Below are 72089 nucleotides of genomic sequence, written 5' to 3'. Positions count from 1 at the left end.
AACAGACTGGAAACAAATACTGAGTTATTAAATAACACCAGCTGTTCTATTCCTTAGTAACTGCTGACAAGGAAGAATGTCATAACATTTAGTTTGACATTCAGTAGATCCTGTATTAGCTAAACCTGCAGCATACAACTCAAGTATGTCATGACATCAGTCAAGACATCAGTCAAGACATCAGAGTACAGTTAGATGTTCTAGCATACAATGCAGTCAAACAGTCATCTCCACAGCATGTCATGACATCAGTCAAGACAGTAGAATCCAACTAGTGTTTTACCATACAATGCAGCCAATCAAACATCTATAATGGGGCGTGTGTCAAGGCTGAGTGAGCAAAAGAATGTATGACCGGATGTCATGACATTGCCTTGGACAATATTGTTATTTCCTTTTGAAACTTCAGTCATAAGGAAATATGGATGTGGTGCACAGGTGCTGATGTTATAGCAGATGTCAGTGTGACAGTCTGGCTGGTACAAGTGCTGGAGTTACAGTAGCTGGTTTGTGGTGAATGCACAGATTTAGGGGGAGAAGAAGTACCCTTGTGCATTGTGCATTTGTGTGTCTTACTAGTTGCATCCATAACTAGTAATTCTGATTGTTGCACAAATTTAGGGGGAGGAGAAGTACCCTTGTGCATGAGTGTACTACTAGTAGCCATAGCTAGTAATTATTTTTTCTGCTTCTGCTGCTGATTAAACTACAATTATGTGGTTTAAACTGCTGATAGTTTGTCTTGTGAAAATAAAGGACAGAGTGTTCACAAGATGTCATATGTGATGTCTTAACATAAGATATCCTATGTACCTGCTGGACGTTATATAAGGAAATATGGATGTATGGTGCCAGATGTCAAGCTACCATTGAAGGTGAGAAGTGGCTTTAGAAAATGGTGATAGGGAGGATATATGAAGAACACAGACAAAAGCAGTATCAAATGTTAAGACATAACTTGTAACGTGTCTGACAACATTTATGGAATAATCTTGGAACTGCTGTTTCTGGAAACAGTCAAGAGCTGTAAAAGGTATTCAAAGATTGTCTGGGATATTGGTGGTGATTCTCTGATTGATTCTCAGCAAATATTTATGGATCTTGACCAAGCATTTACTCCTACCGTTAATTCCTAAGCATGGTCTGGTCTATTTAAAGGAAGTTTCAGCACTCCTCTTCTCACAAGAGCGACATTTCATTCTCTCTAAACCATGGGGTTTGTTAAGATCTGGGCATTCTGCTCCTAGATCTGGTTTTGTGAAGGTGTCACTTGTAAATGTTTAGCTAAAAAGAGGGAGAGAAACTTTGTCCTGAGGATGCACCAGAAGCAAGCAATATCTGGTGGCAAGGAGAAGATGGATTCAGACACAAAAGTCACTAACTGGGTATATCAGTTGTGTCTTGTGATCTGAGTTAAGAAGACAGTTGTGTCTTGTGATCTGAGTTACATTATCTATGTACTCAGTATTACATATTCTTCAGGAAGCCCTCTTGTTGAGGGGAAGGGTTATGATGCAGTTGTGTCTTGTACAACTTCTTCCTCATGTACACCAACAGTGGTGGTGGCATTGGGGCTGTCAAAAACAAAGAGGAAGTGCAGACCCATATTGGGACTATTTGTTTTAGCTAAAATTTTCCAAAGGGGGAGATTGTTAGTACCTTAGGATTGGCATTAATTTTGTAAACACAAATAATGTAATCACCTCTGTTGTTTTAATATGTTGGGTTGAAGAAATTCAACATCTGGACCAACATGTCATGTAAGATGTCACGACATCGGGACTGTGACATCTCACATGTGTATCAAACTGAATCAGTTAATTCTGGTTTGGTTTGTGATTAATTAGGAGATCTGGTGAATATCTTATCTCCTATGTGAAGATCTTGAAGATTCAATCAGAAGATTTGGTGAATATTTGGTGAATATGCAGTTTCCAAATATGGAGATCTTTTAGGAAATAAAACATTGAAGACCTTGATTGTAGCAGAAGAATTATGCCAGCTTTGTAATAGCAAAGGAAAGATTTACTGCGATTTCTGAAGGCCCAAATCCAGTTGGGTGGTTAGGTTATAAATAGTAGATTGTAACCTAGGTTTTGTAAGCCTCAAACAATGTAAAAATTAGGGGTATGTGTGAGGTAAACCTCCAAACCTGTGGGAAGGTTACCAAGTGTTTCTCAGTGCTTGAAAGCATGAGATTATTTGTAACTCAAAGCCTGTAGGCAAGAGTGGTTATGTTCTTGAACGAAAGTGTGAAGCAAGTTCAAGTTGTTTAAACATTACATGGTACTTGTAATGATAGGAATGGAAACTGGAGGTTTCTATCTAGGAGTGCCTAGGTATAGATTGCATTGGGTAGGGATTAAGTGAGGAGTTGTAAATGGGGGAGTTTAACTCTGAATGAATACTACTAATAGTGGATCTTCTTCCTCGCTTGGTATGCCCCCAGAGTAGGTAATGTTGTACCGAACTGGGTTAACAATTACTGGTGTTTTTACCTTCTGCACACTATATTTTGTCTGTTATAACTCAGTCTATTTTGAGTCTGTTTATGAAGGGAATAACAGACCTAACACATAGCCTGCAGTCTGAATGCAAAATAGAATGTTATGACATTCATCATTGACTGCTGATACTGATAGACTGGTTGGTCTGTTACAGTTCACCCATCTGTAATGCTGGGACAGGTGATGTTCAAATCAATGTTGTGACATCATTCTGATAACTAGACAGGATCAATAAACATAAGGGCTATGTTTGATTTCTACTGTGTCTTTGCACTAGATGGATAAAACTGGATGTTCTTCTTTCCATGGTGGTATATTAGCAGATGTCTTGACATCTGTGACTGAGTGCATATGAGTACTAGGCTTTAATTGTTATAATTGTCTTACTGTATTAGTAACAATGTTGGATCAGATGTCATGACTTCGTGAAGAACATTTGAACTCTGACTATACCAGAATTTCAACTAACATGGGTTTAGTTGATGGGTTGAGGATCCCGTACAAGTTCAAGGCGCCATCTTTCGACAAGTACAATGACACTTCTTGTCCCAGAACTCATGTGCAAGCTTTCTACCGGAAGATATCCGCTTATACTGATGATGAAAAAATGTGGATGTACTTTTTCCAAGACAGCTTGTCTGGAGCATCTTTGTATTGGTACATGGACTTGAGAAAAGAATCTGTCAGAAGCTGGAGAGAGTTAGGTAAAGCTTTTCTGAGGCAGTACAAGCATAACATGGACATGGCTCCGAGCAGAACCCAGTTGTAGAGTTTGTTTCAAAAGACCGGTGAGAGTTTCAAGGAATACGCCCAGAGGTGGCGTGAACTAGCTGCGAGAGTACAACCTCCGATGTTGGAGAGAGAATTGACTGATATGTTCATTGGAACCCTGCAAGGTGTATTCATGGATCGTATGGGAAGTTGCCCGTTTGGTAGTTTTTCGGATGTTGTGATTTGCGGAGAAAGAACTGAAAGTCTTATCAAAGCGGGAAAAATCCAAGACCCTGGTTCTTCAAGTTCTTCAAGTGCTAAGAAACCATTTTCAGGGGCACCCAGAAGGAGAGAGGGTGAGACAAATGCTATATATAACTAGAGAAATGGAAACAGAGGACAACAATACCGTCAAGTTGCTGCTGTGACTATTCCAGCAACCCAACCTCAACAACTACAAAGAGGACAAGCACAACAACAACGCCAATTCCAACCAAGACAAAGAATGCCAGATCGTCATTTTGATCCGTTGCCAATGACTTATGCTGAATTACTCCCTGAACTGCTCAGGTTAAAGTTTGTTGAACTTCGCACTATGACTCCATTAACAAGGATTCCCGCTGGTTATGATGCTAATGTTCGTTGTGATTTTCATTCTGGTGCGCCAGGGCACCACATCGAGAATTGTCGGGCTTTTCACCATAAAGTTCAGGATTTGGTTGATGCCAAGATGATTAACCTTGCTCCTACTCCAAATGTGGTGAATAATCCTATGCCTCAGCATGGAGGGCCCAAAGTAAATAGTGTGGAAGATGGGGAAAATTTGAACTTGGTAGTCAATGTTAATGACGTTCAGACTTCGTTGTTTGTGGTGAAGGAACGTCTGCTTAGAGGGGGAGCATTCTCGGGATGTGACAAGAATTGTTCAGATTGTGGTAATCATGAAAACGGCTGTGTGAAATTGAAAGAAGGTATCCAGGAATTGATGAATGAAGGTTGTTTACAGTTTGATTGAGTAGTGAAAGACCGAGAAGAGGTATCGACCATTACCATTTACTTTACACCGTCGGAAGGTCCTGCACGTGCTCCAAGAACTATTAGTGCGCCCGTGACTATTGGTACTCCTGTGACCGTAGTTGCGCCCGTGACCATATCTACTCCGGTGACTGTTGGTGTTCCCGCGATTATTAATGCTCCAGTAACTATCAGTACTCCTACCACCATTGCTGCTTCTAGTGGAAGACTTTTTGAGAATAGTAGAGCAATTCCGTGGCAATATGACAATGCTTCTTGCAGAAATAGAAGACCTGAGAATCAGACCAGATCAGTAAATCAGACTCTAGTAACAGTTGGTTCGGCTGTGAGTAATGTGGGAGGACCCGGAGGATTTACGAGGAGTGGTCGTTTGTTTGGACCACAGGTTCCGAAGGATAACAATGCTGAGGCTCTTGCTAGAACAAAAGTAAAACAAGTTGTGGTTGAAGAACAACCAGTGGGAAAGGAAGTGCCCGAGAATTCTTTTGAGAAGGACGTGGAGGAATTTATGAGAATTATCAAGAAGAGTGATTACAAGATCGTGGATCAGTTGAACCAGACACCGTCAAAAATCTCTATTCTCTCTTTGTTGATGTGTTTCGAGGCACATCGTAATGCCCTGTTGAAAATGTTGAATATGGCTTATGTGCCCCAAGAGATTTCTGTTAAGCAGCTCGAAGGTGTTATTGCAAATGTTAACACGAGACATGGTTTGGGATTCACGGATCTAAACTTGACACCCGAGGGTCGCAATCACAATAGAGCTCTACATATCACGATGGAATGCAAAGGCGCGGTTTTGTCGCATGTTTTGGTTGATACCGGTTCTTCTTTAAATGTGCTGCCCAAAAAGGCTCTGAGTAAGCTTGATGTCGAAGGGGTTGTTCTCATACCAAGTAATCTTGTTGTCCGTGCTTTTGATGGATCCAAGCGATCGGTTTGTGGTGAAGTCACGTTGCATGTGAAGATCGGCCCGGAAGTGCTTAATATTGTCTTCTATGTGAAGGATATTCAACCAGCATATAGTTGTCTGTTGGGGCGCCCCTGGATACACGGAGCCGGAGCAGTTCCTTCGACTCTCCACCAAAAGCTAAAATATGCGTGGGATGGTCAAGTTGTGACCGTGTGTGGCGAAGAGGACATCTTTGTGAGCCATTTATCCTCCTTCAAATATGTGGAGATGGATGACGAAATTCATGAAACGCTATGTCAAGCTTTTGAGACTGTTAGTATTGAGAAGGTGGCTTTTGTTGAACAGAAGAAACCAGGTACCTCGATTGCATCCTATAAATAAGCTCTAGAGGTCATTCATTCAGGTAACGTGAAAGGCTGGGGCAAGGTGATTGATGTGCCCGTAAAAGAAGACTTGTTTGGCATTGGTTATCAGCCTTTTCAATTATCAGAGCAGGGTGTCCAGAACCAGAAAGGGCTGTGTACTTTCACTAGTGCTGGATTGATGAATCACGGGGATGTCTTTGCAACAGGCAATGAAGATGGTGACAGTGATTGTGATGTAGATAATTGGGTACGCCCGTGTGCTTCAGGGGAGAAGATCAACAACTGGACTGCTGAAGAAATAGTCCAAGTTACTCTTCAGACAGAGTAATTTTCTTTTGTTTTTCATTTTGCATTAAAGCCATACGCTCAGCCCAAGGCATAATGGTTCATTGTAGGGCCACATCATGTTTTAAATTTTCAATGACTATCATCAATAAAGGATGTTTTGCAATCAAATTTGTGCTCACTGTCTTTCTGTTTTTACTTTCATTTTCAAGACAATAAAAATGGCAATGTTTTTTTGTTTTTTGTGACTTCCTTGAACTCTTTTCTAAAATAAAGCATGAAACATCGTTCGTGCAGAATTGATCTTGCGGATTCCATTAAAAACAGTTATGTTATGGCTCAGTATGACTTTGATAATCCCATTTACCAAGCCGAAGAGAAGAGTGAAGAAGATTGTGAACTCCCCAAAGAATTGGCCAGACTATTGAAACAGGAGGAAAGGGTCATTCAACCTCATCAAGAAGATTTGGAAGTCATTAACCTTGGTACTGAGGATGCAAAGAAAGAGATCAAGATAGGGGCTACTTTAGAGGAAAAGGTCAAGAGAGGGCTGATTGAAATGCTGCGAGTATACGTCGATGTCTTTGCATGGTCGTATCAAGATATGCCTGGTTTGGATACAGATATTGTGGTGCACAGGCTACCTCTCAGAGAAGATTGTCCTTCGGTAAAGCAGAAGCTTCGCAGAACTAGTCCTGATATGGCTGTCAAGATCAAAGAGGAGGTTCAGAAACAGTTGGATGCAGGTTTTCTAGCAGTTACCATTTATCCCCCTTGGGTGGCCAACATCGTACCCGTGTCGAAGAAGGATGGTAAAGTCAGGATGTGTGTCGATTACCGAGATTTAAACAGAGCCAGTCCGAAAGATGACTTCCCATTACCTCACATTGATGTATTGGTCGATAACACTGCTTAGTCCTCGGTTTTCTCTTTCATGGATGGATTTTCTGGCTATAATCAGATCAAGATAGCGCCAGAAGACATGGAGAAGACGACATTCATTACAGCTTGGGGCACGTTCTGTTATAAGGTAATGCCATTTGGGTTGAAGAACGCCGGTGCTACCTACCAAAGAGCTATGACGACTCTCTTTCATGACATGATGCACAAAGAAATTGAAGTGTACGTGGATGATATGATTGCAAAGTCTCAGACAGAAGAGGAGCACTTGGTAAACTTGCAAAGGTTGTTCGAAAGATTGAGAAAGTTCAAACTGAGGCTGAATCCAAACAAGTGTACGTTTGGAGTGAGATCTGAAAAGCTGTTAGGTTTCATTGTCAGTAAGAAAGGGATTGAGGTTGATCCAGCGAAAGTAAAAGCTATTCAAGAAATGCCTGAACCAAGAACGGAAAAGCAGGTTCGTGGGTTTTAGGGAGGCTGAACTACATTGCACGGTTCATATCTCACCAAACAGCTACGTGCGAACCGATATTTAAATTGCTAAGAAAAGATCAAGCAATCAGGTGGAACAATGATTGTCAAAAAGCTTTTGATAAGATAAAAGAATATTTGCAGAAACCTCCAATTCTTATACCTCTAGTTCCTGGGAGGCCCCTGATAATGTACCTTTCAGTAACAGAGAATTCGATGGGGTGTGTATTGGGACAGCATGACGAGTCTGGTCGAAAAGAGCATGTAATATACTACCTTAGCAAAAAGTTTACCGACTGTGAAACAAAATATTCGCTGCTCGAGAAAACATGTTGCGCTTTGGCATGGGCTGCTCGCCGACTAAGACAGTATATGTTGAACCACACTACCTTGTTGATTTCTAAGATGGACCCAGTAAAGTATATCTTTGAAAAGCCGGCTCTTACCGGACGAGTGGCTCGTTGGCAGATGATTTTGACAGCGTATGATATCTAGTACACGTCGCAAAAGGCCATCAAGGGTAGTATTCTGTCTGATTACCTTGCCGAGCAACCAATTGATGACTATCAGCCGATGATGTTTGAATTCCCCGATGAAGATATCATGTACTTAAAGATGAAAGATTGTGAAGAGCCTCTTGTCGAGGAAGGACCGGATCCCGATGACAAGTGGACACTGATGTTTGATGGGGCGGTAAATGTGAATGGAAATGGTGTTGGGGCAGTACTCATTAATCCTAAAGGTGCACACATACCTTTTTCCGCCAGATTGACTTTTGAAGTAACCAACAACGAAGCTGAGTACGAGGCCTGTATCATGGGGATTGAGGCAGCCATCGATCTAAGGATCAAAACTATGGACATTTATGGAGATTTTGCTCTAGTGATTAACCAAGTCAATGGAGACTGGAATACTCATCAGCCGCATTTGATTCCTTATAGAGATTACACCAGAAGGATCCTGACTTTCTTCAAGACAGTAAAGTTGTATCATGTACCCCGAGATGAAACTCAAATGGCTGACGCCTTAGCCACATTGTCTTCCATGATTAAAGTTCATTGGCAGAATCATGTGCCACACGTTGCTGTGAATCGACTCGAGAGGCCTGCGTATGTGTTTGCAGCCGAGTCTGTTATTGATGAGAAGCCGTGGTTTTATGATATTAAGAATTTCCTCAAAAGCCAAGAGTATCCTGAAGGAGCGTCAAAGAATGACAAGAAGACACTTAGAAGGCTAGCTGGAAGCTTTTACTTGAACAAGGATGATGTGTTGTACAAGAGAAACTTTGACATGGTTCTGCTCAGATGCATGGTTAGACACGAAGCAGACATGTTAATGCAGGAAGTACACGAGGGATCTTTCGGTACCCATGCTGGTGGTCATGCAATGGCCAAGAAGTTGTTAAGAGCCGGTTATTACTGGATAACCATGGAATCTGATTGTTTCAAATACGTTCGGAAGTGCCACAAATGTCAGATCTATGCAGATAAAGTGCATGTACCACCAAACCCTCTTAATATTATGAATTCTCCTTGGCCATTCGCGATGTGGGGCATCAATATGATTGGAAATATTGAGCCTACTGCTTCCAATGGACATCGCTTCATCCTAGTCGCGATTAATTACTTTACCAATTGGGTGGAAGCAGCTTCCTACGCCAATGTTATCAGACAAGTGGTTGCTCGATTCATTAAGAAAGAAATTATCTGTCGTTATGGGGTTCCTGAGAGAGTCATCACTGATAATGGTTCGAATCTCAATAACAAGATGATGAAAGAGCTTTGCAAAGACTTTAAGATCGAACACCACAATTCTTCTCCTTACAGACCAAAGATGAATGGTGCTGTAGAGGCGGCAAACAAGAACATTAAGAAGATTGTGCAAAAGATGGTTGTGATGTACAAGGATTGGCATGAGATGTTGCCTTTCACTTTGCATGGGTATCATACCTCATTGCGTACGTTCCCCTCTTTGAGGGTGATGATGGATGTAAAACTTGACGAGGCTGAGTGGGTTCAACCCTGGTTTGATGAGTTAAATTTAATTGAGGAAAAGCGATTAGCAGCTGTATGCCATGGACAACTATATCATAGAAGGATGAAGAAGGCCTTTTATCAGAAAGTGCATCCTCGAAGCTATCACATAGGTGATTTGGTTTTGAAGAGGATCCTTCCTCCCGGTACAGATAACAGGGGCAAGTGGACTCCGAATTATAGAGGTCCATATGTTGTTAAAAAGGTCTTTTCTGGTGGAGCCTTGATGCTTACTGTAAGACCCCAATTTTGTCCCTGAGATCCCTCATGACATCATATCATAACATTGCATTGCCTCAAGGATCATTGTGCACCTTGCTTCCTTCCCTGTGGGTGGGTCATCTTTTTGAGAGTGGTTCTTGATCACCAAGCATGTTTGCATTTGTATATCATTGCTTTTCTTTTTATCACTAACCAAAAGTACAAAAATATGTCATCTAACATTTGTCTTGCAGATGAAGCATTAACAGGTCAAGGCAATCAAAGGAATTCATTGAGCAATAGATGGTGGTCATTCTTGAGATTTGGACCCCACAATCATTCACAAGAGTTCATATGAGTTATGATGTCATGTTGAAGCAAAATCCCAAGTGGTAGAGGCTTGAATTTCATCAGAACATTTTCAAGGCAACTAAAGACCTAGAAAGTCAACTGCAAAGTCAACTGTGGATTTGGAGGTGGGAAGTGACTAGGAATACTTCATTCATGTTCAAACAAGTCTCATTTGACATTTCAAACACTCACATTGAAGAATTTGAAGTCAGGTCAAGAATTTTCAAAAATAGCAAGTGACCTATAATTTGAATTTTCCAAAAATGGAAAGATTTTGGACCAACTTCAACTCAATATTACATCATCAAGAAAGCTCCAAATGAAATTTTGTTGAACATGAAAGTTGTAGATCTTTCTCTCCCATTTCCAAAATGTCCAAGATCATGAATTTCTAATGTGTGGTTGAGGAGATATGATCAAATCATGGCAAAGTGTGCTTGAAAATTCAAATGAGCATAACTTTTCAACCAAAGCTCCAAAATGTGTGGTTCTTTTTGCATTTTGTTCATCATGACCTCTAGTTTCCAAAACATCCATTACATGGCATGAATTCCACTTGCATAATCATGTGCTCATTCATGAAGTTTTTGAAGAGAATTTTCATAAAATCAATTTGGTTGATCATATGCATAAAATACCAATCCATAAGCTTGCATGGGCCTTGTTTAAGAGGTTTTGGATCAGCATTGTGCACTGTTCACGCATGCATGAAGTGCATGATGTGAAAAACCATTTTTGTACATACACCTCATAAGTTGCTAATCTCAATTGCATTAGGCTTAAACAGGTTTTAAACATGATTAGCATGGCATATATAAGGTTAAACATAACTGTTTTCATCATTAGCAATCATTTTCAGATCTAGATTCAAAAATCATCAAAAAATTTCTCTCAATTTTTTTTCCAAATTCTTCACACAAGAACATTTTCTACTGATTGATTCATGCTCATGAAGCATTGTTGAGCAAGATTGGACGTGGAATCAAAGCAAATCGTTCCATATTGAACCAGATTCAAAGCTTGAAGCATCTATGGAGTTTGGAAATTGAGCTGGATTTGTGCATGCTGGAGCATTCAATTCATCATCAATCACTTCAACAAGCATCATAGAGGAGATTTGAGGCCTTGCTGAGCTTGTAGCACACGATTCCAGCTAGCTGTTCTTCAAGAGGTCAGGATTCGATCTCAATAATTCTTGAATTCATTAGGATATTGTTATAGATGTTGTTGTCCTGATGAATCTGAGCTTTGAATCGTGTGATTTGGTGCTGTTTTGAGTTAGTTATGGATGATTGAATATTTGACATGTTGAAATGATTCTCTTCGATGCGAACTTGTTTTGATGTTTTTGCATGAATTGTTTATGGATCTTGCATGTGCATGTGATAATGATTCGAATGGTATAATTTTGGTTGGGGATTCTAGAACATTTTGTGATTTTCTGGAAATTCAAATGAAGATCATCATGATCTTCATCTTCAACCTATGAAGTTCATAGCGTTTCCAGATTCGCTATGACTTTGCTAGGATTTTGCTACGAAATGTTCATAGGATTAGCTACGAATTCTGGAAACGCGCAGGTTTAGGGTTTAAGACCAAAACGTGGTCGTTTTAGGTTGGCGCGCCAAATTTGAATGTGTGCTCAGTTCGATACTGAGCGAAGGAACTTTTCAAACTGCCTTGCCATTTTTCATGTTTCCCTCCTATTTTCAAATGCTATTTCCATTTTTGACTTCAATTTTTTTCCTCAACTTCAAAAAATCATATAAAACGGAAAACTCATCCAATTTCGTCCCAATTTTTTGCAAAATGCTCCTTATCCTGTCTAGTTTTTTATGAGCATGAATTTGCAAGTTGTGCATTGCTGGAAAGATAATTTGTCCTAGGTTGACAGATCATATGTCTAATTGTGACCTTGCCTTGCTTATCTCATTGTGAAATGCTTGTTTCTTATCCAATGAACCTGAAATTTTGCATGGTGAATCTAGACACATTGCTTGACATTTTGGTTTTGGTTTGGTATTTTTCCTATGCTCCATTGCTGTTTTATGCTTGTGCTAACTTGGTGTGACAATTTGTGTCACACCTTTGATTGTCCAACTTGTGCAACTTGATTTCCATGCCAAATGATCTCTGATTCCCCTAATTTTTTGTATGTTGATCATGTTAGATGTCTTGAATGTGCATGATTTTTTCCAGATTTATTTGAATCATTTCTGTTTTGATTTGAATTTTTCATTCATGTTGATCACATATGAGCTTTGAAATTGCCTTGAACTTCTTTTGATCATGAAATGCATTTGGTGATTGATTTTGATGTGAGCCTTTTTAGGATATGTCAACACATGTTTGAAGTTACTTTGTGTTAAATTTCAGCCATTGTTTCAAATTTTTTCTCCATCTTTGACCCTAGGCTTTGACCTAGTGGTTTGTTACTTACTTGTGAGCTTTGATTTCAGGTTAAAGCATCCAAGTTCCATAGTTGATGATGCTTCATCTTGTGAATATTGACATTGGCTTTTGATTACTAATACTTGTGTGTTTTGTAGGTTGATGCTAACTCATTTGAGTTTGCCTTATGGCTTACACATTTTGTACATTGAGATCATCTGTTGCTTATTGACTGTTGTCTGTTTGTCTGAGTGTTGTACTGATTTGTTTAGTGTTTCCACAGGTACCTTAGTTGCTTTAAGTTCATTTGAACTTTGCTTTTGCTTGGTTGCTTAACCACTTAGGTATGATCCCTAATCTTCATGTAGTCTGGAAGACCTACTGTTATTGGTAGGCACCTGTCTGAAGCCCTCCTTAAGAGGCAATGTTTGTGCTTGTTTATTTTTGTGCCAAGCAGGTAAAGTCCTCTTATGAGGCAATTGGCAGATAAAAGAGATGTGCAATCCATCTCCTGCTACTCAGTGTGTCATTCACCTTGCTCACACCATGTGTTGATGCATGGTGAATAATAACCCAAGATCTTATAGAGTCCATTTGTGGAGAAGAGTTCCAACTTTCTGAACTCCCACACTTTCCATTGATCAAAGCTCTCCCTGACCAGGGATAAGAGCTATGAGGCACACCCCTCATCTCCATTTCATCTGCTTCACCCTAATTCTCAATGTTAGGGTTAAGAGCTCAAAATACCCCATTCCAGCTGGCTGTAAAGCCTAACCTTGCTTGAGCCTAATTGATTGTATATAGTGTGTGCTAATTGACTTGTTTGTTTGCTTACTTGATTCATCTGTGCATTTTTGCCTGAGTGTGCCTTTGTGCATGTATCTTCATCACTTGTATATCATTTCATAAACATTGTTCATTACTTTGTAACATTTGGTTTTGTCCATGGAGGAGGCAATCATAAGTCCATTGATTGGCAGTTGTTTCCCATGATATGGTAGGAGACTAGTATAAGTCCATTGATTGGCATCTGGTATCATTATTTTCTTTGCTTTAGGAGATTGGAATAAGTCCATTGATTGGCATCCGGTATCCATTTTGCTTTGGGAGATTGGTGTAAGTCCATTGATTGGCATCCGATATCCATTTTGTTTTGTGAGACTAGTATAAGTCCATTGATTGGCATCTGGTATCATTGTTTTTTTTGCTTTGGGAGATTGGTGTAAGTCCATTGATTGGCATCCGGTATCCATTTTGTTTTGTGAGACTAGTATAAGTCCATTGATTGGCATCTGGTATCCATGTTTCATTTTGCTTTGGGAGACTGGTGTAAGTCCATTGATTGGCATCTGGTATCCATTTTACCTTATTCATCTGTTATTTGCTTGTTGCCTTTTCCAAAGGAATCACTTGGATCATCTACATATGATCTCAAGAGGTGAACATCTAAGAAGTTTTTACTCCCTTAACCTTCCCACCTTTTGTTGCTTTAAACCTCCATTTGCATGTTAACCCAAAACCTGAAAACTATTGTGCAAACATTTTCATTTGTTCTTTCAAATTAGAAACCTAGGCCTTAAGCCTCTGATTTTCAAACTTCATTTTCATAATACTTCTTTTGAATTGAATTCTAATCATACTTTGACCATCTTTTGTGAATAAATTCTAATTGATTAATTCCACTCATTCAATTGTTTTGTGGCTCAAGTCCACTTACTTGATAAGTTTTCATACATTAGCCATAGGTTTGATTTATCCTAGTTGGTTGATGTTAATCTCACCTTTTGTCCTTAGTGATTGAATTGTAAGACTTCCTTGCTTATTATAGGGTTAACCCCTCACTAGCAAGTTGAAGCTTTTCTCACATGGTGGACTTGTTGCTTGTATAGGTTGAGTTTTCTCCCATGGATAACGAAAGACCTTAGGGCTTTTGTTTTAAAATGAATCCACCCACACTTTTGGAAATCTTTTAGCCGAACTACGGCGTTTTGATCCTTACCTTCCATGGAAAGGTACGTAGGCAGCGGGTTCATCCGTTCAAACACAAAAACAATAAAAATTGTATATTCTTTTCTCATCCCTTCAATCCATGTTTGCACAATAAGTATTTCATAAACAAATAACATTTCGTACAACAAGTTGTGAAAAGAGGTTCCCTAGGAGTACCTAGGATGTTTTGGGTGCCTAACACCTTCCCATTGCGTAATTAACCCCTTACCCAGATCTCTGACCTTTTCATTAGTTTTCTATGTGTAAAACTTCTTAGGCTTTTGTTCGCCTTTTAAACATTCCTTTGGATAAATAAAAGTGCGGTGGCGACTCGATTCTTTGTATGCTTTGCTTTTGATTTGGTCAATAAATCATAAAGTGACGAATACACCGCTACACTTACAACTATGGATGGTGAAGATTTTCCGTCCCCTGTGAATTCAGATGTAGTAAAAAAATACTTCGCATAAACTTACCCGCTGGATAAAAAAAAAAGTCCAGGCAAAAAAGGGCATCCCGGCGAACCAAGAGAAAAAGAAAAGAAAAAGGTTCGGGCAAAAGTTAGGGATAAAGAATAAAAATAATATGTACACCCGGTAAGTTGAAAACCTGCAAAGGCGGCTTAGGCAAAAATGGGTATCCCGGTGGATTGAAAACCTGAAAAGGCGGTTCAGGCAAAAGAGGGATTAAAGCGAAGACTATAGTCCAAGTTATCTGTACTTCATCGCGTTTCAGTGTCTACCATCTAGAAGGATATGATCGGTCCAATCACTCTTCTCAGAAAGCGAAGAATTTGGGGGAAATTGAAGATCTATGAGTCATAACAGAATTGGAAAATAGTGGAATGCCGTGTTCACATTGCCAATAGGATAGTTTATTTTCTCTTTTGGCGCAATTACCTCTTCCTAGGAATTGCTTCCTGATGTATTCGCCTTTATAGGCCATTTTCAATCAATAAAAGTCGTTATTTAGTCAAATTGCTCTCTTGTTTTTTTATTTCTACTGTTTTATTTGCAAAAAACGTCCGAATTTTTGATAAACATTGCATCTAAAAACATGAAGGCTAAACAATGACGTGCGGAAAGATAAAACATCTGAAAATCATTTTGAATGTTGAGTACACTTGAGTATATTTTGTCCATACGATCCCCTGGGGCATGTATGTCCTGCCGTTTTGCAGATTACTATCTTTGATTGATGGCTAAAGCAGATGAGCCAAAGTTTGTTCGAAGGAAGACCCTGTTGTTTCAACACTGTCCAGTCGTGTAAGAAGTTGGGCCGTCTAAGTCGAGTTCAGAATTTGTTTCCCCAGCATGGTTGAGAGGTTGGTGTTTTCCCAACAAGTGACTCCCCAGTTGAGTTGGTTTCTCTACCGTTCCGAGAATGGTATCCTCAGCAGAATTGTTGTATGTTCCCACAGAGTTGGAAGATTGTATCAGAAATTGTGTGGTCAGTAAAGTGATCATTTGCTTTCCCAGCAGGAGTTTTCCTCCCTTTGCATCTCGCATGTAGTAATCATCATTTGCATTCGCATTCTCAAATCGCTTAGCATTTCCATTCAGTGTGGAGCATTACGCCATAGAAAACTCAAACATATGCATACATGTATTAAACCAGATTGGATCATATCTCCGGAAGAGACGGATCATTTTTCAACATCAATGTAGCACATTTGCAGCAGTTGCTCTTGGCAACATTCATAATCGATAATCCCCGATAGATTTATTTTCTCACCAGTCCGTGAAAGGAAAGCTTGATTCTCTTCCGATCTAGTCACCAGTAAGTGTCTGCCTTACTTTGACATATGTAAATATCATCCTTGCGATACCAGTAAGTGTCGTGTTGATCCCCGTAAATGTGTGTGCTTTTCTTTGATGTCGGTAAACATCATCTTTCGATGTCGGTAAACGTCGAATTCCAATCATTGGCCATCAGTAAATGGCATGGCTCTCGTGGTGTCTACAAAAAAATCGTTCTGTCAACACCCGTGTGTGTCCTTTCCCTTTTTGGTGTCGGTAAACATCATTGATTCGATGTCGGTAAACATCAGCTGTTTGTTAACCATCGGTAAATGGTTTTATCATTAAGAATCCCCAGCAGATTCGTTATCCGTAAATATCGAGTGTTTCATTTTCTCCATCGGTAAATGGTTTCGTTTCATAAGCGTATTCTTTCTTTGGTGACGGTAAACATCATTGTTCGGTGTCGGTAAACATATTTGTTCGATGTCGGTAAACATCGAGTTCCTTCCCAGTCATCGGTAAATGTCTGGTCGTGTAGCGCTTTCTTTGACATCGGTAAATGTCTGGTCTTGTTTCACTTATAAACATCCTTGTTCGATATCGGTAAACATCGTGTTCCGTCCCAGTCATCGGTAAATGTCTGGTCTTGTTTCATCTTGTTCCTCCCCAGTGAAGCCGCCATCGGTAAATGGCCTCACTTTCCTTGATATCGGTAAATATCAATTCGCTTTTGAAGCCGCCAACGGTAAATGGCCTCGCTTTCCTTGATATCGGTAAATATAAAATTTTGTTTTGAAGCCGCCATCGGTAAATGGCCTCGCTTTCCTTGATATCGGTAAATATCAAATTTTGTTTTGAAGCCGCCATCGGTAAATGGCCTCGCTTTCCTTGAGATCGGTAAATATCAAATCGGTTTTGAAGCCGCCATCGGTAAATGGCCTCGCTTTCCTTGATATCGGTAAATATCAAATCGGTTTTGAAGCCGCCATCGGTAAATGGCTTCGCTTTCTTTGCTTTCGGTAAATATCAATTTATTTTGAAGCCGCCATCGGTAAATGGCCTCGCTTTCCTTGATATCGGTAAATATCAAATTTGTTTTGAAGCCGCCATCGATAAATGGCCCCGCTTTCCGTGATTCGTCACCCGCAGAGTGCAAATTCTCCGGTTCTTTTGGTATTCAATCCCTGTTTACCTTGAAAGTTTGATAGCCGCTACTTTCACCCGTTCAGGTTCACAGTTGATTGAATAGGGGCAGCTGTAGCACCTCAAATTTGCCCTCCTCATTCATGCATTCATTTTTAGGTCATTTAACATTTCATATTGCATTTCATCATGTCAATCAGAATTAGCTCCAAGAGGATTTCATCCAAGTCACTTTGTGGGTTCCATCTGAAGGATCAAGCTTAATGGGCTCAGTACGATTCAAAATTCAACTATGAAGCCAGAAGTCAACTGTTGGTCAATTGAAGAGGAAATGGTCAGGGAATGACTTGAGTTACTTTCAAAACGTTAATCTTGAAGGGGCAAAAGTTTGTTCATGAGTGGTCATGCTCGCTAGGCGAGCAGAATGGGTCGCCTAGCGAGTCCCAAGAAAAGCCACCAGAATCACCTGCGCTCAGAGGAATTTCCTGAACTGTCATGCTCGCTAGGCGAAGCCCACACGTTTTGAAGAAAAAAAATAAATAAAAAAATAAATAAAAAAATAAAAAAAAGCGAAAAAAAAAGCGAAAAAAAAATATAAATAAAAAAAATATAAATAAAAAAAATAATAGAAAAATCTTGGACTTGGACCTCTCTCATTTGAGCCCACAAATCCACGAAAATCAAGTTATAAATCCTGAAATTTCAGTAAAGGAAAAAAAAAGGAGAATTGGTGAAAGCTGAAAACACTTTGAAGTTTCCTTGGAACAAAACCCCAGAGAGAGATTCTAACTAATTCAGAGCAACCTCCAGAGACTAAAGGGAACTCATCTGCAAAGAACCAATTCCCTCTCATATAAACCCTAAGATTGTTCTACAAAGCCAACGGTGCAATTCAATTTCAATCGATCTCTCCAATCAGTAGGTATGTCATGTCTTGATGTGTGGATCCTTGCCCCCTGACTTTGAGTTTTGATACCCTTTTAATGCATTTGTTTGACAAGAGGTTTAGGCCTCCTACCCTTGGTTGCTTTTTGTGAGCTTTTTGTGAACTTTAATGGCATGATTCATGTGATTCTCTATTTGGTGCAACTCTTGATTGCACTCCATCTTGTTTCTCTAACCTGTTTGTTGAGTTTTTTTTGTGAGGGCTCACATGACTCTTGAAGAGATAGCTTGCTTGGTATTCCACTTTATTTGTGGGATACCATTTGGAGATTTATTTTGATTGCTTTGCTGACTTGTTTTCTTTGATGGTGCTAGCCTGAGAGATCTCTGGGTTTCTTATTTCTTTAGTTGCTGTTACTTCGGATCTTTATCTGTGTGGTAGATCTCTTGATCCCTTTTACATCTTTCCCGTATTTTACCGCTTTCTTAGCTGGAAGACCTCAATAGGAGGCAATGTTTTTGTGTGTTTACTTTTGTGCCTAAAGACCTCCAAGAAGAGGCACCAGTGCTAAAGACCTCCATGAAGAGGCAATTGACGGATAAATGGGATTAGTAGTCAATCCCCCATTATTCAATGTGTCGTTATTTAAGATCACATTACGTGTCGATGCTTCAGAACAAAAGCCCAAGATCTTTTGTCCGGTCAGTCAGTGGAGAGGGTTCCACCTTTTTGAATCCCCACTTTTTCTCATGAGCTCACCCTGTCCAGGGTTAAGAGCTATGAGGTCTTATCCTCATTACCCGTTTGATCTGCTCACCCTGACGTTCAACGTTAATGGTTAAGAGCCCATTTGATTACCTTTCCATGGCTTGTTTGTCGAGGTTGATATGACCCCTTTTGACTAAAGCCCTACCCACGTATGTTTGAGCCCCCTTGTTGGCGTGTTTACTTTATGTATGTTTATTTTGTATGGTGTGATCGTCTCCGCATAGGTTTACTAGGCTTCATATAGTCTCTCGTTTGCATGTCAATTAAGGTAGCACGGTTCCATCGTCTAGGACTTCCTTTTTGCATGAGCATTCCTAAAACACAAACAAACTCATTGATTTTTCTTCTCCTAAGAACACGTTAACTCCTTCTACTACAGGCGAGTAAGTCTCCAAAGGTCGAGCATCCGGTAGATTGTGTAGTAACGTCATTCATCACAAAAAACAAACAAAAATAGGTTGGCCGAGCTACGGTGCTCTGATTCTCAATCCTTCTTGAGATACGTATGCAGTAGGGTAGGGCCTGTGCGAGCAATAACTCTTTCTTTTCCCTACTTTGATTTTCTCTCTTTCACATCGCATATATGACTTTTTATACACACACTTTAGACATAGATAGCAAGCGTGGATCCTGTGGAGTACCACAGACGTGAAGGGGTGCGATAACCTTCCCTTCACGTAACCGGCCCCCTTACTCAGTTTTCTTTGGTTCGAGACTTTGTGTTATCCATTCCCTCTTGGTTATGCAGTACTACCTTCCCCTCCTCTTGGGATAAAAGTACATACCTGGCGACTCTACTCTTTTTCCGCGCCACTCTTTTTCGCGTTTGTACTTGGATTCGGGAAATCCGGGGAGCGACAGTAGTTAGTGTGCCATAAGGAAAATTTAGCGCTATGTTAAGCAATCGTAATTGGACTTATGTAGAAGTCACAACTATCTGAGGCCGGTCAATAATAATGTAGGCAACAACACAAGTTAGAAGTCTTGATTAGTGAACCAAGTTCCAACAACTTGCCATGCCAAAAAGAAGAAGAGAATTGATCTTGTATTGGTTTAAGTCCTTAGCATGATTTAGGAAGCAACCTATCCTTAATGCAAAGCCATTCATTTGATCAATTGATCAAGATGAATTAGATTTGAATCAAGGAAGATTAAGCCTCCCTAATCAATGCTAACTTATCAACCTTTAACTCATTGATCAAAAAGAAAGAAGAAGAAGAATGAGATGAATAATGGACAATGAAAATGAAAAGAAATAAGTGCATTAAATGAAATGGAATGTATCAATCAATAAGTGTTGGCCAATGACATTGAGGATCATGGTCAAACAAATAAAAACAGAAGTGAGATGAAGATTGGAAGTCAAGACATGAACAAAATATTTTTAGGCATTTTTAATATCCAAAATAAACTTGAATTAAAATATTAAAGAAAGGTCAAACTTCAAAATCACTTCAAATCAACTTTGAAAAGTCCAAGTGATTTATCCTAAGTTCAACAAGGTTAAACAAAGTTTGACAAAAAATTTCAGCATTTTTAAAAGTCAGAAACTATTTTTAATCAATTAAAAATGAATAAAAATAACCTAATTGAACTAAAATCTCAAATAAATCTCAAATCAATTAATAAATTGATGAGAATATTTTTCATAGATTCATCATCATTCAAATAGGTTGAGAAAATATTTTTGTATTTTTTGAATATCAAAAACTATTTAAAAGGAATTAAAAATGACCAGAAAAGAGAAAATTCACAAAAAATATCAAATGATGAAATAAAAAATATTAAGAATCATTTTTAGAAACTAGAATTAAAAAGAGAAACAATGCAATTGGTCCCATATTTTTTGGATTAAAAATGAGAGAGTTATGAATTTTTGAAGTTAAATGAAATAAAAGATATAAAATGGAAATTAAATCAGAAAATGAAAAATGTTAAAAATCTTGGCGCCTTAGATCTCCTTTCATTAAATGACGTGGAGGATCTGAAGGCAATGGTATGCGCGCGCATCATAGGACCAAGTCAATTGAGTCACACAATGCATTAAATAAAGTCATAAGATCCAAGAGCCATGATTTAATCTGGAAATCATCAACAACGGCTAGGATTCAAACTGGCAAACGGACGGTGGTGTACACCACCGTCTTCTCCGGCGAGCATGGAGATTTCAGCCAGAGTTGCAGGTCATAAAATCTTGATGAAAACAGGCGATCCTCATATCATTGGAAAGCTGGGGTGATGTACATCACCCCTGTACCATCTATTTTCGCTCTAGATCTCCATGGTAAGAGAAATCAGAGGTTGAAAAATATGGTGTTCAACTGAAACTTAATGGATTTGTAAAATTAAAAGCACAGACAAGTTGTCTCGGTTGAGAGGACTTCAGCCAAGCAAAAGGTCACAAGAAATAAGCTATAAATGAAGAGTTTCGAAGCAAATAAGTTTGAACATCAACCTTCTAAATGCATATCTATGGAGCACGATCCTTCAACACACTTGCTTGCAGCTTTTTCTGGAGATGGAAATGAGGCAAGGCTAAGGAATTAGAGTCCAATAATCAACAAAGGAAGTTGAGAATTGGATCTGAAAATTTCAAGTGAAAAAGCAAAATTCCTTTAGAGTATGGTTTGGAATGATTTCTGCAGAGCTTCAGGTTGATTCAGGGATGCCAACTGAATGAAATGGTGCTTCTATTTATAGATGGAAATGCAAGACAAGGGTGATCAAACTCGTGTGCATGAAGTTGGGTCCTCCATGCATGGGCCTGTACAGGCGCATGTGAGGCCCAAAACCTGGTGCAAATGGATGCTTAGTTTGTGTGGAGGAGGTTTGGATGTGTGATTTGCAAGGCAATGGCTTGTGCATGAAGTTTCATCATGAATTGCATAATTGTGCCTAAAACTTCAGCTCTTTGAAAATGCCAATTAGAAAATCCAAACATAAGCATGTGGGTAATGGTTGGAAAGGTCTTGACATAAGGAACAAATGTCATGTTTAGCAAAAACTCATTTGGAGTGTGGAAATTTATGAAAACAGGCCATGAAGTTCATAGTGCAAAGCATGCCTTTGAGAATTTTGTCAAATTGGTCCAACTTCAAGCCCTTCTGTTTTGATGATGCAAGCCTCAAATGGAAAAGCCTACAACATAAAAGTTGTAGATCGTTTCAATACAATCAAGATGGACTTAAATTTTGCATCATTTGGATTTTTGATGAAGAAGTTATGGGCACTTGAAGTTGGACTTTTTTGCCTTTCAATGCATTTGGTCCAAAGTGACATATAATGTCTTGCATTATCACATGTATTTCCTTTGAGATTTTCAAATTTTGTTCAACATAACATTTTAAATAGACACAATAAGATTTCCAATGCATTTGATTCCACCTCAAAATTATAAAAAATGAATGAGTTATGTTCTTGGGAAGTTGACCTAAAATTAGGGTTTCAGTCAAAATGACCTATAATGTCTTGGAATGGGAGGTGACCCTCCAAGCTTCAAAACAAAATTTGATGAACATGAAAGTTGTTCATATTGTCCTTAAGAACATTTTTTCTTTTGGGATCATCTCCATTTGACCAACACATATAAAGTTAGCTCTCAGTATATTTCAAAATAGTTAGATGAATTGACTAATCAACTTCTCAAGTCCACAACTCATATGTTGATGATTGAGGACACTCAAATAATTTCAAATATGCATGAACTGATGAATTAAAGAACTTCCCTTGATTGTATTTGACCATGGGCTGAGGTTGCTTCATGAGTAAGGCACATTTGGTACACAGATGAATTAGGGTTTCTTTGAGAAACAAACCTCAAACCCTTTGACTTGCTTTGATCAAAATGATGAATTGAGATACTAGGGAGGCATATTTGATGAATGAGAGCTTTGGGAATCATTTCCATGCTTGCTTTCATCTTCTCTTGGCCTTATCTTTGCACAAAGGATCACCTAGAAGCTTTTGACCTTGTGACTGCTCAAGCTACAAACAAGAAATGTTAGTGACATATTTTTGTGCTTTTGGTTAGTGTATAAAATGGGAAAAGCGATAATATTCAATTCAAGCATGCTTGGTGATCTCAAACCAAATCACAAGAGATCCCACCCAAAGGCAAAGGGAACCAAGATGCTTATGATCCTTGTGGCTTTGCAAATGCAATGTTATGATGCCATGAGGGATCTTAGGGCCAAAATTGGGGTCTTACAGATGCCCCTATTTAAGGTCACTCTAGCCAGAGAAGTGAAGGTTAAAATCTTCGTCTCGACGAGGTAGAATGGGCTTAAATAATAACAAATAGACTAATTTTGGTCCCTAAGAGACCTCATGATGCAAATGTATGTATGCAAAAGGTAACAAATCTGTGGAGATATGTGTCCACAAAGGAAGAAAGAACCCAGGAATAACCAAAAAATCTACTGGAGTAACATACTCACAAATGGGACAGAGACTCCAGGGATTCTACTGGCGAGTAAAGGGATAAAAATGCGTGAGCAGGTCACGACTTGAAACTTGTTGAAAGACTCGAAGGAAATCCATGAAATAAATCAATGGAAGGACTCGAGCTGACTCAAAGATGCATGTATTGGGGAATATGCCAATACAGCAAAAAAAATATCCGTAACGGATACTTCGGATAAGACTCCGGACTCAGGCTGGGAGAATCCACTACGGGACTTTGCTAGGGAAACACCCAAACAAGACTCCTCTGGGGAAGCAACGGGATGAGGTATTACCGGTTACTGGGTAATAAGCTCAAAGAGACATGTGATCTGAACACCGGTATAAGGGTGAGAAAACAACATGCTCGGGAAAAATGAATATCTAAGACCGGTATAAAGGTGAGAGATATCAAACATCCGAAATCATCTGAGGAAGACCTAAAAGGGTACACTTCAACTCAGGAAAATCTGACTCCGCAAGGGACAAAAAGTCATAATAGGGAGCAGGGAGGAAGGAACACCAGGGATACCGGTTACTGGGCATATAATAGGTGACCAACCAAAGCGTGAATTGGGGAATATTTCCAAGACACTCATCATCCAAAAGAGGGCTAAAAGCATACTCGATTATAGGATGGACATTCGATTCCAAAAAAAGGTACGAATCTTACTCGATTGGAGAAGAATAAAAGACTTCGACCGAAGAGTGCATGAGATATATTATCTATTACCGTCAGAACATAGATAACATACTCGCATGGAAGATTATCCACTATCGGCTACTGGGTTAATAAAGGATAAATCGACCGAAAAAAGAAAGGACATCGGGATACCGGCTATAGGGTATAAAATAATGACCAATCGAGGGGAGAAACAATCATTACCAATTAAAAGGGTTAATGCTAGAAGACTCGCTGGGGGTAAATTGCTTTGCCGGAGTGTAACACCCCAAAATTTGCCCTCCTAATTCATGCATTCATTTAGCATTTCATATTGCATTTCATCATGTCAATCAGAATTAGATCCAGAAAAAAAAAAAATAATAATAAAATTTTTTAATTAATTAATTAAATAAATAAAATATAATAAAAAATTTTGGACTTGGGTCTCTCTCATTTGAGCCCACAAAACCATGAAATTCAGTCTATAAATACCAAGGCTTCACTTGAGAGGACACAGAACAAAGGGGGATTTTGAAGAGAAGCAAAATACTCTGAGGTTTCCTTGGAACAAAACCCTGAGGAAAAAGATAGTGAGAGAAGACCTAACGGAGTTCAGAGCAGCCTCCAAACCCCGAAGGGAACTCAACTACACAGAATCACCTCTGCCTCACATAAACCCTGAAGATTGTTTTGTAAACCTCACGGGTGCAACTCAATTTCAATCAAGCTCTCCAATCAGGTTTGCTTTTATTCCCATTACCTTTTGCTTTGAAGTTGAATACTCTGAATGTATGAGGTATGATGGATGAATTTCATTAGGTTTTTTCGCCCATGGGTTTAATATGTATATGAATGTATAAACAATGCCTTGAATGTTTAACCTTTTAATTTTTGAGTGTATGCCACAGGGTTTGAGGTTTCTGAAACCATACTGTTTTTCATGAAAAAAATGCTTATGGTGTTTCACTAACCCTTTTGTTGAATTTTTGTGAGGGCTCACATGACTTTTGCAGGGATAACTTGCGTGGTTTCCCACTTTATTTGTGGGATAACCCCTGGAGGTTCATTCCGATTACCTGTACTGACTCACTTTTCTTTGATGGCATTAGCTTGGAAGGATCTCAGGGTTTCTTACTCCTCTAATTGCTGTTACTTCGGATCTTTATCCGCGTGGTACTTTTACATTTTTCCCGCATTTTACTGCTTTCCTAGCTGGAAGACCTCGATAGGAGGCAACGTTTGAGCCCCTTGGTGGCATTTTACTTTGAGATACATGTTTTGTGTTTTGTATTCATATCCCTGCAGGTAGCGCGGTTCCTTCGTCAAGGACTGCCCTTTTTCCCTCGAGCATCCCAAACCCTAAAACCGAAAGCAACACGTTAACTCCTTCTACTACAGGCGAGTAAGTCTCCAAAGGTCGAGCATCCGGTAGATTGCGTAGTGACGTCGTTCACCCCATAACATAACCCTTAACCCGTAGTTAGCCGAACTACGGCTTGCTCTGATTCTCAGGCCAGATGAGATACGTAGGCATAAGACGCGATGTCTTAGCGAGCACACATCCCCCCAACCCATAGGTCAGCCGAGCTACGAAGACTCTGATTCTCATATTCAGATGAGATACGTATGCAGTGGATGCGACATCCGCGCGAGTCATTTTCATTTAACCCTTTTTTTCTGGTAAACAGCACAAGATAAACCCACTCCCTTTAGACAAGAACTACAAAAGTGGATCCCGTAGAGTACTACGGATGCGTAGGGGTGCTAATACCTTCCCTTCGCATAACCGACTCCCGAACCCAAGATTTGGTTGCGAGACCCCGTCTTGTCCTTTCCTTTTTCAGGTTTACTTCGAGCATTTCCTTTCCCTCCTTTGGGATGAATAACGCACGGTGGCGACTCTTCTGTCTTTTTCTTTCGCCGGTTGTTTTTTTTCGCACTGTATTTTTCAGGTTGCGACAGCTGGCGACTCTGTTGAGGATGCTAAGAAGTTGACCTCTTGCTAGTCCATCTTCCCTAAGCGAGTCCCTCCTAGCTTTTGTAGTTTGTTTATTGGGTGTTCATGCTTTTGTACGGTTATTTATTTACCTGCTTTACCTTATTGCATTGTGTACATATCATTGCTTTATCTGTTGGCTGGCTATGGCTGCTTGGTGATCTTTGTGAGATGAGTTCTATACCCGAACTCGAGTGCACTTAGGATAGGAGAATGGCATAGTCCTGTCGACTTGTGTGGAGTTATTCCTTAGCGAGTTGACTTGCAAGCCCATTCACTTGGTGGAGGTCATGTTGAGATCAATAATGTCACATAAGTAAGTTGTGGTTAGACATTACTTGTTCCAATATAGACCTTAGAAGCCGAGGACCTTAGTTTACCAAACCCATCTTGGCCTATTCGTAGGACGTAGTGCGAAAGTCATTCAAGTGTAAGATTTGATACGATTGTTACGCGATACTACACTCATAAGAGTCTCTCTTGAGAATATTGTTGGAATACGAGTAGTCGTTCCTCTGATAATATCCGAAAGATGGGATTATGACTATGGGAACCTTTTGTAGAACATGTTTGGCAGGTTTAAACCTTAGTACACTCCTTTTGGGTGGTTCTTAACCTAAACTCCATGCTCGTGACTTGCAACAAACCCTTGATTCATGGTTAATCCGATCAGGTATCCTTAATATCAATGGAACTCGGGTATTGATAAGATGTAAACCATAATCCACCAAAATGGGTGGTTGATATTAAGGAGAACATGATCCATCCCATGACCTTTGTTTGGTGTGCTCTTAATTTCTCTCCAGACAGTGCAACCTGACAGATGTTCAAGCAGATACATCAATTCTGATTGACATGCCTTTGCATTGCATAACATCATCTGCATATTTGCATCCAATATCTCATGCTTATTCATTTGCAGGGTATTCCCTTTCAAAACGGGGGTGCCTTAAAACTGAACAAGCAGTGCATCGCATACCATGCATATTAACCCTTGTCTGTTTTGCAGGTGTCACCGCACTGTCTAATGTTTGTTCCCTGTATCAGGCAGTTATTGGTCCCAAGCGAGTCCACTGGTACCCGACAAAGGAAAATCGTCCACAACTAGCGATGGACCAAGTACAGAAAGAGCTGGCTGATATGCGTGAAAGGATGGATCAGTTCATGACATTGATGACTAGTATGGCAGCAGGCCAAGAAAAGCTGAGGGAATTGGTTGAGCAACCGAGGCCCAATCCAGATTTGGAGATACCAAATGCTGAGGGAAACCCTGGGAACGCTGATAACCCTGTGAACACTGGTAACGCGGGTAACGCAAATGCTGATGGAAACCCGGGTAATGTTGGCAACACAGGGAATGTTGGAAATGGTATTGGCGGAAGGTACAATGTGAATCAAGGAATTCGGATTAACGGGCACCCCGTTACTGAAGATTATCAGTGTGATCAATTTTCTTTGCACGACGAGGCCCTCGAGACCACTCGCCGTATGGATGAGCTTGCTGAGAAGCTCAAATCTTTGGAGTCTCAAAATTACTTAGGCTTTGATGTCACAAATCTTGGTCTGGTTCAGGGAGTAAGGATTCCTCACAAGTTCAAACCCCCTACTTTTGAGAAATACAACGGGGCTTCTTGCCCACGCACTCATCTCCAATCTTATCTGGGAAGGTTGGGAGCTCACATGGAAGATGAAAAGCTGTGGATGTACTATTTTGAAGACAGTCTAACTGGAGCTTCTCGTGAATGGTATTCTCATTTGTCTCGTACTACCATCAAGAGCTGGAAAGACTTGGCAGAGGCTTTTATCAAGCAATATCAATACAACTTGGACATGGCTCCAAATCGGACCTTGTTACAAGGTATGTCTCAGACTGCCAAGGAAACCTTTAGAGAGTATGCTCAGCGTTGGAGACAGATTGATGCGTCCGTCCAACCCCCTATGTCTGAAAGGGAGATGGCGGACATGTTCATGAACACTCTTCAAGGCAATTATATTGAGAGATTGGTTGCTTGCCCGTCAATCAGCTTTGCAGAGATAGTAATTGCTGGAGAAAGAATCGAGAGTCTGTTGAAGATGGGCCGAATTCAAGACAATAGTGCTTCCAACTCATCAGGTCCCAAGAGACCGTTTGCTGGTAACGGTCAGCGAAGAAAAGAAGGCGAGACAAGCGTTGTGTATGCCGGCAGAGGCAGGGGTAGAGGACGCCCTAATTATTACCAAGATCAAGTGGCCGCAGTCACTATTCCAACACCTGTTCCACAACCGCAATATCATCCGCAACAACAACCCAGGTACAACAATCAACAACAAGGAGGTAATCCGGGTCAGCAGAGACACTATCAACAACGTCCAAGGTAAACGGACCGGGTCATCGAGCCAATCCCAAATCCTTATTCAGTATTACTTCCCAGGCTGATTGACATGAATCTGGTTACGTTGAGAACTCTGGCCCCACCAATCGATCCCAATAATTTGCCCAGAGGTTATGATGTCAACGCCAGATGTGCTTTTCACTCCAACGCACCTGGCCATACTACAGATAATTGCAAGGCTCTCCAGTTAAAGGTACAAGATTTGAGAGATGCCCAGGCTATCAATTTTGCTCCGGTGCCTAATGTTATCCAGAACCCGATGCCGGCTCACGGCGGGCAGGGGATTAATGTTGTCGAAGTGGTTGAAGCTGGTAATGCCCAAGGCTGGGGCAAATTTGTGGAGCCAGTCATCAAAGAAGACAAGTTTGGATTGGGGTATGCTCCGGGATCTCAGAAGAATGAAGTCGGTACTTTCTCCAGCGAGGGTTTGGTTTCTCCCCACGTCGTCAATGCTGCAGATGAAGACAAGGCTGACAGCGACTGTGACTTAGATAGCTGGATTCGCCCGTGTGTCCCGGGAGAAAAGCTCGACAATTGGTCGTCTGACAAAACCGTTCGGGTTACTCTACTGAAAGAGTGATTTTTATTGTTTTCCTTTATTACATGCATAATAAAGTCTTACACTTTGCCCAAGGTGTAACGGCTCATTTGTAGGGCCATCCATTTAGTTACGTTTCGCAATTATTTTTATCATCAATAAAGGACGGCTTTTGCAAACAATTTTGTGTTCTCTTTCTTTCAGTTTTTTTTTTACTTTTTACAAAAAAAAATGGCAATGTTTCTTTTTTCGTTTTTCCTTTCTTTCAAAAAAAAAATCTCTCATTCTAAGGTAAAGCATGATCCTCCATCATGCAGAGCCGACCACTCGGATCTCACTGCTAACGACACTGCTATGACCAAGTATGACTTCGACAATCCTATCTATCAAGCCGAAGAAGGGGCTGAGGAAGATTGTGAATTGCCTGAAGGGTTAGCCAGATTGTTGAAACAGGAGGACCGAGCTATTACACCTTATCAGAAGGTGATTGAGACCGTCAACATCGGTACCGCAGACGACAAGAAAGAAATCAAGATCGAGGCCAGTCTACAGGCCGAGAAAAAAAAAACCGTTGATCATGTACTTGACTGTGTTAGAAAGGTCAATGGGTTGTGTGCTCGGTCAGCATGACGAGTCAGGTCGAAAAGAGCATGCAATATACTACCTTAGCAAAAGTTTACCGAGTGTGAACAAAGATACTCATTGCTCGAGAAAACTTGCCGCGCTTTGGCATGGGCTGCTCGCCGACTAAGACAGTATATGTTGACTCACACGACTCTATTGATATCAAAAATGGATTCAGTCAAGTATATTTTTGAAAAGCCAGCACTTACCGGAAAGGTTACTAGGCGACAAATGATACCGACAGAGTACGACGTCCAATACACTTCACAAAAAGCCATCAAGGGAAGTGTCTTATCAGACTATCTTGCAGAGCAACCGATTGATGATTACCAACCTATGAGGTTTGACTTTCCTGATGAGGACATCATGTTTCTCAAATCGAAAGATTGAGAGGAACCACTCCCGGAGGAGGGGCCTGACCCTGAATCCAAATGGGTTATGATGTTTGATGGGGCGGTCCACGTCAATGGTCGCGGAGTTGGTATAGTGTTGATCACACCGGAAGGGGGTTCATGTGCCATTTGGTGCCAGAATAACTTTTCCCTGCACCAACAATGAAGCCGAATACGAAGCTTGTATCCTAAGACTTGAGGAAGCCGTCAATATACAGATTAAAACCCTGGATGTATACGGGGATTCAGCTTTGATCATCAATCAAACCAACGGGAAATGGTGCTATGCTGGAACTACGTACCCAGAATTGACGTATCTCGGTCAGAGACGAATAAAGAAAGCATTTGGTCAGAAAGTGCGCCCTCGGGGGTATCAAGTCGGTGAATTGGTACTCAAAATATTTCTTCCTCCCAACATAGATCACAGGGGCAAATGGACACCGAACTATGAGGGTCCGTACGTGGTTAAAAGAGTTTTCTCTGGCGGAGCTTTGACGCTAACAACCATGGAGGGCGAAGGATTCCCGTCCCCTATTAACTCAGACGCAGTTAAAAAAAAATACTTCGCATAAAATAGACCCGCTGGACAGTAAAAAGAATAGTCCAGGCAAAAAAGGGGCATCCCGACGAACCAAAAAAAAGAGAATAAAGAGGTTCGGGCAAAAATTAGGGATATAAAAAAAGAGTACACCCGGTGAGTCGAAAACCCAAAAGGGCGGCTCAGGCAAAAATGGGTATCCCGATGGATTGAAAACCCGAAAAGGGGGCGATCCAGGCAAAAGTTAGGGAATAAGCGAATGACTGTGATCTGAGTTCATCAGTGTTATATCACCGTTTCATTCAATCCGGCAATCTTCGAAGGTTAAAGATCGACTAATCATCCACTTCAGAAAGCAAGATGAGCAGAGCGTCTTGAGGACATACGAGTCATAGCAGAGTCGAAATTCAGTGGGACCCCGTTTCCACATTGCCATTAGGATAACTCTCTTTTTTATAGCGATCACCTCTTTTCAGGGATCAGCTTCCTGATGCCCTCGCCTATTCCTGGCACAAATTTTCTCCCCATTAAGAGTCGAATAATTCAGTTAAAGAGCCTTTTTATTTTTCATTTATCAGTTTGTTTGCAAAAATGTCCGAATTTTTGATAAAACATATTGCATATGAACATAATGGTGGCTTTTGCAGATGATTTGCACAGGGAAACATTTAAAATTGCTTTGAATGTGCTTAATCCCGGACGGTGAATTCAAACCGAGTAATTCCCCCGAGGCATACGTGTATTTTTGGTTGCAGGTCACAGGAACCGGATGCCAAGTCATGAATCCTCATCCCCAAGCGGTTGACAAAGTCTCTCCTCAGCAGAGCATGTTCCCCAACAGAATTGACAGTATCCAGACTGTCTATCCCTAGTAGAGTTGACAGTATCCAGACTATATATCCCCAGCGGAGTTGACGGTGTCAAACTGTATCTTCCTAGCAACAGCGGAGTGGTTGCATACCCAACGGACAAGAGGGTGGTGTTCCCAGTGTTCATCTCATCCCCAACATTATTTCTAACAGATTTGTTCTAATCCCCAGCTAGAGGACGATTAGCAAGTTCATATCCCCAGCAAAGGTCGTTTCCTACGATATTTCCCCAGGAAGTGTTTTCCCCACAGACTCTCCTCACAGAGCCTCGCCGAGAAAAGTTTCCATAGTTGATACTCCCCCCGCATGGTCGACTTTTCAAGCAGCCAATTTATTTTTGGTGGCTCATTGGTCCCGGCAGACGGATCATTCCCCACAGAGCATTCAAGGATTGATACAGCGATCTGTTCCCTACCGGAGTTTGCTTCCCCTAGCAGATTTCTTTTTTCTTTTACACCATGCATTTGCATTCGCATGCATATCATATTAAGCATACACATAAGCTGATAAACAGGTTCTTCCAAGCAGACTGAAGAATTACTGTACAACCAAGGTCTTGAGATCCAGCCAGAGGATCAAGCGTGAGTGATCCAGCCTGAGGGTCATTTTGAAGATTCAGCCTGAGAATCGTTTTCCCGTGATCCAGCATGAGGGTCACTTTTTGAAGATTCAGCCTGAGAATCGTTTTCCCGTGATCCAGCATGAGGGTCATTTTTGAAGATTCAGCCTGAGAATCGTTTTCCCAAGAGTCAGCCTGAGGCTCAATTTGAAGATTCCCCAGTGAAGTCGCCTACAAGCTTTATTTCCCCAGGAAGTCTAATTAAGGAGTCGTTACAACATGTTCTAGCCCGAAGAATATCTACGAAGCCCAAAAGTGGAATATGCTCGAAGCTGCATATCTAATATGAAGGTTGGGTGTAGATTTCAAAAGAGGGTCAACCAGCGCATGCCTCAGATGCGGGATCCTAATGATGGGAATTTATCATCAAAATAATCCAGATCTAGCCAGAAGATCGAAGTCAGGTCTAGCCCGAATACCGGAAATAGATTCAGCCAGAGAATCGAAGCAATTCAGATCTAGCCAGAAGATCGAAGTAGATTCAGCCAGAGAATCAAAGGAAATAGATTCAGCCAGAGAATCGAAACAAAGAAGATCTAGCCAGAAGATCGAAAATCGCAACAATTCAGATCTAGCCAGAAGATCGAAATAGATTCAGCCAGAGAATCAAAACGAAGGAGATCTAGCCAGAAGATCGAAGAAGATCTAGCCAGAAGATCAAAATCGTATCCAGCCCGAGGATCAAAATTAATATCCGACCAGAGGACTAAATTGAGTATAGGTTCAGCCAAAGGATCGAAACTCCAGATTAAGCCAGAGGATCGGAAGAAAGATAAACAGCGCGGTGTATTTCCGCGTTTTTGTGGTATTCTCGGAGCACAAATTTCCGGTCTGTCTTTGGTATTCAATCACAGCTCACCCCGTTTGTCTGATAAGCTGTTCGCTTTCATCCTACTCGGGTTAGCTGATGTTTGAATAGGGGCAGCTGTAACACCCCAAAATTTGCCCTCCTCATTCATGCATTCATTTAGAACTTCATATTGCATTTCATCATGTCAATCAGAATTAGATCCAAAAAAAAAAAAAAATTAATAAAAAATTTTAGTTAATTAATTAATTAATTAATTAAATAAATAAAATATAATAAAAAATTTTGGACTTGGGTCTCTCTCATTTGAGCCCACAAAACCATGAAATTCAGTCTATAAATACCAAGGCTTCACTTGAGAGAACACAGAACAAAGGGGGATTTTGAAGAGAAGCAAAATACTCTGAGGTTTCCTTGGAACAAAACCTTGAGGAAAAAGATAGTGAGAGAAGACCTAACGGAGTTCAGAGCAGCCTCCAAACCCCGAAGGGAACTCAACTACACAGAATCACCTCTGCCTCACATAAACCCTGAAGATTGTTTTGTAAACCTCACGGGTGCAACTCAATTTCAATCAAGCTCTCCAATCAGGTTTGCCTTTATTCCCATTACCTTTTGCTTTGAAGTTGAATACTCTGAATGTATGAGGTATGATGGATGAATTTCATTAGGTTTTTTCGCCCATGGGTTTAATATGTATATGAATGTATAAACAATGCCTTGAATGTTTAACCTTTTAATTTTTGAGTGTATGCCACAGGGTTTGAGGTTTCTGAAACCATACTGTTTTTCATGAAAAAAATGCTTATGGTGTTTCACTAACCCTTTTGTTGAATTTTTGTGAGGGCTCACATGACTTTTGCAGGGATAACTTGCGTGGTTTCCCACTTTATTTGTGGGATAACCCCTGGAGGTTCATTCCGATTACCTGTACTGACTCACTTTTCTTTGATGGCATTAGCTTGGAAGGATCTCAGGGTTTCTTACTCCTCTAATTGTTGTTACCTCGGATCTTTATCCACGTGGTACTTTTACATTTTTCCCGCATTTTACTGCTTTCCTAGCTGGAAGACCTCGATAGGAGGAAACGTTTGAGCCCCTTGGTGGCATTTTACTTTGAGATACATGTTTTGTGTTTTGTATTCATATCCCTGCAGGTAGCGCGGTTCCTTCGTCAAGGACTGCCCTTTTTCCCTCGAGCATCCCAAACCCTAAAACCGAAAGCAACACGTTAACTCCTTCTACTACAGGCGAGTAAGTCTCCAAAGGTCGAGCATCCGGTAGATTGCGTAGTGACGTCGTTCACCCCATAACATAACCCTTAACCCGTAGTTAGCCGAACTACGGCTTGCTCTGATTTTCAGGCCAGATGAGATACGTAGGCATAAGACGCGATGTCTTAGCGAGCACACATCCCCCCAACCCATAGGTCAGCCGAGCTACGAAGACTCTGATTCTCATATTCAGATGAGATACGTATGCAGTGGATGCGACATCCGCGCGAGTCATTTTCATTTAACCCTTTTTTTCTGGTAAACAGCACAAGATAAACCCACTCCCTTTAGACAAGAACTACAAAAGTGGATCCCGTAGAGTACTACGGATGCGTAGGGGTGCTAATACCTTCCCTTCGCATAACCGACTCCCGAACCCAAGATTTGGTTGCGAGACCCCGTCTTGTCCTTTCCTTTTTCAGGTTTACTTCGAGCGTTTCCTTTCCCTCCTTTGGGATGAATAACACACGGTGGCGACTCTTCTGTCTTTTTCTTTCGCCGATTGTTTTTTTTCGCACTGTATTTTTCAGGTTGCGACACGGAGCAATTATCCAAGAGATATATCGCCAGTTGCTGGGCGGCATACTCCAAAACGAAGGAACATCAATACCGAATTTGGATAAAGACAACCGTCAAATAGGGGATTATATCTACCGGATACTGGGTAGAAAACCACGGAAGAGCAACCGTCATCGATTAGGATGAACAAAAGGTTCACTCTACAAGGGGATGGAATAGGGTTTACAACTACCAGTATAAGGTAGAAAACCACAGACTCCGCCGGGGATAAGACGAACGATTACTGGTTATTGAGCAATTGTTCATTTACACCATAGGGGAGTGCGAGAAACAGTCAAAAGAGCCCAGTCTAGGATCAAACTAGATAGGCACAATGAAACAAAGCTTGTTCCTATGAGGATATAACTCAATGGGGAATTCCATCCCAATATATGTGTTGGGAGGGAACATAAGCAACCATCATCCACGAGGATATAACTCGATGGGGAATATGAAAGGAAAGATGAACACTTTCTGCTCATGGGGCTGACTCTATATGGAGAAGATCAATCACCAACATCTGCTTGGGGAGCATAATACCCTCAAACAAGAGATAACAAACAAAGATATATGTCAAAAAAATGCGACATGAATGTTATCAATATGCACATATGCATGGTTTATGTATGATGAATGCTGACAAACAGACATTTCTAACACAAACAAGTCCAACGAATAAGTACACGAACATCCGGTACTACATCTCAAGAGAGAAAGCCAGAACCACAAAGATCTCTGCAAGGGAATGAGCATCAGTCATTCCAACTGGGGCAAAGTCATTGCACAGATGAACTCTGACGTAGAAGCAACTCTACCTAGGAAGTTATCAAAGAGGAGGACGGATCTTCGGGGGGAACAACTAGAAGTTTCCAGGGATCACCAAATACTACCCCAATAGTGAGATCACATCTGCTGAGGAGGAAGAATCACTACTCTGCTGAAGGAAGGGGAGATGAATAATCCTACCAAACACTCTGCACGGGGGAAAAAAACCACAAAAGGCTCCGGAGGAAGAGGATACAAGCGTGCCAGGAATATGAACAACCGTCTTACCCTGTCGAGAATCTTACCATCCTTGGGAGAGCACCGAAGGCATTCCCAGTATCCCTTGTTATTTAATGTTCACTTTGTTTAAAAAACCAATTATGAAAGATTTATTTAGAACAATGATATTTTTCAATTAAAACATGCAAAACATTTGTTGAATAAAAACAAATAAGAGTGCAAATAATTGGATAAAGGCTCAAATTTATTTGATGGAATGGTAGTCTGCAAAAGGCAAGGCTCCATAGATCTTTACAAATTTGAAATTGGTGATATATATTGGAAAAGGGCTACATTGAACATAATGACCATTTCTCCACCAATTCTGAATCCGATGTATTTGAAGCTTTGGTTGATGATGAATGAGCAAGAATCTCTAACAGATGGCAGTTTGTAGAACAGAGTCTTGTCAGGATGCAGTTACTTGCCAAATCCTTATTTTTTTGCCTAGATTGCCCCAGGATGGGGTACTCAATCTAGCAGGATACATGTTCATTTCTTTTTTATGTCCCTAATTTTTGCCTGGATCGCCCTTTCAGGTTTTCAATCCACCGAGACGCTCATTTTTGCCTAAGTTGCCCTTTCGGGTTTTCAACTTAGCGAGCTATTATGTTTTTATTATTCTAGGCGAAGTATTTCTTGACTGCATCTGAATTCACAGGACGAGTGAAATCCTCCCCATCCATAGTTGCGAGTATCAATGCACCGCCTGAAAAGGCTCTCTTAACAACATATGGACCTTCATAGTTTGGAGTCCACTTGCCCATGGAATCGGGCGCGAAAGACAAGACTTTCTTGAGCACAAGGTCACCTTCTCGGAACACACGAGGCTTGACCTTCTTATCAAAGGCTTTCTTCATCCTTTGTTGATATAACTGACCATGGCACATGGCAGTCAATCTCTTCTCTTCTATCAAATTCAACTGGTCATAATGACTCTGAACCCATTCAACATCAGTCAACTTGGCTTCCATCAAGACTCTCATTGATCGGATCTCCACCTCTACTGGGAGTACAACCTCCATGCCATAAACGAGAGAGAAAGGGGTTGCCCCTGTTGAAGTGCAGACAAATGTACGATATCCATGTAAAGCAAAGGGCAACATCTCATGCCAATCTTTATACGTGACAACCATCTTCTGGATAATTTTCTTGATATTCTTATTAGCAGCTTCAACAACCTCATTCATGTTGGGTCTGTAAGGAGAAGAATTATGATGTGCGATCTTGAACTCACTACACAGCTCTTTCATCATTTTGTTGTTCATGTTGGATCCATTATCGGTAATGATCTTATCTGGCACACCATAACGTCATATGAGTTGATTCTTGATAAACTTCACAACCACCTGCCTGGTCACGTTTGCATATGATGCCGCTTCAACCCACTTAGTGAAGTAATCAATTGCTACGAGTATAAATCTGTGTCCATTGGACGCTTTTGGCTCTATCATGCCAATCATGTCGATTCCCCACATGGAGAAGGGCCATGGTGATGAAATCACATTCAGAAGTGTCAGAGGAATATGAATCTTATCCTCATAAATCTGACACTTATGGCATTTCTTCACATATTTGCAGCAGTCAGACTCCATTGTCAGCGAATAGTAGCCTGCTCTCAACATCTTTCTAGCCATGTCATGCCCATTGGAATGAGTCCCAAATGAACCCTCATGAACCTCAGTCATTAACAGGTTTGCTTCGTGTCTATCCACGCATCTGAGCAACACCATGTCAAAATTTCTCTAGTAAAGCACATCACCATTGAGGTAGAAACTTCCTGATAATCTCCTCAGAGTCTTCCTATCTTTCACAGATGCCCCAGCCGGGTAAATCTGGTTCTGAAGGAAACACTTGATGTCATAATACCATGGTTTATCATCTTTCACCTCCTCTACTGCAAGTACATGAGCTGGTCTATCCAAGCGCATCACAGTGATATTGGGAACTTCATTCCAAATTCTGACTACAATCATCGAAGCAAGTGTAGCAAGAGCATCTGCCATCCGATTCTCATCTCGAGGAATATGATGGAAGTCAACCTCAGTAAAGAACGTTGAAATCCTCCTCACATAATCCCTATATGGAATGAGGCCAGGCTTTCGTTTCCCATTCACCCTTAATCTGATTAACAACGAGGGCCGAATCACCATAAACATCAAGATGCTTGATCCTAAGATCAATGCATTCTTCCAACCCCATAATGCAAGCGTCATACTCAGCCATATTATTCGTGCATTTGAAAGTTAGCCTTGCTGTAAAAAGGAAAATGTGTGCCCTGAGGAGTAATAATCATTGCCCCAATACCATTTCCATATTGATTTACAGCGTCATCAAATACCATACTCCATCTGGAACCAGGCTCTGGCCCTTCATCGAGCGTAGGCTCATCACAATCTTTCATTTTCAAATACAGAATCTCCTCGTATGGGAAGTCATACTGAACTGACTGATAATCCTCAATCGGCTGATGTGCCAAGTGGTCAGCCAAGATACTACCTTTAATAGCCTTCTGAGCTCGATACTCAATATCATACTCAGATAACAACATCTGCCAACGGGCAATTCTCCCTGTTAAAGTAGGCTTCTCGAAGATATACTTGATTGGATCCATTTTGGATATCAACCAAGTCATATGATTTAACATATACTGGCGTAAGCGCTTAGCATCCCAAGCCAAAGCACAACATGTCTTCTCAAGCATTGAGTATCGAGACTCACAGTCGGTGAACTTTTTACTCAGGTAGTAGATAGCATGCTCTTTCTTTCCTGATTCGTCCTGCTGACTAAGGACACAACCCATTGAGTCTTCAAGAACTGTAAGATACATAATCAATGGTCTTCCTTCCACAGGCGGAGACAGGATCGGAGGCTCAGACAAATACTCTTTAATACTGTCAAAAGCTTTCTGGCAATCCTTGGTCCAATCATGAGACTGATCTTTCCAGAGGAGCTTGAATATTAGCACACATGTGGCAGTCATGTGTGATATGAATCTGGAAATGTAATTCAAACGACCAAGAAAACCTCGGACTTGCTTCTCAGTTTTGGGCGCAGGTGTAGCACCTCAAATTTTCCCTCCTCATTCATGCATTCATTTTAGGTCATTTAACATTTCATATTGCATTTCATCATGTCAATCAGAATTAGCTCCAAGAGTTTGTCTCCCAAGAAGCTTGGATATCATCCAAGTCACTTTGTGTGTTCTACCTGAATGATCAATCAACACAAGGGAAATTGTGCATCAACTAGGGTTTTTCTCAACACTCAAGGAAGTTTGTATTCATCTGGGTATCAAGGGTGCATCACCATCCTCATGATCTTTCTTTCCTCAAATTTTCATATCTTATCAGCAAAGTTCATCTGAATTAGGGTTTGACCTCTGGTCAACTTTGGTCTACTGAAGCAGTCAAAGTAGGGTTCCTCAAGGATTGAGATGCATTCTTGGTTTGAAGGTCTTATGGATGTTGTGTAGAGCTCTTGGGAGCTAGGGTTTCATTTTAAGAGGTTTTCTTTAAAGGATCAAGCTTAATGGGCCCAGTACAGTTCAAAATTCAACCGTGAAGTCAAAAGTCAACTGTTGGTCAACTGAGGGTCGAATGGCTAGGGAATGACTTGAGATACTTCCAACATGTTCAAATGGGGTCTATTCATCATTCAAAACATTAATCTTGAAGGAACAAAGGTCTAGTGCACAGGTTACCAAATTTGGAAAGATGTTCCTGAGCTGTCATGCTCGCTAGGCGAGCAGAATGGTTCGCCTAGCGAGCCCTGAAAATAAGCCACCAGAGTCACCTGCACCCAGAAGAAACTTCCTGAACTGTCATGCTCGCTAGGAGAGCAATCCTTCGCTAGGCGAAGCCCACGCTTCCTCCTTCGCTCCAGTGAGCCTTGATGATGTTGCTACTGGAATTGCTCGCTACCTGCTCGCTGTATGCTCACCTAGCGAGTAAGTTCTAGTTATGCTTTTATCCAAGTCTGGGAATGTTCGCTGGAACCTCGCTGAGTGCTCGCCTAGCGAGCCCTTCGCTACCTCACTCGCCTAGCGAGCTTGACTGATGTACCAATCATATCATCACCAAGGAAGCTCCAAATGAACTTTTTTTCAGGCATGACAGTTGTAGATCTTTGTCTCCCCTTTCCAAAAATTCCTATTGCAAGGCCATATGATGAATGGTTGAAGAGTTGTGGTTCTTGAATGGTGAAGTGTGCATGAAGGCTTTAAAAAGGCATAACTTGAGATTGACAAGTCCAATTGGTGTGGCTCTTTTTTCTATGGCTTTGTTTTGAGAAATACTTCAAAATGGCATGCAAAATGACCTATAATTTTGCATGATTCATCAATGGTGCAAGTCATTTTTCAAGCTTTCTTGCATGAAAAGTCAAAAGGACACAAGTTGACATCATGGAATATTTTCACATGCCAATCATTGGGAATTTATTCAGCATTGTTTTTTGGGCCAAATCCATCTTAGAATTTGAGCCCATGCATTCCCACATGTGTGGAAGAGTCATGCATGCAAAAAAATTACACTTTTGGAAAATTGCCAAAACATCATTTTGTGTTGTTTCTCTCATATAATCATGATTAGTCAAGTCTCAAGAGAGGATTAGTGCATTAAACAAGGATGGTCATGTGCAAATAAGGGGGTGTTTCCAAAAATAGCCAAAATGATCATGGACTTAAAACTCTCTCATTTGAGTCCACCAAGCCACAAAAATGAGGGGATAAACTCTGAAAATATTATTAAGCAAAACCCTAAATTCGTGCAACCTCCATACACACTAAAAATCTCACTTTCAAAAAATCATCTCATACTTTATTCTCATCAAATCTCTCCATACATCCATGGAAAATGAAAACCAATAGCATATTCTTGATCTACACACTCTAAGGATAACGAATCACCCACATTTTGAGCCATTCCAAACAGTTTCTAAACAGAGCTTTAATGGAGGTTGCTTCTTGAATCTCAAGATCTGGATCGTTTCAAGCATAACCAACGGTAGCAAACATTCATAGAAGTTCAAGGGAGGTATTCTGGAGCTTATCTCATCACCATACTGAAGTTTCGGAAGGCGCCATTTTCGATAACTCGAATTTTGACTCTCTTATTTCGCTCATTTCTTATGCCTAAATGAAACTACATGCTATGGTGATGATGTAGATGTGTTTACTTTTTAAAATGATGCAATATTGAGTGAGAAATCTTGATTTAAAGTTTTGATGTTCAAACTTGTTCGTTGTGATTTGAGAGATTGGTGAGGATTCATGAAAAACTAATGTGATTTTTGAGTTCCTAGCATATGGTTTAGGGGGGGGGGGGGGTAGCCCCATTTTCGTGAAGTTCTGGACCGCGCGTGGAGGAGGCCGCCGTCGGTGGTGGCTGGAATCCTGTCGGCGTTACTGTTCATGGCCGGAGTGTCTTGAGGAAGAAGACGATCCCGTGGCCGTTAGAGCTTGTTGACTTTTTCTTTTGATCCAAAGGCCCACATTTTTTCTGATTTTTGTTTTTGATTTATTTTATTTAGTCACTTAAGTGACTTGTGTGACCAATTGATTTTGTTGCATATGTGTCACATGCCATGTACATATTTCACCCCGTTTTATTTTATTTTTTTAAAAATAGCAAAAATACTTAAAAAATCTGAAATTGTTTGTGAGTGATCCCTGATGAGTCCTTGATTTTTTGGTACCATTTTCCAATTATTTCATGACACGTGGAATTTAATATGAATTTCTGATTCATTTATGTGCATTTTTGACCATTTGCATTCAAACCTTCATGAAATCCCATATTTTAATGATTCTGACCCAAGCTTTTGCACACACCATCCTCATACATGATACTAAGATGTGGTAACTGGTTTGATTATTTTCTATGTCATTTTTCTAAGGTTTGACACATGAATTTAAATGTTGCATTTTAGGACATGTTTTTGCATTCTCAATTTCTTGATTTTTGTTTTCATATCAAATGAATCTGGATGCTCCTGATATTTTTCATGATGTTTATATATGCTTAGTGGAACCTTGTGTTAAATTCCCATGAGATTAGGATGCATTTTCAGTTTGATTTGTATTTTTGAAGTTGAGGTTTGCATTTTAGTCCCTATTTTGATGCTTGCTTAGCATGAGGCACTTGTGCCATTTCCTTTGAGTGTTGAAGCCAATCCTTTTGCACATATTTTAGTATGTATGTCAGGTCTTGATGTGTGGAACCTTGCCCCCTGACTTTGAGTTTTGATACCCTTTTGATGCATTTGTTTGACAAGAGGTTTGGGCCTCCTATCCTTGGTTGTTTTTGCGAACCTTTGTGAACTTTAATAGCATGATTCATGTGGTTACACTTTGATTCTGGTTTGGTGCCTTTGCACATGTGTTCTCCCCTGTTCTATGATGCTTCTATCAAGTATTTGTGCATTTATTTATAATGATCTCCTTTCTTCATTCATTTGAGCATGAAAGACGCATTAGAGTTTCATGATACACTTTGTTTGATTTTGGTCCAAAAGTGATTCTATGCTTATGATATGAACTTGGAGGTTTGCATATTGATTACATAGCTCATTTGACATGCTTATGATGTGAATACCTTGCTGCCATGTTCATTTCATCTTGACACATAATTGCATGAACTTGTCTATAATGCTTTTGTTGCATTTTGAGGTGTTTTGGACATGATTGACTTCCACTTTGCTAAGTTGGGTTTAAATGACTTTTGTTTGATATTTTAGGAGTTATTTGGTTCTGTTTGTGTGCTTAATTGTCTAATCCTTGACCCTTGTCTCATGCCTTTACCTTTTATGACTCATTGTTGAAGTTGAAGCGCTTTGAACTTGTATGTTGACTTGTTTGACTTTGATGCATCTTTGGATGTTTAGTGCTTTTGCTTTGATCTTCTTGAGTTGAGTTCTTGAGACACTTATTGAATTGATGTTACTTCTGACTTGATGCTATTGTATCCTCCTTTCATCATTCATGCTTTGTTATGACATCCTTTCATCTTCTATTTGGTGCAACTCTTGATTGCACCCCATCTTGTTATTCTAACTTGTTTGTTGAGTTTTTGTGAGGGCTCACATGACTCTTGAAGAGATAGCTTTCTTGGTATTCCACTTTATTTTTGGGATACCATTTGAAGATTTATTCTGATTCCTTTGCTGACTTGCTTTCTTTGATGGTGCTAGCTTGAGAGATCTCTGGGTTTCTTGCTTCTTTAGTTGTTGTTACTTCGGATCTTTATCCGTGTGGTAGATCTCTTGATCCCTTTTACATCTTTCCAGCATTTTACCGCTTTCTTAGTTGGAAGACCTCAATAGGAGGCAATGTTTTGTGTGTTTACTTTTGTGCCCAAAGACCTCCGAGAGGAGGCACCAGTGCTAAAGACCTCCATGAAGAGGCAATTGACGGATAAAAGGGATTAGTAGTCAATCCCCCGTTATTCAGTGTGTCGTTCTTTATGCTCGCACTACGTGTCGATGCTTCAGAACAAAAGCCCAAGATCTTTTGTCCAGTCAGTCAGTGGAGAGGGTTTCATCTTTCTGAACCCCCACGCTTTGTCATGAGCTCACCCTGTCCAGGGTTAAGAGCTATGAGGTCTTATCCTCATTACCCTTTTGATCTTCTCACCCTGACGTTCAATGTCAGTTGGTTAAGAGCCCACTTGATTACCTTTCCATGGCTTGTTTGTCGAAGTTGATATGACCCCTCTTGACTAAAGCCCTACCCATGTATGTTTGAGCCCCCCTTGTTGGTGCGTTTACCTTATACTATATGTTTTTTAATATGGTGTGATTATCTCCCCATAGGATTGCTAGGCTTCGTATAGTCTCTCGTTTGCATGTCAACTAAGGTAGCATGATTCCTTCGTATAGGACTCCCTTTTTGCATGAGCATTCCTAAAACACAAACAAACTCTTTGATTTTCTTTTCTTAAGAACACATTAACTCCTTCTACTACAGATGAGTAAGTCTCCAAAGGTCGATCATCCGGTAGATTGCGTAGTAACATCGTTCATCTAAAAAACACAAAACAAACAAAAATAGGTTAGCCGAGCTACGGTGCTCTGATTCTCAATCCTTCTTGAGATACGTATGCAGCAGGGTAGGGCCTGTGCGAGCAATAACTCTTTCCTTTCCCTACTTTGATTTTCTCTCTTTCGCATCGCATATAGGACTTTTTATACACACACTTTAGACATAAATAGCAAGCATGGATCCTGTGGAGTACCACAGACGTGAAGGGGTGCAATAACCTTCCCTTCACGTAACCGGCCCCCTTACTCAGTTTTCTTTGGTTCGAGACTTTGTTTTATCCGTTCCCTCTTTGTTATGCAGTACTACTTTTCCCTCCTCTTGGGATAAAAGTACATAGTTGGTTACTCTACTCTTTTTCCGCGCCACTCCTTTTCGCGTTTGTACTTGGATTCGGGAAATCCGGGGAGCGACAGCTGGCGACTCTGCTGGGGATTTATTTTCCCTAGTGGGCGTTTCCTAGCGTTTGTTTGTTTATTGTATATTGTGTGTTATTTATTTATTTCTTTGCATACTTATCTGCTTGCATTGCATCCTATGTGCGCTTTACTGTTTCATGCATACTGTGCTGGTTGTGTATCTGTTTCACTGTTGGGTGTGAGTCACAAGAGGTAAAAGGCCCAATACACAGGCTATGAGTGAACTTTAGGACACCTAGGAATAGAGTGATTCACGGGAAGCGGGTGGTATGGCGCCACTTAGCGAAACATGGTGTCACGAGTAGTTCAGATTCTGATGGGGTATTATCGTTGCATACACCTGGTGTGCATATGATGATATTCTTGAAAGGATTGTTTATCCTGCATTTCTCTTGACCTTACCCTGGCCTAGATTACACCCATGAGTGGGGCGGGAATGAATCATTTACAGGTACTGATGGTGACTTGTTCTGATGGTGACTTGTTATGTTGGTGACCGTGTCTTGTTGGTGACTTTTGTTTGGTTCTTGTTGGTGACCGTGGATTCTGAAGTATGGGTTCTAAGTTGATGACTGTGTTCTATGGTTCCCGGTTCCGAATTCATGCTGAAGTTCTGATCCTGTGCCTTGTGATACACAGCCAACCAGCCATTGTTTCATCATTTTTGCATCATAGCATGTTTATTTTCAAAAAAAATAATGCATAAAAAAGAAAAAAAGTTAACCCGCATATGCATATCATTTTTCAGGTTTATTCAGGAGTCTGTTCACACCGAGAGATGGCTGCCATTCCAGAGTTGAAGAGGAAGACTTGCACCTACAACTTTTACCGTGAGCCGTTGACATCTTTGGAAGAATTGGGTAATCTCGTGACCGACTGTAATCAGAAAGTTTTTGATGATCAGTATGGGGATATCTTGGCATTGTTGATAATGGTGGTTGATCTGGTTCCTCTGCAGACTCTCTTACAGTTCTATGATCCGGAGAGGAAGTTGTTGAACTCAGGGTGCAACTAAAAGAGAAGCTCACCCCTCTACCTGAGAATTCAGAGTGTGACCGATTGATGGATCAATGCCAGTATTCGAAGACTCTCATTCCTGAAGGACGACTTCCCTAGTTTGTCTTGTTGTTTATTTTGAGAATCACCTCCAGGATTGTTGGATGGGATTCCTTGTTCTACATTGATGAACTAAATCTTTGCTTGAACCATGTTTGTATGAACCTTATTTCTTATGTCTATGGATGAGATTATTGATGTTTCATTTTTGCTTGCCGTCCAGTGTATGTTGCTTCTTTGTTGTTTATGTTCCGCTTACGGGTGCAGCTTGCCATTTTTCAAAGGTGGACGAGACTCTCGAATACCTGAGAAATGATAAAACATAGCATGCGCATCATACACATATCATTCCTACATCATTACAGGTGTTCTTGAAGAGGATTTCTCATTCTTGCTCCCGTTTCAGGCAGGATTGCTGAGTATCGTCCGCATCGTTACGCAACAAGGCAGAATCAACAGAAGACCATGGATCAATTTCAAGCAGATCTAGCAGAGATGAGGACCAACATGGCCCAATTCATGAGTATGATGCCAGGGGTAGTGCAAGGGCAAGCGGAACTCCGAGCCTTGGTCCAAAGACAAGAAATTGTGATTCCCCCCTGTCGGTCAGAATCCGCCAGAAGGAACCCCTGTCAATGACACCGCTGCTGCTATCAGCCCTGTCAACAACTATGCTACTGGTGACGAATTGCGTGGTATTAGAATCAATGGACAACCCTTCATTACAGAGGCTGCTAATGCTCGAGCGGCACGTGCTCCAGTTCACCATCCTTCTCATTTGGTTGACAAGCAAGAAGATATGTTCACTATTCTCAGTGATGATGATAAATTTGGAAAGGCGGAAGAGAGAGATAGAAAGGTTGACGCCCTTGCTGAAAAGATTCGCGCCATGGAGTGCCAGAATTCTTTGGGTTTTGATGTTACTAACATGGGTTTAGTTGATGGATTGAGGATCCCGTACAAGTTCAAAGCGCCAGCTTTCGACAAGTACAATGACACTTCTTGTCCCTGAACTCATGTGCAAGCTTACTACCGGAAGATATCCGCTTATACTGATGATGAAAAAATGTGGATGTACTTTTTCCAAGACAGCTTGTCTGGAGCCTCTTTTGATTGGTACATGGACTTGAAAAAAGAATCTGTCAGAAGCTGGAGAGAGTTAGGTGAAGCTTTTCTGAGGCAGTACAAGCATAACATGGACATGGCTCCGAGCAGAACCCAGTTGCAGAGTTTGTTTCAAAAGACCGGTGAGAGTTTCAAGGAATACGCCCAGAGGTGGCGTGAACTAGCTGCGAGAGTACAACCTTCGATGTTGGAGAGAGAATTGACTGATATGTTCATTGGAACCCTGCAAGGTGTATTCATGGATCGTATCGGAAGTTGCCCATTTTGTAGTTTTTCGGATGTTGTGATTTGCGGAGAAAGAACTGAAAGTCTTATCAAAGCGGGAAAAATCCAAGACCCTGGTTCTTCAAGTTCTTCAAGTGCTAAGAAACCATTCTCAGGGGCACCCAGAAGGAGAGAGGGTGAGACAAATGCTATACATAATCAGAGAAATGGAAACAGAGGACAACAATACCGTCAAGTTGCTGCTGTGACTATTCCAGCAACCCAACCTCAACAACAACAAAGAGGACAACTACAACAACAACAACAACGCCAATTCCAACCAAGACAAAGAATGCCAGATCGTCATTTTGATCTGTTGCCAATGACTTATGCTGAATTACTCCCTGAACTGCTCAGGTTCAAGTTTGTTGAACTTCGCACTATGGCTCCACTAACAAGGACTCCCGCTTGTTATGATGCTAATGTCCATTGTAATTTTCATTCTGGTGCGCCAGGGCACCACATCGAGAATTATCAGGCTTTTCAGCATAAAGTTCAAGATTTGATTGATGCCAAGATGATTAACTCTGCTCCTACTCCGAATGTGGTGAATAATCCTATGCCTCAGCATGGAGGGCCCAGAGTAAACGGTGTGGAAGATAGGGAAAATTTGAACTTGGTAGTCGATATTAATGATGTTTAGACTTCGTTGTTTGTAGTGAAGGAACGTCTCCTTAGAGGGGGAGTATTCCCGGGATGTGACAAGAATTGTTTAGATTGTGGTAATCATGAAAACGGTTGTGTGAAATTGAAAGAAGGTATCTAGGAATTGATGGATGAAGGTTGTTTACAGTTTGATCGAGTAGTGAAAGACCGTGAAGAGGTTTCGACTGTTACCATTTACTTTACACCGTCAAAAGGTCTTGTACGTGCTCCAAGAACTATTAGTGCGCCTGTGACTATTGGTACTCCTCTGACCGTAGCTGCGCCCGTGACCATATCTGCTCCGGTGACTGTTGGTGTTCCCGTGATTATTAATGCTCCAGTAACTATCAATATTCCTACCACCATTGCTGCTTCTAGTGGAAGACTTTTTGAGAATGGTAGAGCAATTCCGTGGCAATATGACAATGCTTTTTGCAGAAATAGAAAACCAGAGAATCAGACCAGATCAGTAAATCATACTCCAGTGACAGTTGGTTCGTCAAATGAGACTCCAGTAACAGTTGGTTCGGCTGTGGGTAATGTGGGAGGACCTGGAGGATTTACGAGAAGTGGTTGTTTGTTTGCACCACAGGTTCCGAAGGATAACAATGCTGAGGCTCTTGCTAGAACAAAAGGAAAACAAGTTGTAGTTGAAGAAGAACCAGTGCGAAAGGAAGTGCCCGAGAGTTCTTTTGAGGAGGACATGAAGGAATTTATGAGAATTATCAAGAAGAGTGATTACAAGATCGTAGATCAGTTGAACCAGACACCGTCAAAAATCTCTATTCTCTCTCTGTTGATGTGTTCCGAGGCACATCGTAACGCCCTGTTGAAAATGTTGAATATGGCTTATGTGCCTCAAGAGATTTCTGTTAACCAGCTTGAAGGTGTTATTGCAAATGTTAACACGAGACATGGTTTGGGATTCATGGATCTAGACTTGACACCTGAGGGTCGCAATCACAATAGAGCTCTGCATATCACGATGGAATGCAAAGGCGCGGTTTTGTCGCATGTTTTGGTTGATACCGGTTTTCTTTGAATGTGCTGCCCAAAAAGGCTCTGAGTAAGCTTGATGCCGAAGGGGTTGTTCTCACACCAAGTGATCTTGTTGTCCGTGCTTTTGATGGATCCAAGCGATCGGTTTTTGGTGAAGTCACGTTGCCTGTGAAGATCGGCCCGGAAGTGTTTAATATTGTCTTCTATGTGATGGATATTCAACCAGCATATAGTTGTCTGTTGGGGCGTCCCTGGATACATGGAGCCGGAGCAGTTTCTTCGACTCTCCCCCAAAAGCTAAAATATGTGTGGGATAGTCAAGTTGTGACCGTGTGTGGCGAAGAGGACATCTTTGTGAGCCATTTATCCTCCTTCAAATATGTGGAGATGGATGGCGAAACTCATGAAACTCTATGTCAAACTTTTGAGACTGTCAGTATTCAGAAGGTGGCTTTTGTTGAACAGAAGAAACCAGGTAGCTCGATTGCGTCCTATAAACAAGCTCTGGAGGTCATTCATTCAGGTAACGCAGAAGGCTGGGGCAAGGTGATTGATGTGCCCGTAAAAGAAGATATGTTTGGCATTGGTTATCAGCCTTTTCGATCATCAGAGCAGGGTGTCCAGAATCAGAAAGGGTCGTGTACTTTCACTAGTGCTGGATTGATGAATCACGGTGATGTCTTTGCAACAGACAATGAAGATGGTGACAGTGATTGTGATATGGATAATTGGGTGCGCCCGTGTGCTCCAGGGGAGAAGATCAACAACTGGACTGTTGAAGAAATAGTCCAAGTTACTCTTCAGACAGAGTAATTTTCTTCTGTTTTTTATTTTGCATGAAAGCCCTACGCTCTGCCCAAGGCGTAGTGGTTCATTGTAGGGCCACATCATGTTTTAAATTTTCAATGATTATCATCAATAAAGGACGTTTTGCAATCAAATTTGTGTTCATTCTCTTTCTGTTTTTATTACTTTCATTTTCAAAACAATAAAAATGGCAATGTGTTTTTTGTTACTTCCTTGAACTCTTTTCTAAAATAAAGCATGAAACACCGTTCGTGCAGAATTGATCTTGCAGATTCCATTAAAAACAGTTCTATTATGGCTCAGTATGACTTCGATAATCCCATTTACCAAGCCGAAGAGGAGAGTGAAGAAGATTGTGAACTCCCCAAAGAATTGGTCAGACTATTGAAACAGGAGGAAAGGGTCATTCAACCTCATCAGGAAGAGTTGGAAGTCATTAACCTTGGTACTGAGGACGCAAAGAAAGAGATCAAGATAGGGGCTGCTTTAGAGGAAAAGGTCAAGAGAGGGCTGATTGAAATGCTGCAAGAATATGTGGACATATTCGCATGGTCGTATCAAGATATGCCTGGTTTGGATGCAGATATTGTGGTGCACAGGCTACCTCTGAGAGAAGATTGTCCTTCGGTAAAGCAGAAGCTTCGCAGAACTAGTACTGATATGCCTGTCAAGATCAAAGAGGAGGTTCAGAAACAGTTGGATGCAGGTTTTCTAGCAATTACCAATTATCCCCCTTGGGTGGCCAACATCGTACCCGTGCCGAAGAAAGATGGTAAAGTCAGGATGTGTGTCGATTACCGAGATTTAAACAGAGCCAGTCCGAAAGATGACTTCCCATTACCTCACATTGATGTATTGGTCGATAACACTGCTCAGTCTTCAGTTTTCTCTTTCATGGATGGATTTTCTAGCTATAATCAGATCAAGATGGCGCCAGAAGACATGGAGAAGACGATGTTCATTACACCTTGGGGCATATTCTGTTATAAGGTAATGCCATTTGGGTTGAAGAACGCCGGTGCTACCTACTAAAAAGCTATGACGACTCTCTTTCATGACATGATGCACAAAGAAATTGAAGTGTATGTGGATGATATGATTGAGAAGTCTCAGACAGAAGGGGAGCACTTGGTAAACTTGCAAAAGTTGTTTGAAAGATTGAGAAAGTTCAAACTAAGGCTGAATCCAAACAAGTGTACATTTGGAGTGAGATCTGGAAAGCTGTTAGGTTTCATTGTCAATGAGAAAGGGATTGAGGTTGATCCAACGAAAGTAAAAGCTATTCAAGAAATGCCTGAACCAAGAACGGAAAAGCAGGTTCGTGGGTTTTTAGGGAGGCTGAACTACATTGCACGATTCATATCTCACCTAACAGCTACGTGCGAACCGATATTTAAATTGCTAAGAAAAGATCAAGCAATCAGGTGGAACAATGATTGTCAAAAAGCTTTTGATAAGCTAAAAGAATATTTACTGAAACCTCCAATTCTTATACCTCAAGTTCCTGGGAGGCCTCTGATAATGTACCTTTCAGTAACAGAGAATTCGATGGGGTGTGTATTGGGACAGCATGACGAGTCTGGTCGAAAAGAGCATGCAATATACTACCTTAGCAAAAAGTTTACCGACTGTGAAATAAGATATTCACTGCTCGAGAAAACTTGCTGCGCTTTGGCATAGGCTGCTCGCTGACTAAGACAGTATATGTTGAACCATACTACCTTGTTGATTTCTAACATGGACCCAGTAAAGTATATCTTTGAAAAGCCGGCTCTTGCCGGACGAGTGGCTCGTTGGCAGATGATTTTGACAGAGTATGATATCCAGTACACGTCGCAAAAGGCCATCAAGGGTAGTATTCTGTCTAAATACCTTGTTGAGCAACCAATTGATGACTATCAGCCGATGATGTTTGAATTCCCCGATGAAGATATGATGTACTTAAAGATGAAAGATTGTGAAGAGCCTCTTGTCGAGGAAGGACCGGATCCCGATGACAAGTGGACACTGATGTTTGATGGGGCGGTAAATGTGAATGGAAATGGTGTTGGGGCAGTACTCATTAATCCTAAAGGTGCACACATACCTTTTTCCGCCAGATTGACTTTTGAAGTAACCAACAACGAAGCTGAGTACGAGGCCTAGATCATGGGGATTGAGGAAGCCATCGATCTAAGGATCAAAACTATGGACATTTATGGAGATTCTGCTCTAGTGATTAACCAAGTCAATGGAGACTGGAATACTCATCATCCGCATTTGATTCCTTATAGAGATTACACCAGAAGGATCCTGACATTCTTCAAGACTGTAAAGTTGTATCATGTACCCCGAGATGAAAATCAAATGGCTGATGCCTTAGCCACATTGTCTTCCATGATTAAAGTTCATTGGCAGAATCATGTGCCACACGTTGCTGTGAATCGACTCGAGAGGCCTGCATATGTGTTTGCAGCCGAGTCTGTTATTGATGAGAAGCCGTGGTTTTATGATATTAAGAATTTCCTCAAAAGCCAAGAGTATCCTGAAGGAGCGTCAAAGAATGACAAGAAGACACTGAGAAGGCTAGCTGGAAGCTTTTACTTGAACAAGGATGATGTGTTGTACAAGAGGAACTTTGACATGGTTCTGCTCAGATGCGTGGTTAGACACGAAGCAAACATGTTAATGTAGGAAGTACACGAGGGATCTTTCGGTACCCATACTGGTGGTAATGCAATGGCCAAGAAGTTGTTAAGAGCCGGTTATTACTGGATAACCATGGAATATGATTGTTTCAAATACGCTCGGAAGTGCCACAAATGTCAGATCTATGCAGATAAAGTGCATGCACCACCAAACCCTCTGAATATTATGAATTCTCCTTGGCCATTCGCGATATGGGGCATCGATATGATTGGAAAGATTGAACCTACTGCTTCTAATGGACATCGCTTCATCCTAGTCGCGATTGATTACTTTACCAAGTGGGTGGAAGCAGCTTCCTATGCCAATGTTATCGGACAAGTGGTTGCTCGATTCATTAAGAAAGAAATTATCTGTCGTTATGGGGTTCCTGAGAGAATCATCACTGATGATGAAAGAGCTTTGCAAAGACTTTAAGATCGAACACCACAATTCTTCTCCTTACAGACCAAAGATGAATGGTGCTGTAGAGGCGGCAAACAAGAACATTAAGAAGATTGTGCAAAAGATGGTTGTGACGTACAAGGATTGGCATGAGATGTTGCCTTTCGCTTTGCATGGGTATCGTACCTTAGTGCGTACGTCAACCGGGGCAACTCCATTTTCACTTGTGTATGGCATGGAGGCAGTCTTACCAGTGGAAGTTGAAATCCCTTCTTTGAGGGTGATGATGGATGTAAAAGTTGACGAGGCTGAGTGGGTTCAAGCCAGGTTTGATGAGTTAAATTTAATTGAGGAAAAGCGATTAGCAGCTGTGTGCCATGGACAACTATATCAGAGAAGGATGAAGAAGGCCTTTAATCAGAAAGTGCATCCTCGAAGCTATCAGATAGGTGACTTAGTTTTGAAGAGGATCCTTCCTCCCGGTACAGATAACAGGGGCAAGTGGACTCCGAATTATGAAGGTCCATATGTTGTTAAAAAGTTCTTTTCTGGTGGAGCCTTGATGCTTACAACTATGGATGGTGAAGATTTTTCGTCTCCTGTGAATTCAGATGTAGTCAAAAAATACTTCGCATAAACTGACCCGCTGGACAAAAAAAGAAAGTCCAGGCAAAAAACGGCATCCCGACGAACCAAGAGAAAAAGAAAAGAAAAAGGTTCGGGAAAAAGTTAGGGATAAAGAATAAAAATAATATGTACACCCGGTAAGTTGAAAACCTGCAAAGGCGGCTTAGGCAAAAATGGGTATCCCGGTGGATTGAAAACCTGAAAAGGCGGTCCAGGCAAAACAGGGATTAAAGCGAATACTACAGTCTGAGTCATCTGTACTTCATCGCGTTTCAGTGTCTACCATCTTGAAGGATATGATCGGTCCAATCACTCTTCTCAGAAAGCAAAGAATTTGGGGGAAAGTGAAGATCTATGAGTCATAACAGAATTGGAAAATAGTGGAATGCCGTGTTCACATTGCCAATAGGATAGTTTATTTTCTCTTTTGGCGCAATTACCTCTTCCTAGGAATTGCTTCCTGATGTATTTGCCTTTATAGGCCATTTTCAATCAATAAAAGTCATTATTAAGTCAAATTGCTCTCTTGTTTTTTATTCTACTGTTTTGTTTGCAAAAAACGTCCGAATTTTTGATAAACATTGCATCTAAAAACATGAAGGCTAGACAATGACGTGCGGAAAGATAAAACATCTGAAAATCATTTTGAATGTTGAATACACTTGAGTATATTTTGTCCATTCGATCCCCTGGGGCATGTATGTCCTGCCGTTTTGCAAGTTACTATCTTTGATTGATGGCTAAAGCAGATGAGTAAAAGTTTGTTCGAAGGAAGACCCTGTTGTTTCAACACTATCCAGTCGTGTAAGAAGTTGGGTTGTCTAAGTCGAGTTTAGAATTTGTTTCCCTAGCATGGTCGAGAGGTTGGTGTTTTCCCAACAAATGACTCCCTAGTTGAGTTGTTTTCTCTACAGTTCCGAGAATGTCAGATCAGTAAGTATCCTCAGCAGAATTGTTGTATATCCCCATAGAGTTGGAAGATCGAATCAGAAATTGTATGCTCAGTAAAGTGATCATTTGCTTTCCTAGCAGGAGTTTTCCTCCCTTTGCATCTTGCATGTAGTAATCATCATTTGCATTTGCATTCTCAAATCGCGTAGCATTTCCATTCAGTATGGAGCATTACGCCATGGAAAATTCAAACATATGCATACATGTATTAAACCAGATTGGATCATATCTCCGGAAGAGACGGATCGTTTTTCAACATCAGTGTAGCACATTTGCAGCAGTTGCTCTTGGCAACATTCAGAATCGATAATCCCCGTGAGATTTATTTTCTCACCAGTCTGTGAAAGGAAAGCTTGATTCTCTTCCAATTTAGTCACCAGTAAGTGTCTGCCTTATTTTGACATATGTAAATATCATCCTTGCGATACCGGTAAGTGTCGTGTTGATCCCCGTACATGTCTGTGCTTTTCTTTGATGTCGGCGAACATCATCTTTCGATGTCGGTACACGTCGAATTCCAATCGTTGGCCATCAATAAATGGCATGTCTCTCATGGTGTCTACAAAAAATCGTTCTGTCAACACCCGTGTTTGTCCTTTCCTTTTTCGGTATCGGTAAACCTCATTGTTCGATGTCGGTAAACATCAGCCGCTTATTAACCATCGGTAAATAGTTTTGTCGTTTAAATAATTGTGTGTTTTCGCTATCCGTAAATATCGAGTATTTCATTTTCGCCATCGGTAAATGGTTTTGTTTCATAAATGTGTTCTTTCCTTGGTGTCTATAAACATCTTTGTTCGATGTCGGTAAACATCGAGTTCCTTCCCAGTCATCGGTAAATGTCTGGTCTTGTTTCACTTATAAACATCTTCGTTCAGTATCGGTAAACATCGAGTTCCTTCCCAGTCATCGGTAAATTTCTGGTCTTGTTTCACTTATAAACATTTTTGTTCGATGTCGGTAAACATCGAGTTCCTTCCCAGTCATCGGTAAATGCCTGGTCTTGTTTCACTTATAAACATTTTTGTTCCATGTCGGTAAACATCGAGTTCCTTCCCAGTCATCGGTAAATGTCTGGTCTTGTTTCACTTATAAACATTTTTGTTCGATGTTGTAGCACCTCAAATTTGCACCTATCATTGTACATACATTCTCATATTAGGTCATAACATAACATGGTCCACTGCATAGCATTGCATTGTCCCTTTGCCTCAAGTGCAAGCCATTCAGAAGAATTAGGTCAAACTGATCAGGAGATCAGTCAATCAGTCAAGCAAGTGAAATTTTCATTGAGGCAAGGCCCTAGGGTTGGTCCAACATGTTCACATGACCTAGGGGTCCTTTTGAAGTGTTTTGGTCAAGGTTTGATTGCTCAGAAGTCATCAGTCATTGCACAGTCCATCAGAAACCCTAAAAAGTCAACTGTGGTCAACTGGGTTTGATTTTATGGTTTTGATGGTGGGATTTGGTTTGAGAGGGCTTATTCATGTCCATATAGGCCTCATATAACATGTCAAACATCATCATAGAAGAATTTGAAGCCAGACAAGAAATTTCCAAAAATAGAAACTTGACCTGTAATTGGAATTTGCCAAAAATGGAAACTTCTTGATCCTAAACTTACATCATGATACAAGCTTGAAATGAATTTTTGCCCAACATGAAAGTTGAATATCTTGTTCTCCCATTTCCAAAAAGTCCAAGAACACTCAATTACCATGTATGGTTGGCAAGTTATGATCAAATCATTTTCAGAAATTTTTGAACTTCAAAAGGCCATATCTCTCAAACCATTTGGCCAAATTGGGTGGGGTTTTTTGCAACAAGTCACATTTGATCCCCTCTTTCCAAAAATGTCATCATAATTCATCAAAACATCACCAATCAAAATGGCATTTTTGAACTAGCATGAATTAATTTCAAGTGAGGGTGAAAAATGACTTTCCCAATTAACCAATTCCAACACCTCTTACCAATTGAAAATGTTCTGAAATTGCATTTTGGTTGTGCTGGAAGCCCAAATTCGCAGCTACAGCTCATGCACCTCACCACTTAAGTGAAATTGGTCAATTAGCAAAAAACATGTCATTAGCAAATTCTGTTTTCATTTTCCATTAACCTTGATTAACAGATGTTAAACAACATATATATTCTTCATTTCACTCTGAAAAAGCCCTAGCCACACTATTCACAAACAGAAAAATCCATTTCTCTCAAACACACCATTTTTGCTTTTTGAAAATTCTGCTCAAACTTTCAAAGGGCACGATTATTGCTTGCTTGTTTCATCATCTTGCAACCATTTGGAAGCACTTTTGAGCACTCTTTCTCAACTGTAAAGCCATTCCATTACTGTTTCATCCAAGGACTCTCTCATGGCAGATCTGGATTGGAGTAAAACCAAGCATTCTTGAGCTAAACTTCTTCACTCATCCATCATTTCAAGCATTGGTGCGCATCTGTTTTGAGCCAAACCACCAAACCATCACTGTTTCATCATTTTCTTCAAAATCAAGTAGGGTTTCGAATCTGATTATTCTCAAAATGTTGCTATGCTTTGTGTAGAGTTTGCCTTGCTGATTATTTTGCACTTTGAACCGTGTTGAATGGTTGCCTATGCTGAAAGAAATGTTGAGTTGAAGTTTCCCATCCAAACTTGTTTTTGCTTAGTTCTCATGTGTTAGCTCGAGTTCATGAATTTTGATGGTAGAATGTTGATGTGTGTTCTTAGATGTTTCGATTGATGTGTTTGTTATTCATTTCTGGGCACAAATTTTTTTCGCGATTTGATGAGGAAGATGAACTGGTACTGTGTGCGACAAACCCTAATTTCCATTTTTCCAGAAATTGTATTGGACGTGTTTGCATGCTGCTGTTACTGTTTGATAGCCCATGTCCAATCATCACACGCCACGCTTCTATTCCCATACGCACCGTTTCATTAAAGTTCCCAGTAATTTCAAAATTGCCACCAGTCGTGCCCTTTGACCCATTAATCCATGTTGTTTTATTTTTTATTTCATTTTGATGCATCATCTTGCAAAAATCATAGCATCTTCATTTTTAATCCAAATTTCATGAGAATTTTTGCATTGTGTTCATCTGGATCTCTAGTATTTAATCATGATTTTTCCTGATTTTTTTTTTGATGAGTGGATTTTAATTCGTATTAGGGTTTTGATCATGTGACCATATTTTGTACCTTTTGCCAAATCATTTGTGAAATAATGATGCTTTATCCTTTGCCCCTGAAATTTGTTATGCTCAAGCTAGACACATCCATGGTGATTTTGGTATAAAGATTATGAATTTATCATTTCTGGTCATTGAGTTATGATTTTTTGAAGTAGGGTGTGACAATTTGTGTCACACCATTGATGTGCAACTTGATGATTTTCATATCCATGCCTCTTGACCTCAAAATGCTTTGATTTTTTGCATGAATTCACTTGAATATGTCTAGTTTACATGTGATTTTTTGTGGATTTGTTTATGGCATTTTCCAATTGTTTGAGATTTTTCTCCCCTGTTTGGTCTTATGTTGACTTTTTGTGACACTTGTTCCCATTTCATTTGTGAAATTCTCATACTTTATTGGATGGACATGAAATTTTATATGTGATTAGTAGACATCTTAAGCTTTGCCATGGTTTTAGTCCCATTCATTTATCATATGCTATCACTGATTTATGATTTTTTCAAGTTGATGCATGTTTGGTTGACTTCTTTGAGCATGTTTGGAATTACCTTGCCTTTCTGATTTTCATTGACCACCTTCTACTTGTCCAAATGAGTTGAAATTTGACATGCTTACCATACTATGGATTATGTCTGACCATGATTTATTTGATGATTTTTGGAATTGTTTATGATTGGTTTTGAGTTAAGTCTTGCTGTTGACTTCTATGAGCTTCCATATGCCATGCTTTGACTTCTTTTGCTTATAAAATGATGATGATGATTGATATGAATGTGAACCCAATTGAGTTTGCTTCTTGATTGTTTAAATTTGATTTTGATTGGATTTCACTTGCTGTTTTGACTTTCTCATCCCCTTTTGACCCTAGGCTTGTCCTAGTGGTCCTGTTACTCATGTTTGAGTTCATGTTTTCAGGTTAAGCAACAAATGCTTCAAAGAGAACAATACAAATTGATTGAGCTTGATTTGTTTATCATGACTAACATGTTTATTTTGTAGTTTGCTTGGCTCACATGCCTTGAACCTTGTGCATTGCACACTTATCTGCTTGTGTTGACTGTTAACCTTTGTTTCATTCTGATTTAATTTTGACTTGTATACTAACTGTGCTTGACTGATTTCAGGTACTTTAGTTGCTTTTAGTTCCTTGTGAACTTTGCTTTGCTTTGCTTGATAAGCAATTTGCATTGAGGTATAATTTCTCATCTTCATGTAGTCTGGAAGACCTGGCCTGTTACTTGGCCAGGCAACTGTCTGAAGTCCTCCTTAAGAGGCAATGTTTGTGATTGTTTAAAATTGTCCCTGTACATATTCAAAGACCTCCTAAGTGAAGAGGCAATTGGCAGAACCCAAGGGATATGCAACCTATCCCCTGCTATTCTGTGTGTCATCTGCTTTGCTCACACCACTGTGTTGATGCATTGCAGATACAAACCCAAGATCTTGTACAATTGTACAGTTGAGTCAGTTTCAAATGTGTAGAAGGGTTCCCACCTTCTGAACCCACACATTCTTGTCTTAAGCTCTCCCAGGCCAAGGATAAGAGCTGTGAAGTCTTATCTTCACTCACCTTTCATCTGCTTCACCTTAGCCCCTCAATGGCAAGGTTAAGAGCTAACACTACCCAGTTCCAGTGGTTTGTTTGTTGAGGTTGATATGACCCCTCGACTAAAACCTAGCCTTGATGTTTGAGCCCCTTGTTGGTGTGTTTATTTCATGCTGTATGTGCTTGTGTGGTGTGATTGTATCCCCTAGGTTTGCTAGACTCCGCGTAGTCTCGTTTGCATGTCAACTAAGGTAGCACGGTTCCTTCGTATAGGACTTCCTTTCTTGCTTGAGCTTTCCTAAAACACAAACAAACATTATCCCCTCTTAAGGATACGTTAACTCCTTCTACTACAGGTGAGTAAGTCTCCAAAGGTCGAGCATCAGGTAGATTGCGCAGTGACGTTGTCCACTTAAAAAACACAAACCAACGGGAATAGTTTAGCCGAACTACGGCAACTCTGATTCTCATGTCCAGATGAGATACGTAGGCACGAGATGCGATGTCTTGTCGAGTTTGACTAACAACTAACACTAATTCTCTTCTCTCGCCCTCGTTGCGATTGAGACCTCCCCTTTCTCTTGCCCTAGTTGCAATCGAGACCCTTCTTCTTCCTGTGCAAGTTAGCTAGAAACCTTAACTTAGGGACGACTTTGCATGACAACATCTAGGCTCGAGTCGTAGTCTCCCTAGTGTTGTGTCTCCCTCTGTTATCTGGTTAGGCTAGTGCTTTTTCCCTGCGTAGGGGAACTACGTCGCCCTGATCCTCATACCAGATGAGGTACGTAGGCAGGAGATGAGCTGATCTCTCCGGACGCCCTTTTTTCTTTTTCAACCTTGGTGTCTCCACCCTCTGTGTGTGAGTTTGTTTCTCCTTTTCTGGTTGGAGTCCGACGTAAGTCCAACGATTGGCAGTTGGTTTCCTGTGTGTGTTTGTTGGTTCGGATGCTGATGTAAGTCCAGTGATTGGCATTCGGGCTCCACGTTTGCCTTTGCCAGTGTTTGTTTGTGTGCGTGTCAGCCGAGCTACGAATGCTCTGATTCTTCTTCGTCCAAGAAGATACGTATGCATAGGATGCGATGTCCTAGCGAGTATGTGTCGTTTCCCCAGTTCGAACTACTTCGACTCTGATGTCTATGCCTGATAGACTAAGTAGGCCCAGGATACAATATCCTGCCGAGTCAGTCTTGTTTGTTTTCTTGTGTCTCTTTCAGCCAGTATGTGTGTGTTTGAGCAGTGATTTTAGCAACCATTTTCCTTCCTATTGTGCGTGGATCCCGTCGAGTACGACGGATGCGTAGGGGTGCTAATACCTTCCCTTCGCATAACCGACTCCCGATCCCATTCTCTTTGGTCGCGAGACCATGTCTTTTCCAGGTTTACTCTGAGCGTTTCCTTTCCCTCTTTTGGGATAAATAACGCACGGTGGCGGCTCTGTTGTTCTTGTTTTCCCGCCGGTTTTTCGCGTAATGCGACAGCTGGCGACTCTGCTGGGGAAGGAGAGAAGTTGACCTCTTGCTGGTCCATCTTCCCTGAGCGAGTCTCTCCTAGCGCTCTCTAGGTTAGGGCTTTGGTTGCTTTGTGCTGTTATTTATTGCATTCATTTGTATATATGTGCATTAATTGTTTGCATTTATTGTGTGCATTAATGTTTGCATTCATTCATATTCATCTGTTGTGCTGGCTGTGTTTCTCTGTTTGGGGTGGGAGTTACTTGAGGTAAAAGGTCCAATACCCAGACCATGAGTGAAATCTAGGATACCTAGGAATAGAGTGATTCATGGGAAGCGGGTGGTGTACGCCACTTAGCGGAACATTGATATCACGAGCAGTTCAGACTCTGATGGGGTATTATCGGTGCATACATCGGGTGTGCACAGGATGATATTCTTGAAAGGGTTGTTTATCCTGCGTTTCTCTCGACCTTACCCTGGCCTAGACGACACCCGTGAGTGGGGAAGGGTTTGATCTTTATTACAGGTACCGTTGGTGACTTGTGGTTCTGTTGGTGACTTTGGGTTCAGACGACAATGTCTCATTTGACCTTGGGTTTTCAAGTTGGATTTGGGTTCTGAGTTAAGACCGAAGCTTCGACTTTGTGTTCAGAGATGCACCTCCAGCCAGTTGTGTCTGCATCATGTGCATCATAGCATATTTATTTTCAAAAGATACGCAATAAAAAAAATGAGGAAAAAAGAAAAAAAACTAATCCCTGCATGCATATCATTTCTCAGGTACATTCCAGAGCTTGGTCTACTGATAGAGATGGCAACAGTCCCAGAGCCGAAGCGGAAGACTTGTTTCTACGTTTTTCACCGTGAGCCTTTGACGTCTCTGATTGAGTTGAGCAGTTTTGTGACCAGTGATCATCAGAGGGGGTTCATTGACCAATATGGGGATCTGTTGACTTTGTTGAAGATGGTAGTTGACCCAGTGCCGTTGCAGACACTTCTTCAGTTCTATGACCCGGAGCTTAGATGTTTCACGTTCCAAGATTATCAGTTAGCGCCTACTCTCGAGGAGTATTCTATCCTGTTGAGCATCCCGATTCAGCATCAGGTTCCTTTCTTGGACGTACCAAAGGAGGTTGACTTTAAAGTTGTTGCCAGAGCTCTCCGGTTGAGTGTTAAGGAAGTTTGTGATAATTGGAAGCCCAGTGGGGGAGTTGTGGGTCTGCCGTTGAAGTTTCTTTTGAGAGTTGCTAGAAATGAAGCAGAGAAGGGGAATTGGGAAGCTTTTTACACCCAGCTTGCTGTTATGATCTATGGGATCGTCTTATTCCCAAGCATGCCCAATTTCGTTGACCATGCTGCCATCAGTGTCTTCATTGGAGGGAATCCAGTCCCCACCCTATTAGCTGATACTTATTATGCCATTCACAGTAGGCATGGTAAGGGTGGAGCTATCAAGTGTTGTCTACCTCTCCTGCTCAGATGGTTTATGTCTCTCCTGCCTGGTAGTGGACCCTTTGTGGATACCCAGAGCACTCTTAAGTGGACTCAGAGGGTCATGTCGCTTACCTCCTACGACATCAGATGGCAGTCGTACCGGATGGACGTACGGAATGTTGTTATGAGTTGTAGTGAATTCCGGAACGTACCACTCGTAGGGACCAAGGGTTGCATAAATTATAATCCAGTTCTTTCTCTTCGCTAGTTAGGGTTTGTTATGAGTAGAAGACCACTTGAAGTTGAGATAGCTGAGAGTGTATGTTTTGAGAAGAAAGATGACCCTGTTAGATTAGAGCAGATAGGAAGAGCGTGGAGATCTGTTGGTGTAAAGGATGGATCCGTCTTAGGGAAGAAGTTTGCCGTTGCAATGCCCGATTACACTGATTGGGTAAAGAAGAGAGTGGAAACTTTGTTGCTACCCTACGATAGGATGGAGCCGTTGCAAGAGCAACCACCCTTGATTCTTGCTGATAGTGTGCCTGCTGAGCACTATAAGCAAGCTCTGATGGAAAGTCGCCGTTTGAGGGAGAAGGAGCAGGACACCCAGATGGAGTTGTACAAAGCTAAAGCTGATAGGTTGCACCTGGCCCATCAACTCAGGGAAGTGCAAGGAGAGGATGCTAGCAGAGCCAAGAGCAAGAAGAGATCATATGAGGAGATAGAATCCATGTTGGATGCAGAACATAGGGAGTGCTTGAGGCTGCAAAGAGCAGAGGCCAACTATCAGAAGAAGATTAGAGACCTAGAAAAGCAACTCAAGGACAAAGATATCCAGTTGAAGAAAGAGATAGAGTTAAGACAGAAATCAGAGGACTATCTTGGAGGAGAGGTTTTGGAGCTTAGAAGGCAATTGAAGGAGAAGATCACCCCTCTACCAGAATGTTCAGAATGCACACTGTTGATAGACCAGTGCCATTACCTGAAGACCCTCATTCCGGAAGACCGTCTGTCTTAGATTGTATCTTTGATGTATTTTGTTGAGAATCACCTCCAGGCCTGTTGGATGGGATTCATTTGTTTGTACTCCGTCTTTTGGATCTTTGTTATTGAGAATCACCTCCAGGCTTGTTGGATGGGTTTCATTTGTTTGTACCCCGTTTCGGATTTTTGTTGACTTTTGGTTGTATGACCTTTTTACCCTTATTTTTAGATAAGGTTGTTGGTTTTTCCCTGTTGTTCTCATTTTCCCTGTATTTTGTTGTTCTCTTGTTGCTGCAGGTTGCCATCTTTTGAGGATGGATCAGGCTCTTTGAATGCTTGAGAAATGAGCATATCATGTGCATCATACACATCATTAACATCATACTCATCTCATTTGCATAACAGGTGTTCTTGTGCCGACTTCTCACTTTGGTTCCTGTGTTCAGGCAGGATAGCTGATCAAAGACCGCATCGCTACTCAACGAGACTCAACCATCAGCGGAATATGGATCAAGTACAAGCTGAGTTAGCTGAGATGAGGGCTAACATGGCCCAATTTATTCACATGATGCAAGGGGTTGCACAAGGACAAGAAGAACTCCGAGCTCTGGTTCAGAGGCAAGAAGCTGTAATCCCACCGCCCAACCAGCCTCTGCAAGAAGGAAACCCAGTTCATGACACTCCTGCTGCTGCTATTCCCGTCAACAACTATGCTGTAGGTGAAGAGTTGAGGGGTATCCGAGTCGACGGTCAACCAATTGCTCCAGATGCTGCTAATGCCAGAGTCATTCATGCTCCGGCCCGTAACAGAATTCCGATTGTTGACAGACAAGAGGATATGTTTACTCTACTCAGCGAAGACGAAGATATTCTGGGAAGAAATGATGCGAGAGATCGTAAAGTTGAGGCCCTTGCTGAGAAGATTCGGGCTATGGAATGTCAAAACTCCCTTGGTTTTGATGTTACCAATATGGGATTAGTGGAAGGCTTGAGAATCCCGCACAAGTTTAAAGCATCGTCATTCGATAAATACAACGGTACTTCCTGCCCTCGCACCCATGTGCAGGCATACTATCGAAAGATCTCGGCGTATACTGACGACGAGAAGATGTGGATGTATTTTTTCCAAGACAGCCTATCTGGGGCGTCTCTGGACTGGTACATGGAATTGAAAAGAGAATCGATCAGATGCTGGAGGGATTTGGGTGAAGCATTCCTCAGACAGTACAAGCATAATATGGATATGGCTCCGACCCGGACTCAGCTGCAGAGTCTGTGTCAGAAAAACAATGAGAGCTTTAAAGAGTATGCCCAGAGATGGCGCGAGCTTGCTGCGAGAGTTCAACCCCCTATGCTGGAAAGGGAGTTGACAGATATGTTTATCAGCACTCTTCAAGGTGTGTATATGGACCGAATGGGAAGCTGCCCATTCGGAAGTTTTTCTGATGTCGTCATCTGTGGCGAGAGAACCGAAAGTCTGATCAAGGCCGGTAGGATTCAAGATGTGGGTTCTTCTTCGTCATCGAAGAAACCTTTCTCTGGGGCACCTCGCCATAGAGAAGGAGAGACCAATGCTGTCCACCGAGGGAATGGGTACCGAGGAAGTGTGGGTAGAGAACAGCATCGTCCGGTTGCTGCAGTGACCATTCCTGCACCTCAGCCTCGTCAACAACAACAAAGGGTTCAACAACCACAACAACCACAACAACAACCACCACAACAACAACAGCAACGTCCCTATCAACCGAGACAGAGTTTGCAGCCTAATAGAAGATTTGACCCGTTACCCATGACGTATGCTGAGCTTCTGCCTGAGTTGCTCAGATTGGGTTTCGTGGAGTTGCGTACCATGGCTCCACCAACAGTATTGTCGCTTGGGTATGATGCGAACGTCCGCTGTGACTTTCATTCTGGGGCACCAGGCCATCATACTGAGAGATGTCGGGCTTTGCAGCACAAGGTACAAGACTTGATCGATGCCAAGGCGATCAACTTTGCTCCGGTGCCCAATGTAATGAACAATCCTATGCCTCAGCATGGTGGGCATAGGGTAAACAATATTGAAGGGGGAGAAGCTGAAGATTTGGTTAATAATGTTGATGATGTTCAGACTTCTCTGCTGGTAGTCAAGGGACATCTGTTGAAGGGGGGTGTCTACCCGGGTTGTGACGAAGGATGTTTGGGCTGTGCCGAAGCTGTTAATGGGTGTGACCAGCTGAGGGCTGGTATTCAGAAGTTGATTGATGAAGGTTGTCTCCAGTTCATTCGGGCTGCCAAAAACAATGGGTCGGTGTCTACTGTCACCATCTACTTCAAGCCATCAGAAGGACGAGGACAAGGGGTTGTCAGTACACCTGCAGCAAGCAGTGCTCCAGTTACCATTCCCGCTCCGGTAACTATCAGTGCTCCGACTACTATCGCTGCGTCTGGCAGAAGACCGGTTGAGAATAGTAGGGCTGTTCCTTGGAGGTATGACAATGCCTATCGCAGCAATCGGAGGGCTGATAACCAGACAAGGCCAGCAGTTCAAGCGCCTGTGACGATCAGCGCACCAGTAAGAACTCCTGTGGTTGCAAGTCCTGTGGTGGACAACGTCGGTGGACCAGGAGGTTTTACCCGGAGTGGACGACTGTTCGCTCCTCAGCCGCTGAGAGATGCCAATGCTGAGGCATCTGCTAGGGCGAAGGGTAAACAAGTTGTGGTTGACGAAGAACCGGCTCAGAAGGAGGCTGGGGGTTCTTTTGAAAAGGACGTCGAGGAGTTCATGAAAATTATCAAGAAGAGTGTGTCATACCCCAATTTTGTCCGGGCACATTTAAAGTTTTATACAATTGATTTCATTTTTATTTTTGCATCATACGCATACCATTACATACATTTGCATCATGAATAAATGCCTAAAATGTCAGTCAAAATAAATTTATTGGAGAATACAGACAAACCGGTTGAATTGTTGAAATTTGACGAAAGACTGTATTTTTTTAATAAGTTTGTTTTGTGCCGACAATTTTAGTGTGACCAGTTCGATTTTTGAACAAAATTTGCATTCGATTTTTTTTTTTAATTGGTCAATATTTTTTTGGTTAGATATTTAATTAAAGAAATTAGAATGTGTTTAAAATAGATATTAGTTAATTTTTTTTTTTTTTTAAATATTAGTTAATTCAAATTAAATATTAGTTAATTGATTTTGTTATAAATAATAATTAGGGAAAATAAATATATGTATATATCTACATTGGATTCCCCTCACAGAAAAAACAAAAAAAAAGGGAGAAATCTGATCTCTCTCTCACACAAAATCTCCCAACGTCTCTCTCGCTCCCAGCTCACTATCTCTCTCCACTCCACTACCTCACTCAGCTCACTTACGACAAAAACATCCATTTCATATATTCCCTCACCCACTACAACTACCTCTCGGGGACTCCACTCTCATCGTCAAAAAAATCTCTCTCAATCCTCTCACGATTTCCCTCACACAAACCCTCAGTAAACACACAATTCCATCTTCATCGTCCAAACACCACCATTAAACAACCACCAAAACCCCAAATCTCTCTTCAAAACCCTCGCCGCCGTTCCCATCATCTTCACACAAATCCGCCGGCGAATCCTTCCGTCTCCACTACCTTCAAAACCCTTAACTCCACACCGCCGTCACCTCCATTAAAACCACCGTCGTCCTCCTTACGAGTACATCTTCAAAACCTCAGCCACCACACCACCCTCGTCAAAACCCATTTACCAAAACTCACCCTCGCGCCTCAACCATCCCCTAAATCTCCGACCGCAAAGCCACTCCAAGAAGTATATCTTACTGGGTTTTTCGCCCTCTTCGATTTCTTGTGTACACGAAGGATCCATCGGATCCTTTTTCTTTTTTTCTGAAAAAAGTTGTTAAGAAAGAGGAAAGAAAGGAAATCGATTGGGATAGGCTGTTTTCTGCTATTGTGTTTTTGACTGTTTTTGCAGGAAAAAAGGATATCCACTGTTGGAGATGAGATCCATGTGATGGCCCCAAGATTTACCCAAATGCCTTCATCCGACACTACGCTGTGATATCAGGAGTACGCCAGATTTGCTATTGGAGTAGGATGAAGGCGGTTGAGTCAAACGCGAGGAAGCTTCAAAGGATCGAAAGCAACAACACAACACAGCAACACATATCATATGAATCGAGAAGAAATGCATGGCAATCACAAAACAAACGACAGCTACTACTCAGTACCAAGTTCAGCAAGACACCAACAACGGTTTACCGACGGTAACAATTCAAAATTAATTTTTCCTTTTATTGTTTGTTGTTCAGATTTTGCTTTAGGAACAATTTGATTATATTGTTTATTTGTAGCATTGTTGGTGTATATCTATTATGCTGCTGTAGTTCCGATTAATTCATGAAAGTTGTAGCGATTATGTTATATTAAGTTGCTGCAAATTTGCTGTCACATATATGTCAATTTGTTATCAGAAAACTATAGATATTCGTCTCAATTTGATTGCATTGCGTATCCACTATTGCGTGAAAATTTGTTTCGGTTTTGTACTCTTTTTAAAGTTGAATTTGTTTCAGGCTGTGTGTTGTAATAATTTGGTACTACCATAAATAATGGTACAATTAGTAACTACCTACTGCAAGTTTTTCTTTCCCTTAACCATGTAATTTAGGTTGGTTTATATTGAAAGCTAATAATTAAAGCTTATTTCTTATTGGGGTACACATTGGCTTTGCAAGCAGGTTCTGACTTTTCAATGTTTACTTGATGATGATTATGATAAGTTGTTTTAGTTAGGTTTCATTTAATTTTGTATGTTGCTTGCTTGGTTTTTAATAAATTATATATTTTGCAAGTAGTACTCATCATGTGTGTAATTTTATACTCCATAAGCTAGTTATTTAAAATGGTGAATTTGTTAGTAGTGGTAAGTGTTTACACCGATGATGGTTTGGTTTTCTGTTCCCAAGTTGGTGTTTTTGTATCATTATGTATATGTTCTGCTGAATTTTTTTACTACGTTTGCTTTGTGTGTTGCAACGAGTTTGTGATTTTTGTAATCAAATTAAAGATAATTTTAATTATATTAAGTATTTGATTTAATCAAATAGTTTTGATAATTAAGTTTGGTTATATTAATTAAGTGGTTCATTTAACTTTTAATTAAAATTTTTGATTAATTAAATATTAATCACTATAGTAATTTCAAATCATTTTTTCTAAACAACTTAATTTCTAAAGAATATTCTTTTTATAATTTAAACTTGGGATGAAAAGGAGATAGGAAGTGTACGCTTCACTATTTCTCAATTACTCGAATAATTGGCGTACGCCATATTGCGCGAGTTCTTGTCACCCGATTAAATCTTAAATCACACAACTTCAAATCACTTTTTAAAATCAAATATAATTTCCAAATTCAAATTATTCAAACCACTTTTCAAACTATTCAATTTCAAAATAATTTTTCTTTTAAACATAAACTTGGGTTGAAAAGGAGATAGGAAGCGTATGCTTCACTATTTCTCAAGCACTTGAATAATTGGCGTACGCCATATTGCGCAAGTTTTTGTCGCCCGATTAAACCTTAAATCATAACAATTCCAAATCATACAATTTCAAATCATTTCTACAAATTCCAAATCCTTTTAATTCCAAATCCTTTCTCTCGATTATTCGAATAATTGGCGTACGCCATATTGCTCGAATCTTCGTCATCAAATCAAAACCACAATCGAATAAATCCAAACCTACCAATTCAAATATAAACCATTTTCGCAAACCACATACAAACATCAAGACATATCTTTTACAATTTAAACCTCAGATGATAAAAGATGAGAGGCGTACGCCTCGTCATCTCTCGATTATTTGAATAATTGGCGAACGCCATATTGCACAAATTATCGACTTCCGACTAAAACACGCTAAATAAACTTGGATAAAGGAATAAGTGGCGTACGCCTTATTATTCCTTGAATAAGCAAGTAGGGGGCGTACGCCTCACTACCGTGCGTATTCAACATCCACAAACAAACTTTCAAAATAATTCGAGCGAAAAAGGAATAAAAGGCGGACGCCTTATTATTCCTCGAAAGAATTGAACAATTGGTGAACACCATATTGCTCAACCTTTCGTCGTTCTCCAAAAACATCTTCAACAGATCAAACCTAACTTCTCGCCCCCGCGCGATTGAAACCAAACAAAACACCCAAACACATCAATTCAACTCGTCACCCCCGTGTGACCAAAACCCTTTTCAAAAGAACACTGTCAATCCTTTCTAATGCGCACAACAAACCAGTGCTTAAGCCTCCGCCGAGAGTAGACAAGCCAGCGTTTAGCCTTTAGGACGCGATCCATACAGTCGTTCATTAAAAGACACCAACAAACCGTAGTTCCCCGAACTACGAATGCTCTGATTTCCTTATTGCACCATGAGGATACGTAGGCACGAGATTGCGAAATCTTGGCGAGCACACTAATAAAAAAACCTCCCATTTCCCCTTCCTGAGGTCTTCACCGATCTCTATTATCAACTCTAATTACTAGAAGAAAGCAAACAACATTTAACTAACATTCAAATAGCAAATTAGACTAAAAGGTTCCCGTTGAGTACAACGGACGTGAGGGGTGCTAATACCTTCCCCTTACGTAATCGACTCCCGAACCCGAATATGGTTGCGATGACCATTATTCTATTTTCTAAAAGGTTTTATCGATATTTTCCTATCCCTTTATTGGGATAAATAAAGTTCGGTGGCGACTCTGTTCGAACAACATTTTTTCCGCGACCATCGCGAGGAATCTTATTTTTCGAGATGCGACAGAGTGACTACAAGATAGTAGATCAACTCAACCAAACTCCGTCTAAGATTTCAATACTCTCTTTGCTGTTGTGCTCCGAGGCACACCGTGATGCTTTGTTGAAGATGTTGAACATGGCATACGTACCGCAAGAGATTTCCGTCAACCAGCTGGAGGGTGTGCTAGCCAACGTGAGCACCAGGCATGGTGTAGGTTTCACTGACCTAGACTTGACGCCTGAGGGTCGTAATCATAACAAAGCCTTGCACATCACTATGGAGTGCAAGGGTGCTGTTTTGTCTCACGTGCTGGTAGACACCGGGTCGTCCTTGAATGTCCTACCAAAGCAGATTTTAAAGAAGATTGATGTTGAGGGAGTTGTGCTCACTCCCAGTGACCTTATCGTGCGCGTATTTGATGGATCCAAACGTTCTGTGTTTGGTGAAGTCACCTTGCCTGTAAAAATAAGTCCGGAGGTTTTCGACATCATATTCTATGTTATGGACATTCAGCCTGCCTATAGCTGTTTGTTGGGGCGTCCGTGGATACACGCAGCTGGGGCAGTCTCGTCGACTCTCCACCAAAAGCTCAAGTATGTCTGGAACGGTCAGATTGTGACCGTGTGTGGCGAAGAAGAGATTCTGGTGAGTCACCTATCCTCGTTAAAGTATGTCGAGGTAGATGGCGAGATCCATGAAACACTGTGCCAGGCATTTGAGACCGTGGCTTTGGAGAAGGTAGCTTATGCTGAGCAGAGGAAGTCAGGTGCTTCGATTGCATCCTATAAACAAGCCAAGGAAGTTGTGGATTCCGGTAGAGCCGAGGGCTGGGGCAAGATGGTTGACTTGACAGTTAAAGAAGACAAGTTTGGTATCAGTTATGAGCCTCTCCAAACAGAGCAGAATGTGGGTCCGAGCACCTTTACCAGCGTTGGGCTGATGAACCATGGAGATGTCTTTACTACTGATGGTGAAGATATTGACAGTGATTGTGATGTAGACGTCTGGGTCCGCCCGTGTGCACCAGGGGAGTCTATCAATAATTGGACGGCTGAAGAAGTGGTTTAAGTTACTCTTCAGACAGAGTAATTTTCCTTTGTTTTTATCATTTTGCATGAAAAACCCTACGTTCTTCCCAAGACGTAGTGGTTCATTGTAGGGCCTCATCATGTTTTAATGATTATCATAAATAAAGGACGTTTTGCAATCAAATTTTGAGATCTTTGTCTTTCTATTTTGGTTTTCACTTTTTTTTCAAAATAATAAAAATGGCAATGTTTTTGTTTTTTGTGACTTTATTGAAATCTTTTTCTAAAAACAAAACATTAAACATGCAGAAATGATCTTTTGGCATCCACTGTGAACAATCCTGTTATGGCTCAGTATGATTTTGATAATCCCATCTACCAAGCTGAAGAGGAGAGTGAGGAAGACTGTGAACTCCCCGCAGAATTGGTCAGATTGCTGAAGCAAGAGGAGAGGGTCATCCAACCTCATCAGGAGGAGTTGGAGATTGTTAATCTGGGTACTGAGGACGCCAGAAGAGAGATCAAGATTGGGGCTGCTTTAGAGGACTCTGTCAAGAGGAGGCTAGTTGAGATGCTAAGAGAATATGTGGAAATATTCGCCTGGTCATATCAAGATATGCCTGGTTTGGATACATACATCGTGGTGCATCGGTTGCCTCTTAGAGAAGAGTGTCCGTCGGTCAAGCAGAAGCTTCGCAGAACAAGTCCTGATATGGCTGTCAAGATCAAGGAAGAGGATCAGAAGCAATGGGATGCAGGTTTTCTGGCTGTCACCAGTTACCCACCGTGGGTGGCCAACATTGTTCCTGTGCCAAAGAAGGATGGCAAAGTCAGGATGTGTGTCGATTATCGGGATCTGAACAGGGCGAGTCCGAAAGATGATTTCCCATTACCTCACATTGATGTATTGGTGGATAATACGGCTCAATCCTCGGTATTCTCTTTCATGGACGGTTTCTCAGGCTATAATCAGATCAAGATGGCGCCAGAGGACATGGAAAAGACGACATTCATTACACCTTGGGGCACGTTCTGCTACAAAGTGATGCCATTTGGGCTGAGGAATGCCGGTGCTACCTATCAGAGGGGAATGACGACTCTCTTTCATGACATGATGCACAAAGAAATCGAAGTGTACGTGGATGATATGATTGCGAAGTCACAGACAGAAGAGGAGCACCTGGTTAATCTGCAGAAGTTGTTTGACAGATTGGTCAAGTTCAAGCTGAGGCTGAATCCGAACAAGTGTACGTTTGGGGTGAGATCAGGGAAGCTGTTAGGCTTCATTGTCAGTGAGAAAGGGATTGAGGTTGACCCAGCAAAAGTCAAGGCTATTCAAGAGATGCCTGAACCGAAAACGGAAAAGCAAGTCCGTGGTTTTTTAGGGAGACTGAACTACATTGCAAGGTTCATATCTCATCTAACGGCCACGTGTGAACCAATTTTCAAATTGCTCAGAAAGAATCAGGCGATCAAGTGGAATGACGATTGTCAGAAGGCTTTTGACAAGATAAAAGAGTATTTACAGAACCCTCCAATCCTGATTCCTCCAGTTCCAGGGAGACCACTGATAATGTACCTATCAGTTACCGAGAACTCGATGGGGTGTGTATTAGGGCAGCATGACGAGTCTGGTCGAAAAGAGCATGCCATATACTACCTTAGCAAAAAGTTTACCGACTGTGAAACAAGATATTCACTACTCGAGAAAACTTGTTGTGCTTTGGCCTGGGCTGCTCGCCGACTAAGGCAGTATATGTTGAACCATACTACTCTGTTGATTTCTAAGATGGATCCAGTAAAATACATCTTTGAGAAGCCGGCTCTCACTGGGCGCGTTGCTCGATGGCAGATGATTTTAACAGAATATGACATTCAGTACACGTCACAGAAGGCCATCAAGGGTAGTATTCTGTCAGACTACCTCGCCGAGCAACCAATTGATGACTATCAGCCTATGATGTTTGAATTCCCTGATGAAGACATCATGTATCTGAAGATGAAAGACTGTGAAGAGCCGCTTGTTGAGGAAGGACCGGATCCTGATGACAAGTGGACACTGATGTTTGATGGGGCTGTGAATATGAACGGTAACGGTGTTGGGGCAGTATTGATCAATCCCAAGGGCGCTCATATACCTTTCTCTGCCAGATTGACTTTTGACGTCACCAACAATGAAGCTGAGTACGAGGCTTGTATCATGGGGATAG

This window comes from Lathyrus oleraceus, chromosome 7 (genome assembly GCF_024323335.1).
Source record: "Lathyrus oleraceus cultivar Zhongwan6 chromosome 7, CAAS_Psat_ZW6_1.0, whole genome shotgun sequence".
Taxonomy (NCBI): domain Eukaryota; kingdom Viridiplantae; phylum Streptophyta; class Magnoliopsida; order Fabales; family Fabaceae; genus Lathyrus; species Lathyrus oleraceus.
Note: the sequence above shows the minus strand (reverse complement) of the source record.